Here is a 72,089-nt window from a genome sequence, read left to right on the forward strand (position 1 = left end):
ATTATATTCCTAGTTGAAATTTTACTTTTCTTTTTCTAATTTCAGTTTTATTTTATTTTTTGTTCCAAATTTAATTAATCTACTATTAGGTTCTTATATTTACTCTTATTTCAATATTGCTTATATTTAATTTCTAGTTTTAATTAATTTTAAATTGTATTCCTACTTCAACTCTTCTTTTCTTTTCCTTTTTCTAATTTTGTTTTTTTTATTTTTTTATCCTAAATTTTAATTAATCTCGTATTGGATTCCTGTATGTACTCTTCTTTCAATATTCCTTATTTTTAATTTCGAATTTCAGTTATTTTTAAATTGTATTCCTACTCGAACTCTTCTCCTTTTTTTTTTGCTAATTTCGGATTTTATTTTATTTTTATTCCGAATTTTGATTAATCTCGTATTGGGTTACTATATGGACTCCTCTTTCAATATTGCTTACTTTTAATTTCGAATTTCAGCTATTTCTAGATTGTATTTCTATTTGGACTCTTCTTTTCTTTTTCTCCGATTAATGTGGGAATTTTTAGCCCCCACAGCGAACGTGATGTCTCCTTTTCAAGCTGTCTTAATAATATAATAGATAGATAGATTGCACAGTTAGAGGAGAAATCGCGAGACGAATCTTTTTTAGCCTAATTAGTACATGATTAGCCATAAGTGCTACAGTAACCCACATGTGCTAATGACGGATTAATTAGGCTCAAAAGATTCGTCTCGCGATTTCCAGGCGAGTTATGAAATTAGTTTTTTCATTCGTGTCCGAAAACACCTTCCGACATCCGGTCAAACTTCCGATATGACACCCAAAAATTTCCTTTTCACGAACTAAACATGCCCTAATTATCTTGATTAGTGATTAATCTCTAATCATTCAATTACCAAAACGCTCTTACAAGGTCTCGCGCCGTCTGCTTGTGAGACCGCTTGTGAGACCGCTCGGTATTGCGTTGCTGCCACGCGACACCACGGTATCGTGTTATCATCGTGCGAGACCGTCGCACAACGGTTACCGATAGAATATTTGTGCCAAAAAAATTGCATCAAAGAATATTTCTTAGAAAAAAAACAGAATTGCTATAAATATGGCGTCATATTCCTTATGAGTTTCCAGTCCATTTTTTCACCGTGCAATTAGTTTAGAGATTCGTTCATGTCCGGTTGGCGCTTGCGTGGACGAACGAAACAGGTGGACGGCGTCATCCACGCAAATCCACCCACACACGGCCGGTCCAACCGCGGCCGTCCACGAGTTCGCGCGGGGGTGGCCCACACGTCAGCGACGCGGGGTGTGGGGGGAAAACCTTGCGAAGGGTAGGAATCCGAGTCCAGCTTTTGCCACCACACCACCACAACACAAAGAGCTAAAGAGGCCTATCGCTACCGGCGCGCGCGGCCCCGAGGGAAGCGAAGGAAGGAATCGCTCGCGTCGCCTCGACCCCCACCCACCGCACGCCGGCGACGGGAGGCCCACATGCCGACCGCCTCCTGCCTCCGCCCGCCGCTGCCCCACTCCTCCGCCGCCGCCTCCGCCTCCGCCTCGGCGGCGCGGGGGCTCCGCGTGCCCCTCCCTTCGCCGCCGCCGCAGCAGCAGCAGCAACAGCTGTTCCAGGCGGCGCTGCGGCTGCCGCGCAGGAGGCTCGCCGGGGTAGGGGTCGTGGCGGCGTCCGCGTCGCCCTTCGACGAGCTCTACGCGCGGGGGAGGCCCGCCCATGGCTCCTCCAAGGTAGTCATATTCCCCCTTCCTTGGTCGTATCGCCCACCCTCTGTCCCCCAATTGATTGAACAGTTCGATTGGTACTATTACCTGTTTATTTTTTCTAAAATTCACGGGTGTTTTTTTTTTGGGTATGGAGAGGTGCTGCTTTCCATTTGCGTGCGCCTCAGATTTGGCTCGGTGAGCCTCCCGGTGTTTTGTTTGGCCCTGGCGCTGAATGATGCCGGGCGTTTATATGAAAGGCTGGTGTATTAACGCCACTAACTAGAAAATGATCTCGGCTGTGTGCAAAGATTAATATTTAGGTCATGCTCCACCGTGGATGTTCATTACTTGTGATCAAAGTAAGGTTGTTACTTCCCGCGGATTCGAATACACAAGTGGAAGTTTTATTGACAGAGAGAGTCTGCTTCAATATTCTGTTGAGATTTCATGCTAGCCTCTGTTCTAGGCTTAGAAATGTGTGACTTACTATTCCAAGGATTCTGAGTAGGTGGGTGCTGTAAAGTAGTAAACCGATGACTGCTGCAAATCCAAATTTCAGATATGATTCTTGGTAGATCATTACAAAGAATAGGCATTTAGCTACCTTAATTTATGATTGACTGGTATTTTAGTCCATGGTGTAACATTTTTTTTCCCTATTGTGGTAATGATAGAGTGAGAGAGATTTGTGTTTTCACCTGAAAGGGCATATTTTTTTTCACCTGTAAGGACACAGCCCGGTCTTGTTAACTGCAAGTGTGAGTTATGAAATAAAAGGTACAAATATGCAAATGCAAAGAATGGCAATTGAATGTTGTCAGCCTGGTTGATGTGCTGTGTGCTATATTGGTGAGGAACCATAAGCAAAGGAGCTCCAGAAATGGATGTATGGCCCTTATTTATATTTTAGTCAAAATAGTATTGATTGTTACATACATAATCTATATGTTTTTTTTATCATATTTCTTTAATTCTGCTTAGGATAATTAACCTGCAAGTACTGAGTGATGCTAGGCCATATTGTTCTGGACAGTTGACATGCTAAGTCTGTGTCTGTAATGGCCTACCATGTTTGGATGTTCGTTGTTGTGTTGATATGATGTTGCACTCATTTCTCAAACTATCTGTTAGAATGAACAATTCGCCATCACTAATTAAATGCAGAATGTGAGCTAGGGAATGACAGTCGTGATCTCATGAAATGGAGTTAACAATATGCTTTTCCTTGGGTTATTTCTTTCTGAATGGAGTAGCAGGATCACCTCTCACTTGTCCTATGTGCATGAAACATGATCATCTCAGGTGTATTATGCATCTGAAATGCTTGTCATGTTCAAATTGGTGAAGGATACATTGCAAAACTTATGCTTTGTTCAGGGATTTTTACATGAAGAAATATCTGCGTAATCTTATTAACTCTCATCAACAAAACTTAATTCTATTGGGAATTGTTTTGGTGATTCTATAATGCTGCATTTAATGGTTATTTGTATGATCTGCTTGTAGAAATCTATCCTATGGAACTTGATCCAAGACATAGAGCCTTTGGATCTAAGTGTCATTCAGAAAGATGTTCCTCCTGAAACAGTTGATGCAATGAAGAGGACTATCTCTGGCATGTTGGGCCTGCTTCCATCAGATCAGTTCCGTGTTGTTGTAGAAGCCCTTTGGAATCCCTTCTTCAAGTTGTTGGTATCTTCAATTATGACCGGGTATGTTTTTAGTTGAAGGATACCTTTTGTGTTATTTTTAAGGAAGTTTGAGGTATTGGTAGCTGGTCAAATAGTAGTCAGAGTCAACATTGATCAGCTTTCTGAAGTTCTAAATCACCATTGAATGACCTCATGTGAAACTTAAAAAAAAAAAAAACTCTTTTTGTTAAATAGTGAAGAACAATTGTGTGTGGACAGCATATACTGAAAATGCATGTATTTAATAATTTGTGTTACTGGTACCCCTGGTATATTATTATTTTTTAAAGGGGTCTCATTTCCCCCTGGAAAGTGATATTATCGTGCCTCTACAATACCATGTTGATTTCCTGGTTCTTTCTTCTTGGAAGTTGACAATTGACCACATTTTTTAAATGTTGTAGTCGTGCCTCTACAATACCATGTTGATTTCCTGGTTCTATCTTCTTGGAAGTTAACAATTGATCACATTTTTTAAATGTTGTAGTCCATCCTGCTTGTATAGCTTCTGTTTGCATGAACTGTTTGAGGTTAGTGTTCTTTATTGTGTAATTCACTGCTGCTTGATGTGGCTGGGATTCCTTGTTTGTACTATCCAGGATAGAATACATCTCTCATGTTTAGTTTTCTTGATAGCGTTTGAGTTGGTAGTTAATACCTGACCCTTCATTATTTTTACTGCAAACTGATAGCAACCTGCTTAAGAATGTTTAAAAATTTCGATTGCCTTTCCATCAGATCTACCGGCTTATATGATACAGACCTATCTACCATGTGGTAACTGATAATTCTTGTAATAATTTTTATAATACTTATATACTGTATATATGTAATTGCTGAGATAGCAAGAGCATGTCTTATTTTAAGCATATATTGTCAGTAATAATACTGAATTGTTTATTTATTAATGTGTGTGTACCTTCAACAAGAGCGCAGATCTATGCATGTGCTAGGACCATAGGAGGCTTTAAGACTTACTAATTAATTCATCTGTTCATCCAGGTATACTCTGCGTAATGCTGAATACAGGCTCTCTTTTGAAAGAAACCTAGAGCTTTCAGAAGAAGATTCGGAAGGTCAAAATAGAGATATCTCTAAAGACAATCATCATAACATCAATTTGGGTAGCCCTGTCACAATTTTCAGATTATCTGAAGAAGACATGCTACAAGACACTGAAAAAAATGATGAAGAATTACCATGTGAAACTGTGGGGGAAGATCTTGGTAACTTGACACCTCAAGCGGAAGATTACATAATCCAATTGCAGTCTCGATTGGATGCCATGAAAAAGGTGATGGAAGTTTCATTCTTTGTCTCCCTGACTAGGTAGTCGAAATAGTGGTGGATAAAATTTGTTCTATTTTTTGTTATTATCTCCACCATTTTACTACTCTTCCCAGCATCAATCCTGAAAAGATCATCAAATTCATTGTTCGCTATCTTTTGGGAATTGTTTATGTATTAACTGTGTTAATTATGGCTCGTTTCTCCCTGCTCTTCATTTTGTTCATAAGTCCTTTTCGCAACCAAGCCAAATATCAAAATTTGCTTGTAGTATATGTAACTTGTCAGACCCTTCTATTTTTCTTCTGTAGCCATTAGTTATTGCAAGTCTATTATGATACTCAAAACATCATAAAGAAGTCTCCTATTTTGAGATTTTTTTTTCTTTGCTTTGCCCTGTTGAGATTTTATCTAACATTCATTATATTTTGATTTTAAGTAGATTCGCAAAACTGTACTACAATTGCCAAAGCTATCACAAGACCATGTTTTTACCAAAAAAAATAAATTCAGTGAAGGGCACATTTTGTTGCAGAACATTTCAACAAAACTACATAAAACCCAGCAAGCCTCTGACGTCCCAGGGCCAGTCAATAATGTTACATGTGGGCTGTTTCTGTATCTTGTTACATGGTGTTGGTTGCAAAACATAAATAATTCATAAAAAAAAAGTGTAGTTTTGCAATAGTTGTGGCAATTCTTAGTGTAGTTTTGCAAATGTTACTGTTATATTTTTCTTCAGTTGTGGAGGCATACCGTGCATGGTGTACATCAGCATCATTATAGTTGCATTCCGCTTGTCTCACAGACCTTTAAGCCTGACGTCCTGAGCGCTTGTGAAAACAGCAAGGGATTTTGCAAAGCGACACGCAAGAATTAATCCATATGCTAAAGTGCATGTTGCTTTCTAATCAATGCCAATGTTATGAAAAATATCTTGTTTGATAATTTATCTTCTGACAACATGCATTTTCTCAAAAAAAAAATGCAGGAGTTGCATGATCTTAGGAGGAAAAATTCTGCTCTGCAAATGCAGCAGTTTGTTGGAGAAGAAAAAAATGATTTGCTGGACTATCTAAGATCACTAACACCAGAAAAGGTTTGTTCTATGTTGACACTCTTGAAAACTTCTGATGTTACATTTCAATTGCTTAATGATGATACATTGTTGGTAATATAATTTTCAAACCCACAAAACAATAGATTGATGTCGGGTTCCCTATCTGTTCAATGTCCTAACTAGCTGCTTTGCACAGGTTGCTGAACTCTCAGAGTCTACCTCTCCCGGAGTGCAAGAGGCTATCCACTCCGTGGTGCATGGTTTGCTTGCAACTCTTTCCCCCAAGATACACTCGAAGGCCCCTCCTCCACTAGGTAATGCTTCTGGGGGTGTACTGAATCTTGGGGGTGAGGATGATGACTGTGCAGAGCTTGTGGAGAATGCATCCCTACCTTTTCAGCCCCTAATATCTGTTCCCCGTGATTACCTTGCACGTTTGCTATTCTGGTATAGAACACAAACTTTCTTGGCCTTGCTTACTTGGAGTTGTTCTTACCATCATATCAAAGTGATTGATCTTTTGCTGTTTGTGTTGTTCAGGTGCATGCTCTTGGGTCACTACATCCGAGGTCTTGAGTACAGGTTAGAATTGGCGCAGCTTCTGAGGATATCTACCGATGTAGAGTCTTTCCCCAGTGGTGATGATCTTATCATTTGAGAAAGCTTTGACCGGTTGATCGATGTTGTTAACCAATCCCAAAGGAAATGGTTTGGCTGAGAGATGGTGGAGGCGGCCACACTGCATTTCTCCTCAGAAAGATGCTCTAACCAGTAGAGCTCGGAACCCGGCAGGTCTTGTTTGATGCTCTAACCAGTAGAGCTCGGAACCCCGGCAGGTCTTGTAAAGTCAGGCAAACAGCTATTCGGGTGTAAAGTTAGTGTTATATATTGATGCGAATAATCACTCTTTTCTTCTTTTATTTTATACTGTGAAATATGAAAGGAACTTGGTTGCTCTTATTGTTAATCATATGATAGATCTGTGGATAGGCATCTTTGTATTCTAGTTTGTATGTATTTGGTGATGTGTTCCAGCTTAGTGCTGTTACATTTTTGAGCCTCGAGTTTGACGTTAACATTACGTCCTTCTGTAATGTTTTGATGGATGAGCCTAGCTATGTAGTCGTACGGAACACCTATTCATCGGGGAGAATTTAAATTTGGCATCTTAGAAGAAAATCGGCTTGAAAAATGCCACTTCAAATATTGTAATTGTGCTAATTTCACTCTTAATGATTTGTCAATTCTATGTTTGCTATTACTCCCGTTATAATACGATTGTTAGCTAGCACCAATTGACGTTTTAGTTCCCTTCGACCAAACTTTGGTTTGGAATATATTTTAATATAATTATTTATCATTAAAGTGGCATTGAATCGAATAACTTATGCCTCAAAGAAAATCAATGAAATATGAACTATAAAGCTGATGTGATGTAGGTTTTCACAAATTTTGGATACGAGAGGCACAAGGATATGAATTTCCTAGTCAACGATGAGAAAATTGAATGTTGGACAGTTCAAAGATTACCAGCTCGAAAAAAATTGCCACTTCAAAGATTAGAACTGTTACAGTTTCTCTCTGATTAAAGATTTATCAATTCTATGCTCACCGTTATTTGCATTATAATACTCCCTCTATTTTTAAATACTCGATTAAATTACACCTACGGTACAACAACTTGGCAGACTTGGCAGGTGGGTGCAATATAGTGCAAGAACATAAAAATTGAACGTTTGAGTGCAACAACTTGACAAGTGGGTGAGTTCTAGTACAAGAACTTGACAATTTAGTATTTGGTGCATCATCTTGGCTAAGCATATGCTAGGTAAGTTTTTTCACGATGTCTATATGCCAATACACGGTAATCCTACAGATATTACCACTTATAATATTAAATTTAATATTTAAGAATTATATTGCACATACAATTTACATCCAATTACCTTTAAGAATTTTTTTGTTTTCTTCACCTTCTGAAATATCAACTGAAATAATGTCTACATCTAGTTTAATTGACTTTCAGTTATTAATTATTAGGATAAAAATATAAATATATTTATATAAAGGCAAAATTTGCCTCAGGGCATCCAAAAAACCTGTAATTAGCTGGTGGACACCTAAAAACGTGAATTTGCTGTCGGACAAAAAAAAACTAGTAATTAGCTATTGGACACTCGCGGTCTTATTTTATTATTTTAAGAGGAATTGGAGAGAGAAACTAAGGTGAGAGTACGATTCTGCCCCTGTGCTGCTTCGCCGAAGCTGGTCGCCACAGTCCATCGCCGCCCTCGCCAAAGCTGGCCGCCAGTCCCTCCGTGGCGGCGGCGGTGGCAGCACCGAGGTCGTGAGCGCGAGGATGGTGTGGCGGCGAGCGGCTCCGCATGTGGGAAAGCCTCGGCGGCGGCACATGGGAAGGCCGGCGAGTATGGGTCCCACGGTGCGCACAGGCAGGCGGCGGCGCAACAGAAGAAGGGCAAGTGGAAGTTGGTGTCGCAGGCGATGATGGAGAGCGGCTTCATGGTGTCGCGCAGTAGTGCGAGGACAAGCTCAACGACCTCAACAAGTGGTACAAGCGCGTCGTCGACCTGCTCGGCCGCGGCAAGGCGTGCAAGGTCGTCGAGAACCACGCGCTGCTCGACGCCATGGACGAGCTCACCCAAAAGTCCAAGGATGAGGCGTGCAAGCTGCTCAGTTCCAAGCACCTCTTCTTTCGCGAGATGTGCGCCAAACACAACTCCGGCGCAGCCACCACCGCCGCCGGCGTCGAGGCCAGCGCTTGCTTCCACCACCCGTCGCCCGCGTCCATGACCGCCGCCTCATCCGCCGCGCGCCAGGCGGCGGCAGCGGCCCCTTCCCTGGGGATGAAGGACTCCTCCGCGGGCCCGGAGGACGACGAGGACGACAGCGAGGTTGTCCCCAGAAGCAACAATGTCGACGACGAGGACGATGACGACGACGAGGTGGGCCTAGGGATGAAGTCCCACCGGATCTACGGCGGCGGTGGCAACGATGCACCGTCGTGAGCAGAGTGCGCTCCGCTCGGCCGCAGCGACCGGCCTTGGCCTTGTCCTTCTCGGTCCTCACATCGATTAGCACGTAATCTTGCGAGGTCACCATGTCCAGAGCTTGTGCAGCTGTCAGGTGGCCTTAACAGAAAAAAAACACAATGCAAAATGTGAGCAATCATCCAAGGATGCCGCGAACGAGTTCAGAGTTCCGACGAGAGCGAGCACCTAGTGGCATTCGCGTACCTTGGTCACCGAGCCGGTGACATCCTTCTTGGAGAACGCCACGGCGTGGATGGCAGGAGTCACAGCGAGCAATGCCATCCAAACGGCGGCGGCGATAGGCGCTGCGCTCGTTGACGCGCGGCGCGGCGAGGAAGCACAGGCAGGAAGAGGACAAGAAAAGAAAATACATGAGAGGCTGACATCCTTGGCCCACATAGGGTAATCTGGTCTTTTTCAATTTTTTCTCTCTGTTTCCCCCAAAAATAATAAAATAAGGCCGCGAGTGTCCGATAGCTAATTACCAGTTTTTTTGTGTCCGACAGTAAATTCGCGTTTTTACATTATCTACCAGCTAATTACAAGTTTTTTGGATGCCCCGTAGCAAATTTTGCCCTATATAAATCTACGCTAGTATATTGTCAAAATAAGTAATCAAAAAATTGAATTTATATAAAAATGCTCTAAATAATTAAGTTATCACATAACTTCTTCATTTATTGTATCGAAATCGTACCTACCTTGCAAGTTGTTATATTTATACGATCACTTATAAAGTTCTTATACTAAATTGCACATTCCTGCTAAGTTGTTGCACTAGAACGATCATTTTTCAAGTTATTGCACCAAATTGCACCCGTCTACCAAGTTGTTGCACCGTGCATGCAATTTACTCTAAATACTTACTCTGTTTTAAATTAGTGATGGTTCTAGATCAAACATTTTAATTTTGGGTTAAAGCCATTGCAAATATGATAATTTAGATAAATGCCATTACAATTCTTCTATTCCTAGCCGTCGGCCGCTGCCTTACCCCCACGTTATCACGCGCGTGGGGTCCCGTCCCAAGCCGTCAACACGTGCGCGCTGCCTCCAGTTGTCGTCCGCACTTGGACGCCGTCCGCTGCCACCGATTATCCTACCGGTTGCCGACTGCTGACCATGGCTTCGGCCAACCCCCCCCCCTAAGTTCCGACGGTGATGAAGCAAGGTGAGCATATATGCTACAATCCTCTAGTTCCTTCTATGTACTCCATAGACGCCTACCTACATCGTTGACTCACTAACCCACATCCGATGGTCCACATGGAGGGACGTCGCCGTGGATTTGGACCTGCTACCACATCATACAAGTGATGAAGTAGCCACTGCCGCAGCCACACCTAACGTTGGGCCTGCTGCCGGATCCATCGTCATGCTGGGTAATGCCTCTGCGGTCGTTGCATCGAGTACAAACCCTTACAGTCATTGGGTGGATACTGGCTCCTCTCACAACTCCAATGCAAATGCCCTTTGCATGCGGCCTCCTTTTAAAAGGACCACCACCAATCCGAAAAGCCGTCTTATAGTTGAAGGAGCTCATGCTCCAAAAAACTGTCTTGCAGTTGCTGGAGCTCCTTCTGCTCTGACTACTCCAAAAGTGTCATCCTCTGCCGACGGCCTTCGTCTATTAAAATCCATGGGGTTCGATTTCAAGCACTCTACCCCTCTTATATGTTTTAGCTCTTTTTTTTTAACAATTTATCATGTGTAAGTTGGAGTTTATGACTTATGAGATTGTATTGCACTTAATTTTCTTAGCTACTGAATGATACAATGATTGATGTTACCGTTGTATATTTGCTTTGCAAACTGAAGTGATATTTCTTCGCACATGTGATGTTAAATGTAAAATATATATTTATATTGCTGTTCATGTATTATTTTTTTATCCAATTGTCATATTAAAGAAACTCACTTTCACATATTTGTATATAGATTTTAGTATATTAGTAGGCCATTGCAGAAATTTTGAGCTAAATTTATTTCTCTCTTCTCAGATTTACATCGAAGGCAACTGCGGATAATGCGAATAGCAGCCAACAAGACTCACAATCATTTCCACCACAAGATGAGAGTGTTAATGATTCTCAGCCAATACAAGTTGACGATGAAGAAGATAGGCTTAAAGTTGAGGAGGATGTGGACTTTGGCACCAAGAGGAAGCTTACTTCAATCATTTGGAAGGATTTCAAGAAAGTAAAAAATCCGTGGTGAAGTCAAGGCTCAATGCCTTCATTGCCACAAGCGGCTTGGAGGGAGAAGTAGTAATGGAACGAGACATCTCCATGACCATTTGAAAAACTACGCATTGAAAAACATCAAGATGATAGGACAAAACAAGACACTTGCACAATCTTCTTTGAGGTTCCATTAGCTTGCTGTGATGATTATACTACATATTGTTGATCATATTGAATTTTAAAGGTTCCTGACTGTACTTCAACCATTATTCAATATGGTTACTCGGAACACTATTAGGTAATATTGATATCTATTTGTTTCAGCTGTCTATTATTAATATATGCATTTAAGAAGATAAATTCATATTTATGCATTTTTAGGAAGGACATTATGGACTATTATATGGAAGAAAAGAAGAAGGCCCTTGTCTTCATGGCTGGAACTAAGTCAAGAGTGGCTATTACTACAGACTTGTGGACCTCTGCTAACCAAAAACAAGGGTACATGGCTGTCACAGCCCATTTCATTAATGATTTGTGATTCTTGGACACTTAGAAGCATTATCATTATCATGAGATACTTGATGACCCACCGCACGCCGGCGACGGGAGGGCCACATGCCGACCGCCTCCTGCCTCCGCCCGCCGCTGCCCCACTCCTCCGCCTCGGCGGCGCGGGGGCTCCGCGTGCCCCTCCCTCCGCCGCCGCCGCCGCAGCAGCAGCAGCTGTTCCAGGCGGCGCTGCGGCTGCCGCGCAGGAGGTTCGCCGGGGTAGGGGTCGTGGCGGCATCCGCGTCGCCCTTCGACGAGCTCTACGCGCGGGGGAGGCCCGCCCATGGCTCCTCCAAGGTAGTCAGTCCCCCGCTACCCCAATTGATTGAACAGTTCGATTGGTACTATTACCTGCTTTTTTTTTAATTTACTGTTAGTTGGGTAATTATGAGGTCGGGTGATGGAGGGATGCATTTTTCATTTGCCTGCGCCTGAGATTTGGCCTTGGTGACCTTCTGGAGTTCCGGTGCCTTGTTGTGGTAGAGGCGCTGCCGTCGTGTGGAATGATGCGGGTGTTTTAACATCACCAACTAGAAAATGAGCTGCTATGTGCAAAGATTAATATTTTGGTGATTCTCCACCGTGGATGTTCATTACTTGTTGATATGTAAGGCTGTTAGTTCCTTCGATTCAAAGACATAAGCCGGAGTTTTACTGACTCAGAGAGAGAGTATAATTTGATGATTTGCTGAGAATCGTCTGGTCTAGGCTTAGAGATGTATGGCATGCTATTCCAAGGGTTCTGTAAGGGTGGGTGTTGTAAAGTAGTAAACCCGTGCTTGCTCCAAGTTCAAATTTCAGATATGCTGCTTGATAAATTTTAGATCAAAAGGCTGACGCCCAACTTTACTAGAAAACATAAGAGGTCTGGATACAAATTCAAAGTGCTAGGGGTTCCAGCTTACATAAAAGCATTAGCTAAAATCAGGCAACACAGGCTGCTGGCACAGTGAAACAAGCCAGGAAAAAGAGCAAGCACAGCGGCTGCTGAAGTTACCATCGCCAGCAACTATTTTCTTCACATCTACTGGCAGATTAACTAATTCTTCCTGCTTCTTGGGTACTGGCATGCAGTGAGGTCCTCAAAGTTTCCAGCTCTCCCCTCATTTTCATTGAGACCAAGTTTTTCCACTGTAAGAAAAAAGATATGGCTTTATATGGCAAATGCATAATGTCAGCAACAAGTTTATTATTAAACACCCAGTCATTTCTCACTCTCCATAACGCCCAACAACCAGCACAAAAAAAAAGATATAGTAAAGGCATTTTAAGAGCAGGCTCAGTTTTATGTCTAACATTTATCAACTCTATACTGGATCTGGGGATTCTTTCCCAGTTAAGAGCATCCCTAAAACAACACCACATGAACTGAGCTGGGGCACACTTGAACATCAAATGGTTTACATCCTCCTCTTCCCCACAGAGTTTGCACATGGGGCTACCAGCCCACTTCACCTTTTTCAACTGTTTAGCTACTTGTATTCTCCCCTTCAGCAAGAGCCAAAAGAATTCCAGATTTCTTGCAAGAGTAGTTCTTTCACCCCTCCAAACAACAATTCTCTGTATAGGGATTTGGTAGAAAACTTCCCAAATTTGTTTAGTTTCCATTGCATCACATCCTTATCAGAGTTAAGTTGGACTTCAGTCAGATTTCCTTGAAGTTCAGACCATTCATCAATGTCATTCTCCCCTAGAGATCTTCTTAGGTCAATTCTCCATTGTCCATTGTCATACATTTGATGGACTGTTTTCCCAGGATCAGAACAAATTTTATATATATATGGGAAAGCAATTTTCAAAGGGATCTCCCCTAACCAAACATCATCCCAGAATTTTGTTGATTTCCCATCCCCTATCTTGTAACTACTCCCCAATCTCTTGAGATTTTTCACTTCATGCAAACCTTTCCAGAATTGTGACCTCCCTCAGTAGATGACTGAAAAAAACCCTCCTCCATTCTGCATATATTTTCTCCTAAGCATCCTGCAGCACAGGTCATCACAACCTGACTCCAGTTTAAAAATCCACTTGCACAACATGACTTTATTCATTACTCTTGTGTTGATGAAGCCCACCCCTCCAAACTCTTTAGGTCTGCAAAGGGCCTCCCATTTAATCATGTGATATTTCCTCTTTCTCTCCAAACCTTCCCAAAAAAGTCTAGCTCTGAGAGAGTCCATCTTGTGATGTGTTTGTTCAGCTAAGAGATACATCCCCATCATATACATTGGGACACTACTCAGACATGAATTGATAAGAATTGTTCTCCCACCATAAGATAAGAATTCACACTTCCAGGTAGCCCAAATTAGTGATTGGCAAAACCCCTCTCTTACAGTTAAACATATCAGCCACCCTCTCAGTTTCTTCCTGATTCTCCCCAATCACAATAACCTCGCTCTTTTGATAATTAATTTTTAATCCTGACATGGCTTCATAGCAATATAGCAGAAATTTCACTGTGATTATATTTTCATCAGAATTAGTCATGAATAGTATGGTATCATCTGCATATTGCAGGTGGGTTAAACCTCCTGAAACTAGATGGGGAACTAATCCCTCCAAATGTCCAGCCACCCTGGCTTTGTTAAGCAGCTCAGATAAAGCATCAGCCACTATATTAAACAGCAGGGGGATGGAGGGTCCCCCTGTCTGACTCCCTTAAAAGTTTTAAAAAACTCCTTAACTTTCCCATTGTTATTAATTGCCACTTCCATTTTCAGTTGCCTGCTTCATCCATTCTCCATTTCTCACCAAAACCTTTTCTCTAAAACACATCTGAGAGGAAACTTCACTGAACCTTATCATAGGCCTTCTGAAAATCCAATTTCAGGATGATTCCAGACTGATTTTTTTTTGAGCTCATTTAGTACTTCATGCAAGATAACAACCCCATCCAAAATTTGTCTACCAGGTATGAATGCAGTTTAATTCTCCCCTATTATCTTATTTGCCACCTGAGTCAGCCTCTTAGTTAAATTTTTGGTCAATATCTTGAAAGAAACATTTAACAAGCAGATTGGTCTGAAAGCTTTAATTGTATTGGCATCCTTACTTTTTGAGAAAATCCATGAAATGCCATCGACAAACACCCTAATCCTAGAAATGCCATCGACAAAGGCAACTTCCCAAAAATGGCATTGCAAAAGCCTCTTTCTCCCAAAAATGCCATCACCGTCAAACTGCTGTTAGCATCTTTCCGTTAAGTTGCATGAAAAGACAATCTTACCCCTAGGCAACCATTTGCTCACACAACATCATTTTGCATTGTTTGCTCACAACAAATTATATTTCTATTAGCTTATAAATTCAACATCATTATTTTGCTATCAATCAAATTATTTCATAATTAAATTCACTGAAATCAAATTTCAGTGCAGAGATAGAGCAGAGTGACCACCACCATCTACAAAGCCACCAGCAGAATTTGATTCACATCATGTAACACAAAGTCCTCAAATGAAATCAAACAAAAGGGGAAAACATTCAACATCAGAGAGTTGCGCCACTTGCTAGGACTGCAGCCTCCTCCACGACGATCTTAGCGACTGCGGGCCTCTCCTCCCCCTCCTCACTGGTGCCTACGGGCCTCTCCTCGCCTCCGCCTACGGCCCCCGCTGCATCCTGCGACCGCCGTGCCGCTGTGGACCTCATTGCCGCGCCCTGCCGCGCCGCCGCCGCCGTGGAACTCCTCGCCGTGCCTTGCCGCACCACCACCGTGGACCTCCTCGCCGCGCCCTGCTGCTCTGCCGCCCTAGTCCTCCTCGCCGCATCTTGCTGTGTCGTCGCTCTGGTCCTCCTCGCTGCGCCCTGCCACGCCGCCCCCGTGGACCGCCGGCATAGCGGCGCCGGGGACCGCCGCCGAGCCGCCGTCGCCGAGACGCCGCTGTGGAGAGCGCTGGATCGGGATCAGGATTGGTAGCGGTAGAGTTAGGTAGGGCCGCCTCAACAATTTTGAGGGCCCTAGGCGAACTTGGCACTATAGGCCCTTAAGGAGTTAAGGCTATTTTTTTTAAAAAATGTAATATATACTCTATAAAGCACAAATACTATATTGTGACACAAATAAATATTTCTGACATGGTAAATAATAAATCAAACTGTTTGCAAGTTGCAATATAGTAATTTGAAGCTAAAAAGAACTTATTTATAGCACCTTTTGCGGATCGATTAATTGATCTTCTTGTTTTCTTTTGTTTCTTTTCAGAGCACCTGATAGATATTTTTTAGGTAATACTGTAATACCTGAATAATGAAATTGCAAAGTAAATTATACAACAATAACCATGAAAAATTCTTGCCTAATTTTTGTGGAGTGGGAAAGTAATGTAAGTAAGAAAATCCTAACCTAATTTTTGGAGTGGGAAAATCATGCAAGAAAAAAAAATCCTAAATTCATAAGTTGCTAACCTAAATGTTTAGAAGAAATAAACCTCAATTTACCACAGGGAAGGCGGAGTCCGGGAGAGTCGAGAGGTCGCTCACGCGGCGACAGCGGCATCAATCGGTGGTCGCGTTGGCCATCGGTGCGACGATAATCGGTGGTCGCACGCCGTGCGCCCGTTCCATGTGCGGTGTGCGCCCTTAGAAAACGAAAAGTGCCAAAGAGGAAAAAGAAAGAAAGAGGAGTCGCGAAGAAACAACGATAGCCAATAGATCGAAAATTAGAAAAACAGAAATGAAGCGACGCCGCGCGCCCTCTCCTTGCAAATCGCGACCTCGCCTCGGCCTTGCGCGCGCGGTTGCGGCGTTGCGCCTCCCTCCCTGCCTCCTGGCCGCGCACTCGGCTTGCTGGGCCTGAGAAGCTAGCGGCTGGGCTGGTTGGGGGAGGGGGGGGGGGAGGGTTTTGGTGATGGCCCCCTCCTCCGCTCTGGGCACGGCCTAGGCCCAGGGCCGGCCCTAGGGTTAGGGTTAGAAATTTCGTTTTTTTCTTTGACAGCGAAAACTGGGTATTTTTTGCACCGAGGGCAAAATGGTCATTATTAAAAAAAATAACGGTTGTAACAGTGTGGAGTTGACGGTGATGGCATTTTTGGGAGAAAGAGGCTTGTGCAATGGCATTTTTGGGAAGTTGCCTTTGTCGATGGCATTTCTAGGATTAGGGTGTTTGTCGATGGTATTTCATGGATTTTCACCCCATAGCTCAGTCTACAAAGATCCAATTTTCCTTCATACAACAGATCCATCATCTCTTTGATCTGGTTTTTTAGTTGTGGCCAAAACTCTGTAGAAACTCACAGGCAATCCATCAAGACCTGGAGCAGTGTTAGTTTTCATTTCCCCTAGGGCCTTCTCAATCTCCTCCATGGAAAAGGGTTTTGTCAGGTTTTCATTGTCATCTTCACTTAGCCTCCCCTGAGTTCTCCACATCTCCTGATTCAAGAAGATTTTTGGTGGCACTTCTGCCCCAAACAAATCTTTATAGTACTGATAGATATGTGTCTTCAGGTCCTCTGGATCTTCAATTGATCTACCATATGCTGCTTGGTAAATCGTTACAAGGAATAGGCATTTAGCTCCCTTAATTTATGATAATATGATTGGGTGATATTTTAGTCCATGGTAACATTTATTCCCTATTGTGATAATGATACAGTGTGAGAGAGTTGTGTTTTCAGCTGTATGGGTGGATTTGTTGTCACCTGTAAAGACAAAGCCTGCTCTTGTTGATTGCGAGTGTGAGTTAAGAAATGAAAGGTACAAATATGCAAATGCAAAAGGATGGCAATTGAATGTTGCTATCCCTGTTGATGTGCTCTGTGCTATATTGGTGAGGAACTATAAACAAAAGAGCTCCAGAAATGGCTGTATGGCTGATATATTTTAGTCAAAATATAATTGTTATACATATATAATCTCTATGTTTTGGATCAAATTTTTTTGAGTCTGCTTAGGCTAACCTGTGCCGACAGCCTGTGCGCTAGGACATATTGTTCTGGATATTTGACATGCTAAGTTTGTGTATGTAATGGCCTACCATGTTTGCTATTGTGTTGATATTATGTAGCATTAATTTCTTGAACTATCCGTTTGAATGAACAATGCGCCATCGCTAGTTAAATGCAGAACGTGAGCTAGAGAATGGCAGTAATGATCCTGTGAAATAGAGTTAACTATATGCTTTTCCTTGGGTTTTTACTTTCTAAATGGAGTAGCAGGATTACCTCCCACTTGTCCTATATGCATGAAACATGATCATATCAGGTGTTGGTACAATTGTTAACTTGCCTCTGAGGGCGAGAGTATTATGCATCTGAAACGCTCATCATGTTCAAATTGGCTGCTATTGGTGAAGTATACATTTGCAAAATTTACACTTGGTTGAAGGATTTTTACATGATGAAATATCTAAGGGATCTTTAACTCTCATCAACAGAACTTTAATTCCATTGGGAATTATTTTGGCTGTTCTCTAATGCTGCATTTTAATGATTATTTGTATGATCTGCTTGTAGAAATCTATCCTATGGAACTTGATCCAAGACATAGAGCCATTGGATCTAAGTGTTATTCAGAAAGATGTTCCTCCTGAAACAGTTGATGAAATGAAGAGGACTATCTCTGGCATGTTGGGTCTGCTTCCATCAGATCAGTTCCGTGTTGTTGTAGAAGCCCTTTGGAATCCCTTCTTCAAGTTGTTGGTATCTTCAATTATGACCGGGTATGTTTTTAAGTTGAAAGATTGCTTCTTCAAGTGTTATTTAAAGGAACTTTGAGGTGTTGGTACCATCATTAGACATGTGATATGTTTTTATCTATAGCTGGTCGAATAGAAAGTCAGAGTCAACATTGATAAGCTTTGTGAAGTTCTAAATCACCATTGAATGACCTCATGCGAAACTTAAAAAATACTCCTGTCGTTAAATACTCCCACCGTTTCATATTATAAGTTGTTTGACTTCTTTCCTAGTCAAACTTTGTTAAGTTTGACCAAGTTTATAGAAAAAATTATCAACATCTAAAATATCAAATCAGTTTCATCTCTATCTCTACTATTATAAAAGTTGAAAATGTTTTTGCCAGTATTTTGGTACGTTATCCGTGTATGAGTCGGTTTTTAAGTTTGTTTGCTTTTGGAAATACATATCCGTATTTGAGTCGGTTTTTAAGATCGTTCACTTTTGGTAATACAGAAGGAATCATATAAGAAATCTGTTTAAAAAAACTCGCATGCTAACTTGAGACGATCGGACTCCTAACTGTAGCTCATGATTTTCTAAAAATATATATCCAAGCGAACTCTCACAGTGAATTTTATCTTAACTAAAACATATATAACAATAATAAGATTAAAATAGACTTCACCCGTTGCAACGCACAGGCATTTTTTCTAGTTAAATATAATATTGATTATATTTTAATAATATATTTGTTTTGTACTGAAAATAATACTATTATATTTTTCTATAAACTTGGTCAAACTTAAATAAGTTTGACTAGGAAAAAAGTCAAACGACTAATAATATGAAACGGAGGGAACAATAGTGAAGACCAATTGTTTATTAATTTCCTGCCTCTTTCTTCTTGGAAGTTGACAACATACCACATTTTCTAAATATTATAACTTGTGGCGAACTTAACAGAACTTGCGGCACCCTAATGCCTAATGTTTGGCATCTTGAAAGAATTTAACAAATAAGAAGAATTGGGAGAGCATATTAAGGTGAGATTATTCGCAGCGCCCTAATGCCCACTGTTTGGCGTCTTGAAAGAACTTAACAAATAAGGAGAATTGAGGAAGCATATTAAGATGACACTATATGAAGAGTACATTGAAAATATAAATCAGTAGAATTGTAGAGAGCACATTATCAATAAGTTGTGGGCTATCCAGACAAACAGAGTAATTCATTGCACCTAGAGATATTCAACTAATTTAGCACATTTGCAAAGCAAATCATAAGTAGTGTAGTGAGCAAATGGTGCGTTCGTTCGTTTGCAAAGCACATTTGCCTTAGGCTGCGTTTGTTCCACAAGTTTTCCAACTCCTCTCCCTCGTTTTCCGCGCGCACGCTTTTCAAACTGCTAAATGGTACGTGTTTTGTAAAAAGTTTCTATACGAAAGTTGCTTTAAAAAATCAAATTAATCCATTTTTTTTTAAAAAATAGCTAATACTTAATTAATCACACGCTAATGGACCGCTCCGTTTTCCGTGCGGTGTAGTTGGGTTCCCAACCCCAAGTATCAAACACAGCGCAAGTGATGTTGCAAAGCGGTAACCAGATAGCATAGCAGCTGGTATATTGGAAGCCATCCATGTGGACTAACACATACAAAAAATAATCATGGAGGCGATGGGAGTCTATTGTGTTTCCTGAGCTCAGCTGGAAGGCGTCGCATTTTAATCGATCATGATCCTCCTTTCTTCCATCCACTTGAAAATTTTTGATGACCAACTTTCTTGGCACTGTAATAGAAGTACATAGGAAGCAGTAGCGGAGCCAGAAATTTAAACCTGTGGGGTCAATTACTGGTGGTTTGTTTTTAAGTGGGGTCATTTCTCTAAATTCTTTTGGATTTATACATGAAAATTGAAGTTTATAGGATGTTTTTCAAAAAGCTGTGGGGTCAGCCGACCCCACGGAAAAGGCCTAAATCCACCACTGATAGGAAGAATATATGCAACAGTATCATGGCATCCGAAATAGCACATCAGTGAGCACTATGTGCATAATTAAAGGGATCCAAGGGCATAGTCAATGTAGCTAAACCAATAAAAGTACCCACATGAAAAATCACGCGTTGACATAAGTTCTAACAACACGCATAAGGCAAAAATATTCCTTGCCACTTCTCCTAGGAGCAATCTTCATAGTTAACAGAACTACATCCCTTTGATTATCATCAATCAACAGAGTCAGTCTAAAGGTAAGAATTTACATAAATTACAAAACATTTAGCTAAAAGAGTTGCTGGTCGCTATGGAAGTTAACACTAATAATAGCTGATTCCACTGAAATGAGTCCATGGAGATTAAATGAATTCTTACTTTGAATTAGATTTTTCAGCATGTGCTTGGGTAGAGGGGCAATCTGTAATAACAGCATATAAATCCGTAAGAAGAAATTCTATAGCACATAAACACCTCGCTATTTCAAACTGTAGGTGTTTCAATTCATGGCCTGTAAAGGTTCTTGTAGACATGCTTGTTAGGCATGTACTTGATATCAATAAGTCAGATGGAGAAAGGACTGAGTTTCTTTCAACCATCACACATAAAACATAACCACATTTTATTCTGGTTCAATTGGATAGGCATGCTTCACCATTATCTAGGTCACAAAGATTGGAATCTGGGAAACATACACTTATTTATATACACTGCATCGCTACCCTGACTTATTTTGCAGGAGGTGCGTGGCGGCATCATTTTTTCACTAAATGAGATAATTTTTTCACCAACAAATAGTAGAAAATGGAACTTTGCCAAACCCAGATTGATTATTGCGACTGAAACAACAGAGAATCAGAATAGGAGTTTCCATCATCTGAGAAAATTATAGAAGGGCACTAATTTTCAATGCTAGGTAGCCTAACAAAATAGCAAGGAATAAATGGTAGAATGATTGAGGAGAGAAAGCCTGAAGAGATCAAACAGTGTTGCTTGGGCAACAAAGTGATTTCGTCAGCCCAAAATCCAATATCTCCTGTTCTCTGCACAGACAGAGTTGCAAAATTTCCCATATGCAGAGCTTTGCACGCCACAACCAGTGTCAACTCTTAACTCTCAAAGCTGCTCAGACAGGATGAAATGATTAGCATAATTCCAAAACACATAGCGAGATAGCAGTCCAGTAGTGTCCAAAAATCAGGGATGGAATGATCCACTAAATGAACTGGCGATTAATCCAAAGCACCTTACAGTCCAGTAAGGTCCAAGAAGTCCTAATACCAATTCTGAAACATAGCTGATCGCTTTTATAATGCAGATACTGCAAATTCAAATGTTGTCTATTAGAAACCAAAAAATAAATGCAGATACAGCCGTTGTGCAGTCTTTGGTCAAATTAGAACAAATTATCAGGTTAGTCAAATCAATTCAAGAAAATTTATTTTAGAAAGGTTCATTCAGAAAATTTATCCTAGAAAAGGTGAAATGGGCTTAGATAAGCGGTAAAATTTTCCATTCCAAATTGCATCAGAAAAGTTTGGAGATTAACAGACAGATATGAGTAGTGAAAACCAAATCTAAAAGGAAGGGTAAATACCTACACGACTGCACACCATACACTCGCATCCATCGATCACTCTTATCGATCATGGCACGGCTGCTTGGGAAATGGATCCTTTTCAGCCATCGTGGCGGTCATCCCATGCCTCCTCGTACTGAAGGCAGAACATGTGTGACAACTGACAACACAGGAATGTAGGGGAAAAGGAGATCTAGCAGCTTGGGCTCCTGAACTGCTGGCTTACATGTGACTCTTCCGAATCAGCATTGGACCTTAGCACTGATGGCTCATGACCTTCCAATGGAAGCGCCACCGGTCCATGGGTCCTCTAGCTTTCCTCCATAAACGCTCGAGCTTGACAGTCAAAGGCGTCGCTGCCGCATGTCCATGAACTGCCTCCCGCCTCCATCACCACTCCCTAGAACTAGCCTATCACAACCAACTACGGCGGCGTAATGGTGGAATCACCTCCCCAGGCAGAGAGATAGGGGGAAAAAAGAGAAAACAACAGGAAAGGAGGCGGCGGCGGCTGGTTTGTGAGTCTAGGAGGTGTGGGTTCTCTCTTCCCTGCTTGACTGGGAAGAGGGTGAAGGGGGGAGGGGGTGGCAGGACATGGGGGACGGCAGGGGAGAGCGTGAGGGGGAGGCCGTTGTCGGCGAGGATAAGTGAGGGAGGAGGGAAAACGATGCGTTGCCGCCGCAAAGAAAGGGGAGAGAGCGAGAGAATGGCGGGGAACAGTGGCGGCTAGGGTTTCGGGGATGGGAGGGGATAAGGATGTTTTATTTTGCATAAAACCCCCTTACTTTCTCTTTTTCAGAGCATGGTCCTATATTTAGAATCTCACCTCCTTCACGTACGATATACCAAGACGTAGAGGGCCTTTACGTAAGAGTATGGAATACACAGACCATATGATGAGGGCCCTAAAAGCTATTATCAAATAAATTAAGGACTTATTTTGCAAAACCACCAGTAACTTATTCTCCCACTAATCTAGTATACAATAAAGTACAATAGAGCCTCTTGTAATTTAGCTCATGCTTCAAGTGTGTGTGAGAATGAGAGAGTGGTATTTAGTGTAAGCTTGCTTGGGAATGTGGAGATCCTCCATGGAATCCAAAGGGCATCTTCATTCCTCATGCCAAGTGTCCCTTCTAATGATGGTTTCTACCGGTTTTAACGCCATAACCGTCATTGGGAGGTCGGTAGTAATTGCCCTACCAAAGTTGAGCTGGATTGGGCTGTTTTTGGGTTTGGCCGAACCATTGGTTCGACCAAACCCTTGCCGGCTCCTTTTGCCCCGAATTTTCTTGTGGGCTCTGGTGGAGAATCCTCAGCCCAAATGTACTTGTAAATTGCCCATTTGAATATGTTTCATTAGGTTTGTGGGTCCAAAACTCCATAGGCTTGAATATAGAAGTTTAATTCGCCTCCTCCTTTATGTATCTTTTGTCTCAACTTTGGTAGTTCGTCACATGCATCTAAATGTACACCAGCACTCATGGAAATGATTAGAAATAAATCCTACCACTATGTTGGATGTTTTACTTTTATGGTTTTATGCAGGTTTTGACGGCGTAAATTTTGTAATTAACAGCCGTCAACAAACCCCCACACTTAGCTCTTTACTCGTGCCGAGTAAAGGTTAAGGACTAATGTGGAATAAAATTTTCCAAGATATAATACAAGTACACAAATTATTCTAAGCCATACCTGTACCTGTGAACTTTGTAGTGTCTAACTTATCATCTTGGGTAATTGATGAATGAAACGGTCATGACTCAAGTCCTTATTTTCCTGTCAATCTCTTGGGTTTTCATATGATATCGCAAAGTAGCTATACTCCTCAAATGACTCTCTCTCAAATCACTCATGTGGTTTGATTTGTGAATCCTCACCAAGCATGTTTTGCCGAAATGTCCCTATTCTAAAAGGCTGAATAGGTGGAGCTCAGTAGGGATCAATCGGGGCATACCTGCATCACATATTTTGCAAAGCCAAAAGACCGGACCCAAGGAGATAGCAAGTCATACTCTCTGATCAAGAATGTGCATGTGTGTGATAGGTGTATGGGTATGTATGTGAACGTATATCGTAAATTAAGGAATACTCAGACCATATGACGTGGATATCACTGGAAGCGAACATGCCAGGCAAAAAAGCCTCGGAGTGCTGTGGTGCGATCAGTTCGCGGTTGTCTTTAATTTCCTCGATTGAAGTCCATCCTGCTTGTATAGCTTCTGTTTGCATGAACTGTTTGAGGTTAGTGTTCTTTATTGTGTAAATGAGTAGTTCACTACTGCTAGATTGTTAGATGTGGCTGGGATTCCTTGTTTGTGCTATCTTTTCCAGGATAGAAGGCACCTCATGTTTAATTTTCTTGATAGCATTTGAGTTGGCAGTTAATACTTGATCCTTCAATTTTTTTACTGCAAACTGAGAGCAACCTGCTTAACAATGTTCAAAAAATTTGGATTGTTTTTCCATCAAATCTACCGACTTATATGATATGGACCTATCTGCCATGCGATAACTGATAATTTTTGTATCCTGGTAAAAAAACTGATAATTCTTGTAATAATTTTTATAATACTTATATGAGGTATGCATGTAAAAGCTGAGATAGCAAGGGTATGTCTTATTTTAAGCATATATTGTCAGTATTACACATGCAGTTTTGGACTAACTTCAGGTTATAATACTGAATTGTTTATTTATTAATTTGTGTACTCTCAAGTCTCAAACAGAGTGCACATGTATGCATGTGCTAGGAGCATAGGAGGCTTTAGAACTTACTAATTAATTCATCTGCCCTTCCAGGTATACTCTGCGTAATGCTGAGTACAGGCTCTCTTTTGAAAGAAACCTAGAGCTTTCAGAAGAAGATTTTGAAGGTCAAAACAGAGATATCTCTCTGGACAACCATCATAACATCAATTTGGGTAGCCCTGTCACAATTTTCAGATTATCTGAAGAAGACTTGCTACAAGACTCTGAAAAAAACGATGAAGAATTACCGTGTGAAACTGTGGGGGAAGATCTTGGTAACTTGACACCTCAAGCGGAAGATTACATAATCCAATTGCAGTCACGATTGGATGCCATGAAAAAGGTAGTGGCAGTTTCATTTTTGATCTCCCTGCAGCCATTGGTTATTTCAAGCCATTGCAGATATGGTTTACTATTCTACGTATGCAGTAACCAAATTGCACCAGCAGTCTGAAATATTATGGTATATTGGTATTCAAAACATCATAAAGAAGCCTCTCCTTTTTCTTTGCTTTGCCCAGTTGAGATTTTATTTAACATTGGTTCTGTTTTGATTTTAAGTAGATTCACAAAACCACACTACAATTGCCAACCTATCACAAGACCATGTTTCTTACAAAAACAAATTCAGAGATCAACACATTTGTTGCATGACATTTCACAAAACTAATATTTTTCAGAGGAAAGCCCACCAAGCCTGACAGCCCAGGGCCACTCAACAATGTTATGTGGTTCTGTATCTGTTACATGGTGTTGGTTGCAGAGCAGAAATATTTCATCAAAGGTTTGATTTTACAATTGTTGCAGTTGTAGGCTTGTAGCAAGTCTGGGTGGAGTTTTGCAACCCTTACTCTTTTATTTTTCTTGGTTTGTGGATGCAATCCTTGCATGCCATGTCTACATCAGCATCATTGTAGATTTATTTTACATTCCGCTTGTCTAACAGACCTTTAAGCCTGTGCACACCTTGTGAAAACAGCAAGGGATTTTGCAAAGTGGCACACAAGAAATTAATATAATTGCTAAAATGCATGCTGCTTGCTAATTCATTCCAATGTTATGAAAAGAATATAATGTTTGATATTTTTCTTTTCTGATAGTATGCATTTTCTTAAAAAAATTGAAGGAGTTACATGATCTTAGGAGGAAAAATTCTACCCTGCAAATGCAGCAGTTCGTCGGAGAAGAAAAAAATGATTTGCTGGACTATCTAAGATCACTAACACCAGAAAAGGTCTGATCTATGTTGGCACTTTTGGTTCAGCTAAAACCTCTTCTCATGTTACCTTTCAATTGCATAATGATGATAATTTTTGTTAACACAATTTCCAAACACACAGAACAATAGATTGATCTTGGGTTTCCTCTTTGTTCATTGTCCTAATTAGCTGCTTGGCACAGGTTGCTGAACTCTCAGAGTCTACCTCTCCCGGAGTGCAAGAGGCTATTCACTCTGTGGTGCATGGTTTGCTTGCTACTCTTTCTCCCAAGATACACTCGAAGGCCTCTCCTCCACTAGGTAATGCTTCTGGGGGTGCACTGAATCTTGGGGGTGAGGATGATGACTGTGCAGAGCTTGTGGAGAATGCATCCCTACCTTTTCAGCCTCTAATATCTGTTCCCCGTGATTGCCTTGCACGTTTACTATTCTGGTATAAAACACAAACTTATTTGGCCTTGCTTACTTGGAGTTGTTTGCTCATACCATCGTATCAAAGTGATTGACCTTTTGTTCTTTTTGTTTGTTCAGGTGCATGTTGTTGGGGCACTACATCCGAGGTCTGGAGTACAGGTTAGAACTGGCACAGCTTCTGAGGATATCTACTGATGTGGAGTCTTCCCCTAGTGGTGACGATCTTGTCGTTTGAGAAAACTTTGACCGGTTGATCGATGTTGTTATTAACCAATCACAAAGGAAATGCTTTGGCTGAGAAATGGTGGAGGTTGTCACCACACTGCATTTCTCCTCAAGAAGGTGCTCTAAACCAGAAGATCTCTGAACCCCAGCAGGTCTTGTAAAGACAGGCAACCCTATTCTTGTAAAGACACTCATTTCTTTTATTTTAAACTGAAATATGAAAGGAACTGTGGATAGGTATCTTTGTGTTCTAATTTGTTTGTATTTGGTGATGTGTTTCATCGTAGTGCTATTACATTTTTGAGCCTCAGTAGTTCTTGACGTGAATACTATATGCCCTTATATCGTTTTAGTGAGCATAGCTATAGCTATCTAAACCTATGAAACACCCATTCAACGTGGAGAAAATTGGATGTTGGCCAGTTCAAAGATAAATCATAATTTAATATGTTAAGAGTGGATATTGGAGGAGGAAGCCGAACGTGGACGGTTTAGATTGAAGTCAAGATGCCGAAATGAATGGACTTGATTTCTCGGTGATTTGGTAGTGTGAATGGGCGAGAAATGAACAGTCCACACCAGGAAAACTATGGGTTCTACTATATGCATATGTATATATAGAAGCAATAATACATATGCTATAAAGCTTTGATATATTATCTTCAAACTGCTAAACAGTTTGTGTTGATTACAAGATATATGAAAATGATAACTTAAAAACAAAATAACATTAACTTATATATTTGTATTTCTTGGAAGGTACTCAAAATAACCCATAACGGAACATCTATTGGGTAAAAGCATGGTATCAACTGTATTGAGTGCTTGCGTCGGGTCCCTTACACCTATTCTTCTTAGTTCAATAGCTTCCTCGCTGTCCCATCTCCCACGACCCGTCTTGTTCCAAATCAACAATGCACAGCATACTCTCCTCCAGTTCACCACTAATTTGGCAGTGTCTTCATCTATCACTCCCCCATTTTCCCATGAGTTGTATACCAGTTTGCGAACGGCAAAGAATCTCTGGGCCTCAGGAATCATTACAAGGACCCTCAAAAGTGCAACCTTGAGGTCCTCCTCCTTTGTAACATCCGGATCATAATTAGATAAGATGTCCGCTGCTTCCATCAGAGCTTTTCTACCAACTTGTACTCCAACAAGATTCTTCCATCCAGTTTCTTGGGGACCAAGGGAGGCATAATTGCCTCTGAACCCAAGAGGTGTTGAACCAGGAATCAGGTGGTCCTCATCTTTAAACGTGTACCATTTGTCCTGTTTATTCCGGAAGCCCACAAGGTAGAGGTTGTCGTTGCGAAATGCTAACCTTGTGGAGTCTCCACTTTGTCCGATGAGATTGGTGAAGTGCCATGCTAGTGGCTTTTCCCCGAGATGCTGCTCGTCAAGAACGGTGTGGTACATCATGCGGCATCTCCTAAAATAATCGACGCCAGTGTCAAAATCTCTTGAGTACGAGAGGTAGCCTCCGGTTCTTGGATCCAATTCGGTACAGTGTGCGGGGTTGGACCATTCCCTATCAAAACGAATTATTAAACTTAATTAGAGTTGATCAGCTAAAACATTATTATATTTCTTGAAGATGGAACAACCGATATATACTTACTGGGATGTTATGGTCGAAGGCATGAAAACAAGCAGCCATATGACTATCACTTGTATTTTCTTTGGGATGCGGGGCATGCTACATTAACAAGTTAGAATAAACTCATGTTATAAAAAACCAATCAATAACTACCTAAAACTATGAAACACAATGGATTTTTTACAATTTGGTTCTTTTGAAAAACTTATTTTATAAATAAACCCAAAAAAAACTTATCTAAAGAATGTAAAACTTCTTTTTGGCGCCAGTGTCGCTAGCGCCATCGTCCAGAGAGGTTGGTGCTGACCCCTGCCGCCGTCGTAGCCAAATACTGACGTAGCAAGGGGAGCGCGCCAACCTCTCTGCCCCCCTACCAGGTTCTCCCTCCCCTCTTCTCAAATTTACTCAAGAGACTTTCAGTTTTATTTTTCCTATATAAAAAAACAAAAAAAATAGTACATTGCTTTCTTTTATATCCTATAAAAATATGGTTTATTGAGTTTTTTTTCTTTTACATTCGAGTGTGTTTCCTTAAAACAGGCATAACTTTCTCATACGGACTCGGAATTGGGAAATTATATATCCACGGACATGTACAGAAAAAGTTACATTCGATTCTCCCCGCTTTGCTGGGTTCGGCAAAATTGGAACCTCCAAATTCCGCTTGCAAAATTGTGTTTTCAAGGCGAAAAGCTTTTCGGTAGAGCTTTGAAAAATTCTACAGGTCACATATTTTATTCATTTGAGTTTAATTTTTTTATGTTTGGTTCTTGTGTGCTCCTAAGTATGAAAAAAATATAAAAAAAGAAAAATAAAAAAAAAGTTGCACATCTCTTCTCTACACTAGAGGAGAGGAAAAAAATGGCGTGGGTTGAGGAGGGGGTGGGTGGGTGGCGCCAGTCTCATTGGCACGCTCCTCTTGCCAAGTCAGTGCCGACCCACCACGGTGGCAGGAGGACGGTGCTAGAGAGGCTGGTGTCGTCCTGTTGGACCATGGCATCAGCGACTGTAACGCTCCAAAAAGGACCATTTCTGGGATAAGTTTTTTTAGCGGTCTATTTGTGAAATAAATTTTTGAAAAGGATCAAATTGTGAAAAATCCAGATGAAACACATATATCTAGTATAGGAGGGTAGGGTATAGGATTAAATTAAGAATAAATATTATTACATATATGTAAAACTCAGGCCCGCAATTTTTAAACTCGAGTTCACATTTTAAAAACCTATCAAATTTGGTTAAGTTTTGTAGAGATGATTTCTTATATGGAGAAGCCAACTTTGTTCAAATTTTAAGCCATTTAGACATGCGGAGCCCACGATGCATTACTAAGATAAAAAATTCTAGTTACACGTGGTAAAACTCGGACCCAAAATTTTTAAACTCGTGTTCACACTATGAAAACTTGTTAAATTTAGTTGAATTTTGTAGGAATGGTTTATTATATAGAGAAGCAACACTCCCCGTCTCTCCCAAATTGTGCCGGCTGCCCGGGCCGGGCGTCGCCCTCACGCAATTTCCCCCTATGCGGCCTCCCTCCGGACATCACGACTTCACGACCTCCATCCCGTGTGCACTCCTCTGGCTGCCCTTCCTCCAAATCGCCCCCTTGTTCCCTCCTCCCCATGTCGAGCCCTCAAATCCTGTTGCTAATGTTACCTAAGTGGAAACCCCAAATGAGGAAATTTGTTTGTTTTTTTATCAAAGAAAAGGAAGCGAGGAAATCTGTGGGGAAAAATTAAGAGTCCACTCTCTTTTTATTTACCAGGTGTGATTTTCTCTTTTGTGATTGCATGCACTGACCTCTGACTGAATCACCGAATTCTGTAAAAACCTAAATTTGCATTCAATCGTACTGTTTTGAGCTAGCTATGGTCTATGTAGTTAGCTTTATTTTGAAGTATACTGATGAGGGGTGTGCACATGGTTTCCATCAGGAAGGCTGTCTCATCCTATTGGTCAGTGAAGGGGAATGGACGTGGCAGTATAAATATCCTAGAATTAGGTGATGATCACTTGATCAGGTTCGACATCACAGTCTCTCCCATTTACTTTCTCTGCTCTTTAACTGGAGGCGCAGTGAGTGCTATCAGTGTAATTGAAATAGGGATTTTCTATATTTTCTTTTCTCTTTGGATTTATTGCAAAATTTCAAACAGTTGTCAATAGACAAATTATTTTACATCTTTGCAAAAGGACAGCAGCCTACTCAGGATGGTGGTGCCTCTGCACACAGGTTTGGAGGAGGGCAGCAAGCAGATGCACCAAAGGGAGCTCAAATCCAAGGAATGATGTGTCAAAAATGAGTTAGCTGGAGAAGAATCCTGGCAGGATATGACATAAGTCGAGCAAACTAATTGCTACTGCAACCATCCCTGGTCAGTGTCTTTTTGAGATGCCTTAAAGGAAAGGCATGAGATGAGCACTTAAAACTGGAGATGCTCCCCGCACAAAGGAAGTGGCGTTTCACTTCTCAAGAATATATTTGCAAATATAATGGTGTTTAACTTTTTTTGTTTGAATTGTTTAGCCACAAAGGGGAGATCAGGTGATTCCAAAACAGAATATTTAATTTAGCCTATTGGCAAATATATTGGTGTTCAATTAACTTCTGTTTAATGAATTGTATACATGCACTAAAAAGCATATCAATCTGTTCGTTGATGTGTGCTTCCCAAGTTTGATAAATTGGCCATTGTGTTCTATTGCAGGATGCCAGGATCCAAGTATACAATTGTTCTTCTACACAGATACTGATATTTAATGGTATATCTGATCAGTTTACAGTGTTCATTTTTCTCAAAACGTCAAGAATCATGATGATCATAGTGACAATAGTATAATTACAATTTTATAGCAAATATTGATATTGATTTTGAAACTCAGGACATTCATGTTGACCATAGTGATAACGGAAACCCACCAGTGCAGCTATTTATCATTAATTCTATACTTTGTTGTAATTTTACGATTCAGATGGAATCTTGCAAACATTTGCGCTCCGGATATATATTTCATCTAAATTCAGACCTCTATAATTCTTAGCCACTTATTCCCCTACCTACACTCAGGGCTTCTTCTATTCCAGGACTGAAAAACATTGAAGCTTGATTGATCTTGTGGTTGTATATATGCTGTGTGATTGATCGATCTGTAGAAATATGTTGGTTCCAAATCTTTTTAGCTATACATGTGAGTTTGCTGGGAAGTCTAGCTTGCTGTTCTTTTAAATAACTAAAGTGGATTTCATTAAAAGTAACCTTTTTCGCTGTTCATTAACCACTCAACAAAATGTTCATAAGGTAAGGTTCCATCGTAAATTCTGAGTATGTGTATATATATATATATATATATATATATATATATATATATATATATATATATATATATATATATATATATATATATATATATATATATATATATATATATATATATATATATATATATATATATATATATATATATGTTATACCTTGATTTGGTATTTCCTAATAATAATTTTAGATGGAGAAAATTCCTCTTTGATTTAAATTTCATATAAGATTTTTTAAAAAACTGAGATCTGACAAAACATTTAGTGTCCATATAAAATGATAGAATTTTCTGTATGAAATCTATGTCCGTTAGGCAATACACCACAGGAACTTCCCTAAGCCACGAACCTAAATCTACTTGCCAAATCTTTTGTAGGGAACTACTAAACCATGTTTTTTCTTCTAGGCTAATTAAAATTTAACATAACTGATCACTGATCAATGTAGTGTTCGTTCATTCTCTATATTTTGTTTAGTTGGCATACATTTGCTTCCTTCACAATCCCCTTAACCCTTAATTTATCTAACGTTGTGCATAACTATTGTGGTACTCATGTCTCATGCTGATATATTCAGTACGTCATGATGTTCAGTACATCATGGATCTAGCTGTTCTTGTGTAGGTTGTTTTGGAGTACATATTTAAACAAGACTTGAGTCATGAATTTTTTTTTATTGAACTTGAGTCATGAATTGGTTAACCAGTCCCAACTGACACACAATGGTATATATGCACATCTAATATTCATGCGTGAAGAGACCATATTTGTATTGAAATCAGTTAGCTCATATTTACTTGACAAGCCAAGGGCGCGCGTAGGTAGAAGATGTCCATAAATGTTACTATTATTTAATTAGATAATTAGAAAAACTTCTGCAATAGTTGGATCATCATTCTATTTTTTTTCTTAAGAAATAAACAAGTAGACTTATTGCTATTCATATAAAAAGCAACCTCTCTGTAGACCCTTCTATAGGTAAGTGTAAAGTGAATATACCAAATACAATGGTTTGGTAAGTTGTGATAGTTAACCTAAATTTGGTGCTTTAATGATTTTCAGTGTCTTGTGTGAAATGAAAGATAATCCTAGATAGAAGATGGCATCGTCTGTCTTATCCGATACAAATATTCAATATTCTTTTGTATACCGCACATTTCAGAATTAGTGTCAACGATATATATCTCTAGATAAAATTCCCTATGTATCCATGAAAGTTCACCTAATCCCTTCTATACATTTGAATTTTGCTCATTTCCTTACATACCCATGAATTTTAGTTTGGATCCCTTCCATGCCCTTTCTGTTAGTTGACCATCAATTGACCGTTAAATTCTTATAAAAAAACCCATTCTGCCCTTTGCTATGAAGAAACATAATAAATTAATGGAGTACATTGTTGGAGCGTTGAAGTTTGTTGGATGGAAGTATTATATTTATGAGTTTTTTATGCACCATATTATTTGTGACAAATTTACTTTTAGATATGAAATAAAAAGTTAATACTTATTAGTTATTAAAAGTTGTTTATGTGTAGCATATGTGTTTTGTTAGTAATACAACAGACTAGTTGTCTAAGACAAATATGTGTTTTGGTAGTAATACAACCAATTTGTTGTATAAGATAAATATATTTATATGCAACGTGTTTTGATAGTAACACAACAGATTTGTTGTATAAGACAAATATGTATTTTGATAGTAATACAATAAATTTGTTGTATAAGACATATATATAAACAACTTTCAATAACTAATAAATAAGTGTTAACTTTTTATGTCATATCTAAAAGTAAATTTGCCACAAATAATATGGTGCATAACAAACTCATAAATATAATAGTCCATCCAACAAATTTCTACGCTCCAACAATGTACTCTATTAATTTATTATGTTTCTTCATAGCAAAGGGCAACATAGACTTTTTCATAAGAATTTAACGGTCAACTAGTGAAAAGGGCATGGAATGAATCCAAACTAAAATTCAGGGGTATGTAAGGGAATGAGCAAAATTCAAAGGCGTAGAAGGAATTAGGTGAACTTTCGGACTGGTTCAGAATTAGTGTTGTCTTATGTTAATTTTTGATAGTCATGCTAAAATGCCTCCTGTTTAAGTTCGTGATGACAAGCTGTATCGTCTAACAGTTTATATATATAAAAAATATTTGATTTTTAGTATTTTCAAATGATGTCTTGCTTAGTCATTCCATGGTTAATATGGTATTCCTGAGTGCATGTTCTCTACAAATGTATGTAAATACGTGGAAGACAAAACCAAAACATTCTCGGTTTTTATGGATCTTTACTAAAATAACAAACATGTGTATTGAGCGTGATACTAACTGCGTCAAATGTGCATTCAACATGCACAATTACTAGTTATAAACTAAAACTCTTCTAGCCGTTTCTTCATTTTCCTCTCATCTACTACGGCATTATGCTGCCCTCCCACATGACACTTCTTCTAATATATTAGACTGGTAGGTAGTACGACCCTCACAAAATAACTCATATTTCACATTTCCCACACATACCAATAGAAAAGAATAAAAAACTAGAGTACGCTCCATTTTATCAAATCCAAATGCAATTATACCCCTACTTTATCTAGTCTCAGTGTATTTGTTCCATACTTCAACAAACTCCAATGCAATAATTGCTTAAAAATGAACTTTTTTTGGATAAACAAGAGGACTTTGGGACACAGTGAATAAATGTTACCTGGTAATCTTGTGATGCGTAGGATTATTTTGATACTGTGCACCTTCCATGACAAAATCTGCAAAATGACATTATGTCCATTCAAATAAGACCTTAACTGGAAAGAAGGGAATATATGGAGATTGCATAAAGGAAGGAGATACTCCCTCCATTTCATATTATAAGTCGTTTGACTTTTTTTCCTAGTCAAGTTTAACTATGTTTATAGAAAAATTAGCAATATCTAAAAATTGAATATAGTTTGATAATATATTTGTTTTGTATTCAAAATACTAATATATTTTTCTATAAACTTGGTCAAACTGACTAGAAAAAAAAGTCAAACGATTTATAATATAAAATGGAGGGAGTAATATTTACCTGAAGAACGGAATAAGTCAGTCAGTATCAGAATGCAACGATTCCCTCTAGGGTAATCTTATGCTCCGCAGGATTATTTTGATACTGTGCACCTTCCGTCACAAAATCTGCAAAATGACATCGTGTCCATTCAAATAAGACCTTAACTGGAAAGAAGAAGGAAATGGAATTTGCATAAGGAAGGAGATAATATTTACCTGAAGAACGGAAGAAGTTAGTCAGTGTCACAATGCAACGATTCCCTACATGGGTAATCTTCTGCTCCGTAGGATTATTTTGATACTGTGCACCTTCCGTTACAAAATCTGCAAAATGACATCGTGTTCATTCAAATAAGACCTTAACTGGAAATAAGAGAATGGAATTTGCATAAAGGAAGGATATAATATTTACCTGATCAGAACTGAAGAAGGATCAGTCAGTGTCACAATGCAACGATGCCTTATATAATGCATGTAGCGGTTGTAGGTTGCAGGTAGGTAGCTAAGAACTGAACCTACCTAGGTAGATAGCTAGGTGTTAGATTGCAGGTAGGGGTGGATAGCGCGTTGGCTCATTTAGCTTGTGAGCAATACACCATAATAGTCTTCACATCAAAGATAACAGTAGCTGTCAGCAACAATTTTTACAATTGAATAGAAAATCAAGTAACTGGCAAATCACACAGCCTTGGCACAAAATTTTTGTACAGATCAATTTGGAATATTACATTCATCAACACAACGAGCTTTACCAGATCTGGATCTGACAACTGGTAAATCACATGGTCTTGACACAACTTTTGTACACATCAATTTGGAATATTGCATCCATCAACACAATGAGTTATCCAGATCTAGAAGTCTTGTTATATTGGAGCCAACCAAAAAACCAAGCAAACAAATAAGTCACTGTAGAGATTATGGGTACCATATACTCACAGGGCTGTGTTACCCAACTGGATATCGAGGGTAACTCGTAGTAAGGACTCGGGCGATATATTAACTTGTGTACCAAGGATTTATCCCGTAGTCTTAGTCGGTTACAATTGTAAAACATCTGTAAGGTCTTTATTGTAATTCCGACCCCTTCACCTATATAAGGAGCGGTCAGGGGCCTCTTGAGGGAAGAATCACACATCAGGTCGTCAGATCAATACCACAATCCGCGGAATATTTCTCCGGACAGGAGTATGGTATTACTTCTCATCGAGAAGGCCTGAACCTATATAAATCCTTTGTCTCATACCCCATCCACTTTCATAGCTTGTTCACTACCCCTTTTAGTATTGCCGAAATCTAGTTTTGACAATTGGCGCGCCATGTAGGGGTCTGTCATGTTTTTCGCTGTCACGCCCTGATAAATCCATCCCAAATTAAAAATCACTTTCCAAAAGGAATAATAGAAATTATTAAAAGTCTAAAAGAAATCACTAACACTAAAATAGGTTCAAGAAAAACTCGAATGTGGCTTGGAGTATTTTTCTTAAATCCTCCATGCTCTAAATTGGTCCCTCAACTTTTACTTGAATTTTCAGAGCACAATAAATAATTTAAATGCAACAAAAAAAAACAAGTTCAGAGTTAATTAAAAATGAAAAGCTAAAAATAATTCTCTCCTTATCTTCGGGCCATTTTCGACCCAAAGACTGTTTCCCCTCCCCGCTCAGCCTCTCTCTCTTTCCCTCCCTCTCGGGTCGACGTCCCCTCCCCCAGCCCATCCGTTCCTTAAGCCAACCCAGCCTCTCCTACAGTGGGAGCTAAGCAATATTCCATTCCATTTCCATATTACCACCAAAATAAATTCTCCATACTTTCATATGCTTTCTTCTCTTTAAAAAAAGAAAAATCCTTTTGAAAAAAAAGAGAGAGGAGAGAAAGGCATGGTTACGAAAAGAAAAAAAATAAAAATAAAGTTATGCTCCATCAAGCATGAGCATGATATAAAATAAATAAATAAATAATGTAGCCATGCCCTCTCCTGAGCAATAAAAGAAGGATTTTTGGGAGAAGAAAGTATACACAAAGGACAAGCATTTTCTTTATTTTTCTTCATATATCATTTCCATCATATACCACACACATCTTGCACGATCTTGATCTTTAGTATGTTTAGTTATCTGCTCTAGTAAAAGTTTTTGACTCAGTAATAAATGTGAAAGCAAGTATGCCATGTTTGATCTCTACCAAGCTCCACATATCAAACCTTAGAGTAGGAATAAAAAATGCAACAATTGGTAAGGAATTCATACCGATACACTTGGAGAGACTGAGTGAATCAATTGAGGAACTTGGTTTTCTTTTTCAAAATCATTTGAAAACTTCCGGAATGAGAGTTAAATAAAGATTGGGTGATTGGTACTCTAAATTGCTGTTCTATCTTTCAACCACCCAAGACAAGGAGAAGCAGTGTCTCGTGGGAATCAGGGGTAAGGGTAAGCCACCGTGCCAAAGATTATTTAATATGAGAGAGAGTACATATACCTTGCACCTGTATCTTTGAGATATGCAGCATAGTAGCAACTCCTGATCAACAACCAAGTCTTTGTTTCCTTTCGTCCTTCACTCGGGACGAGGAAAGGTTCAAGCTTGGGGGGTTTTGTAGACGGTCGTTATCGATCAGTTTCGACCGTCAATATTACCAAAATAGAGGAGAACTAGTGATTCTTGCAATGCATATATCTGTTAGAATAATAAACTTCCACTAGTATTAGGTATACTAACCTCTTGCAGAGAATGACAATAAAATGGAGGAGAATCGACATCAACACAGACGACAAATCAATCGGACGATGTCGAGAACCAGACTTATGTATGAATGGGCCAAGAACTCAGAACTGATACGATGAATTGGGCCAAAATTCACAAGTCTGCGAATAGAAGCAACAGAGGAGGCCGCCAGCCGAAATTGGGCTGGATTGGGCCGGCCCCAGGTTCAACCGAACCAAGGGGTTTAGTCGAACCCTTCTCAGCACCATCCGATCTAGGGCTTCGCCTGGACAGTGTGGATTAGCCCCCAATGACGGTTGGAGGGTATTTCCGATTATTCCAACCATCACAACCGTCATTGGGAGGCTATATAAGGAGTTGCCATTCTCACTTCACTCACACACCTCAAGCAATAGCTCTCTCATTTCTCTCAAGTTTAGTTTAGTAATATCTAGCTGGTGGAATAGGAATAGAATAGAAATCAGGAGTCCGGAAGCCTTCGGAAGAGTTCGGGTATGGCTCTAGCAGCTTTCCTTTCCTGTTTTGTAAGCTTTGTACTTTTATTAGAATACTCTTCTATATACATTTATGGTATTGAAATACTTTCCGAGTATATGATTACCTACTTTACATTATGTTCATGTTATACGGAATATATGGCTAGCTTATCTGGGAGATGCTTTGGTACGGGTATAATATTTGCTTATGCAATTACTCTATGTCATGACGATGATATTAGAGTCGTATCTGGTAGTCTAGGCGTGGTGTCTAGATTACGGGATATCATTATTTGGGGTTATATATTGCGGATGAGAGGTGGGCCGCTGATGGTGACAGCTCAGTACGGGTATTCCTCCGCGCCGGTATATAATTCTAAGTTAATTTACTGGGGAGGATATTCCTCCGTATTTAGCCCCGGTTGTATGGTCATGACGAGCTGTCGTAAGGAACTCGGCAGTCAGGGGTGGCTTCTCGAAGTACCAGGAGGGTATCGGATAGAGGGTATTAGCTAGTATATCAGTTAACTAGAATGTATGTATACTATGTATAATAGAAGTATAGGAATAGTTTTTCTTTCTCTTTTCTATCCACTTAGCTTAGATGATTTATCATGAGAGTGAGTAGTTCATGCTTGTGTGTCACTCTACCCTTAGATTGTCTTAACCCCTGCTTAGAATATGATTATCACAAGTAATATATAAATTATTAGCCAAGCTCTCTCTACATGATCTTCCCACGGGATAAAATAAATACGATACCCTTGGAATACTCTCGGGTGAAATGCTACAATGGTATATCCGTGCGCTTGCGGATGAACTCTGTAACCATAATATACAAGAAGTATTTTTGCGCCATTGCTGGGAATTATATTTCTAGTAATGTCGTTAAGAAATACCAACATGCATATGACTGCTTGACATTATATTGAGCTTTGTCCAATTTATGTGACTCGTGTTAGATATCTTTCATACTCTCATGATCAAGGGGTCATTATCATTTTCACTTTCCATTTCCACATATAATTAAGCTAAGCTTCTACACTAGAAGTTGGCTTTCCACAAAAATTTCATTCTCTTACATTAGACTATGCTTTCTTCTCTTCGAAAAATTCTTGGCAAAAGGAAAAAAAAGGGGAAGAAAAGGCATGAATATGAAAAAAAATAGAGAGAAAAGAGAAGGAAATAAAGTTTGCTCCCAAAACATTGAGCAAAATTGGAAAGAAAATATAACCATGGCCCTTCTATATTAATGCCGAGAAAACCAAATGGAGACAGGGTATAGGACAAAGGGAGAATCATTTCTTTATTCCACCATTCCACAAAATATTTTACTTTTCCATTTTCCAGCACAAACAAAGACCCTTAATCTAGGAGTACGACTGATGATCTTCTTGAGTCCATATTTTTTGGCTTTGCAATATATATGATGCACGTATGTCCCGATTTATCCCTACCAAGCTCCACATATCAACCTTAGAATAATGGTAAAGTCGGGCACATTTTGATTTGGTAAAGATCCAAAAATAAAATATACATCTGTGAGAGACAAGAGGGAAAGTCAATATGAGGAAAAGAGCTGGTTTGCAAAAAATTCATAAAAATCCCATGAGTCTGACAGAGAAGCAGGAAGGACTGGAATCAAGATCATTCCATTTATCAATTACTCAAGATGGTAAGATAGTCACTGATAAAGTTCACAGGTGCAGGTATGGTTGTGAATGATTTATATGCATGATTCATATCTTGAGGAAATTCATTCTACACTAACCTTTACTCAAGGACGAGCAAAGGGCTAAGTGTGGGGGGTTTTGTTGGCGGTTGTTAAATGTCGATTCTATACCGCCAACATCTGCATAAAGTTCAGATAATAAAACATCCAACATAGTGATAGGTGCTTAATCTCACATATTCCACAAGTGTTGGTGTATATTTGTATGCAGATCATAAACCCTGATGTTGGTTGGAAATCTAGACTAAAGTGAGGAGAATTATGTATCCATACAAGGAGGGGTTGTGAACTTCATCAAAACATCAGTGAATCAACCCAAAACTTTGAGAAATGGACAGAGGAGAGCCCAGGGAGTCCACCGACCGAATGCCAGGCCAGGAGGGCCCAGCCCAGGTTCGGCCGAACCCCCCTGATCGCCGTTTATCCTGGGGTTTGGCGTGGACGCTCCAGATGCTCTCCCAATGACGGTTGCGAGGCAGTTCGGACATTTCCCCTTCTCACAACCGTCACAACTGCCCTATAAAAGGACATCACTCCCTCACTTCACACACACACTTCCAAGCTTGAGTTGAATTATAAGAGGCTCTATTGTACTATATTGTATAGTAGAATAGGGAGAGAGTAGAGTAAAAGAAGTCGGAAGAATTCCGGAGTTGTCGGTAATCTTCTCCTATTTCTTTTATTCTGTTTATTACTCTGAATTCAATATAATATTCTTCCTGAGTAATTTAGATTTACCTTGTGAGAATTATCTCTTAGTTAGTTGCTAAGCAGCATACGAGATTATTGTTCACTATAATCAACTAAAACAGATTGCCTTGGTGAGTTATAAACACTAAAGTAGATAGTAATTGCTTAGACGTGGTGTTTAGGCAGTTGTTATCCAGTAATTGCTGCGTATCCCACAGTACGTTTGAGGTAGGTGTAAAGGTGGTGACAGCCCTCGAGATCACTTAAGTCCTCCCTGTCCGGGTACGTAGTAGAGCGACATCTGGGAACAGCAGGTTGCCAGTGCTTGAAGTATTGCATTATGATTGAAGTTAAGCTTTCCCTATACATTGTTTCTCACTAGTAAATTCTCTCTATCCTGGCTTAACATCTGCTTGGTGTCCTTGGATGAACCGGAGGAAGATGTGACCACACACGTTCCCTTGGATTCGATACCCTTGGAATACTCCGTAGGGGAAGTGCTACATCGGTATATACGTGCACTTGCGGATTTTCGTAAGAAATACCAACAACTCCCACAGTGAATTTCATCTTAACTAAACATATAACAATAATGAGATTAAAATAGACTTCACCCGTTGCAACGCACGGATATTTTTCTAGTTAAATAATCTCTACTATATTATAAAAATAGAAGATGTTTTTGTCGGTATTTTGGTACGTCATCCGTGTATGAGTTGATTTTTAAGTTCGTTTTCTTTTGGAAATACACATTCGTATTTGAGTCGGTTTTTAAGATCGTTCACTTTTGGTAATATAGAAGGAATCATATAAGAAATATGTTTAAAAAAACTCACATGCTAACTTGAGACAATCGGACTCCTAACTAAGCCTCATGATTTTCTAAAAATATATATATATCCAAGCGAACTCCCATAGTGAATTTCATCTTAACTAAACCATATAACAATAATCTGTACCTAATTAAAAGATTCGTATTTTTCCTTTAGTCACACACCTTTCGTCCGTATTGTCCGATTCCCCCCCTCTCAGCGCGTGCGTGCACAGATTTGAAGAGAAACAGACTCGGACTATAAAGCTAGGGTTTCTCTTCCGACATCTATACGACGTGGTTTTGCTTTGATTCTTGGGAAAACGGAAATGGGAGAAGATAAGGATCAAAACCCCTCACTCAATTTCTGATTACCTCCATGGATGTGGCCGGATTTCACGGAGGAGGCGGATTCAGGCGTCGTTGGGCAGATGCGGCAATACGGACGGAGGTAGGAGATGACCCGGTAGCACTGGCCCACATGACAGTGAAAGAAGGAGCGGGGGAGGCTGATTAGACTTGTAGTGCCTTGCTGGGCCGGATCCGTACTTGCGGGCCGAGGCAGAGGGGAGGAGAAGGGAGAAAAGTGGGCCGGCTAGGCTGCGGGCCGAGGAAGGAAACTGGCTGAAATTGGCCCAGAGAGAATGGAGAGTTTTTATTTAGATTTTTGTTTAAATAAATGCTTAAATGATGTTTGTATTATTAAAGTTAGCAATTGAGATCTGAAAATTTCAAGAAAATTTCAGAGAGGGTAATTAATCATGGATAACTTCATAAAAATTAAATTCAGCCATATCATTTTATTTCCACACTTACTTTACTCTTAAATTAATTTAAACACCAACCTACTTAAAAAAATCAAGTATTCCAAGAAATGTGTATTTAAGTTAACTACATAATGTAAATCTTTCTCAAATTCTCCTCAATTTTCTCATCTTTTCTTCCCATTGCAACGCACGGGTATTTTTCTAGTAAAATTAAAATAGACTTCACCCGTTGAATAGACTTTTTTTTTTAGTAAATATATAATTCCAACTGGCGCTGGATAGCAATTTCGGATCGGGAGCGGCAAAGCAGATCATATCGGCCGCGAGGTATATCCCTTGCAAATTCTGATCGATTTGACGATTTCCGAGTCAACTTGCAATTCGAATCCGATGTGGAGAGCGTGTCTTCTGAATTATTACTATACTTATGGAACTCATCGAGATCATTATATAAGCGAGCGGCCGCAATCCCTGCAAAAGGACCGAATACCAAACAGAGCAGTGGTTGGAGGGCTGTGCAATTAGCTTGGTTGGCTGTCAAAGAAAAGAAAGACGTAAGGAACAAGGAACGGATGGATCCGATGGAGCTACCTGACGACATGATCACGGAGGTCCTCCGGCGACTCCCGCCGCGCAGCCTTGCCGCGTGCCGCCGCGTCTGCAGGTCGTGGCGCGCGGTGGTCGATGACCGCCGCCTGCTGCGTGAGGACCTCCTCCCGCTCTCCCTGGCCGGCATCTTCCTCAACCTCCACGACCTCTACCCCACGCAGTTCTTCTCTTGCCCCAGCGCAACTGGCCCCGCCGTCTCCGGCAACGTCGACTACACGAGGCGCAGGTCCTCTTTGCCCGACGGCCACATGCCCTCGATCAACATCACCGACCACTGCAACGGCCTCGTGCTGGTCAACAACTGCGTGACCAACCCGGCGACACGGCGGTGGGAGCGGCTGCCACGCCGCCACCCGCGCCACGTCGCGCGCACGGCCGCCGCCAGGTTCAACGCCGTCCACGAGCACCTCGTGTTCGACCCCGCCGTGTCACCGCGCGGCTACGAGGTTTTCCTGATCCCTCACGTTGCCCCTCGCGAGAGCGACCGCAGGCGCAGGCGCAGGGACGATGAGTTTTACCCCACGAGCGATGAATCGGAATGGCCGCCGTCGCCGTTTTTCTTGTCCGTCTTCTCGTCGGAGACGAGACAGTGGGAGGGGAGGCGCTTCGTACGGGACGGGCCGCCGGCGGGCACCGTCGCTTCCATGCGATTGCATCATGCAAGCGAAGTAGGCAGAGGTGTCTACTGGCGAGGATCTCTCTATATTCACTGCCAAACTAATTTTGTCATGAGGTAATTAACATCTAATCCTTCACTCCTTAAGTATTATATTTCTTTTCAGCTCTTTTATTCATTATTTATGGCAATTGATGTTGGTTGTTTACTCTTATGATCTAGTAATTAATTATTTATGGCAATTGATGTTGATGAAGCAAGGAATTTTTTAAATACAACTAATCTAATGGTCTAAAATAATGAGTTCAATAATTTAAGTGAAAATCGACGGTTAGATTATAAAGTGCCATGTGGCGGTTTAGGAGCGTTTGTACAAGTGCCACGTGACGGTTTAAGAGCGTTTGTACAAAGTTTTATAGACTTTTACTCTTATGATCTAGAAATTAATTACTAAGTTTTGTTCTTGGTATATGTTTTTTTTTCTCCCAGAATATCATTGTCAAGTGATAAGTACCAAGTCATCGGACCGCCGTTAAGTTTTGACGTGTGCAGATACAAGGAATTTCATTTAGGACGATCAGAGAAGGGTGTGTATTTTGCACTTTTGATTTCAAATCAACTTCGGATTTGGTTCCTTGAAGAATCGTGTGGCCAGATAGGTTGGGTATTAAAGCTTGACAACAACCTTATGCCCATTTTGCCACATTTCATAGATGTCAAATTAAGTGATGATGGACCATGGTCCTTACAAGATATTGACTATTGCGAGGATCCTAATGAAGACGACGATGCACGAAGTCAAACAGTACAAGCAGCATATTATGATTGGGACTTTGACAATAGTGCTAATTCTATCGATATTCAAGATAACAGTGTTCAAGGAAGTCATAGAGGTTTTGGCTTCCTTGGATTCCATCCTTTCAAAGAGGTGGTTTTCCTACATTATAGCTTGGAGAGAGGACTAGCTTATAATATGAACAGCTTCAAGGTTCAAGACTAGGGTAACTTATGCCCGAAAGATTATGGATTTGACACTGAACCATATGTAGAATCTTTTTTTCCATACACACCATGCTGGATGGAGGTGTTTCCTGAAGAACAAACTTGATTAGAATCTTTTTAGTTGTAATCTGTTTCTAGAACAGAACGTAGCCTACCCAAATTGTATAGCACACCAAATTGATCATTGTATTGTGCTAATGAAATGCATTGACCGGCAATGCCCTTCGAAATGCAATTGCACTTTGATATTAGTCTTGCATAATATGGAGTCCCTGCAAATCTATAGGCTATAGCCATTATGGTCGATTGAATTTTGAGCGATGCAATGGGAAAATAAGTATGTGTCAATTTAAAATTACACTGGGTAAAATGACTAAATAATCATTAAGAATAAACTTGTCACAAAAAAAATCCATTTTCAAGGCATGGCACAAGTGCTCATATCTTTATCTATAGGGCGGGTAGAGCCTTTGACTGGCAGCAGTGATCAACTCATCATGGTCTTGTTCTGATTCCTCCTTCACGGCACATGTAGTGCTGAAACTTCTGCAAATAATACACTCCTTAAAGGAAGAAAAACTTACGGTTGGCGCCCGCGTTCAGGACGAGGCGAGGGAGGCCCTAAACCTGTAACATACCTAAATTTTAAATTTTAGACCTTAAAAAATTTAGTTGGAAGCTAACTTTCCTATTTTCGAGAGCCAAAAAAATTTCATTTTTAACTTAGGTGTGGTCAATCTAACTCGAACCTAAATAAAATTTGAGGACAAATAAAAACCTTTTTCATCTTTAACCTATAACATAGATGCAAACACAAATATAAGCATGCATACTTGCATAAGACATGTTTTGACTTGAGTCTTTCTTGTGCATTTGGATTTTTTGGTTGGCATAGCATATTAAGTTTCATGAGCATAAATAAAAGATAAAATTTCACTAATCAAACCTATAACCACTCTTGAGAAAATAATTATAAAGACATGAAAATGATGTTAAATGATATCACCTTAGGTAAAGACAGTCCAAATATAATTTTTATAAATAGCTAGATGCATTTATGAGGACATATGTAAAGATAAGTCTTGCTAATTATCTAAAATAATTTGAGCAAGATAAAATCATTGGAAAATTCATGTGGGCTCTACTTAACTCATACAACTCACTGTAATTTTGGTACAATTTAATAACTAAATTTTATAAGTCAAATAAATCAGTCAAACAGTAGGCTAATTATAATCCTTAATCAGCTAAAACCTACCCTCACCAAAATATGCATTAAACTGTATAGAAGTGTATGAGTGAAATAATTTATTCAAATACTAGACCATTTATCATAGATAAATATAATTTTTCTAGAATTTATCTTCTCTGTTTAGGTCTCCTAAAAATTCAAACTAAATTCCAATATGCCTATCTTCTCCAATTTTCTGTGAGCAATCTATTCATAATTTTTGAGTGGAATCAAATAAAATGGAAACTAGGTATATTCATCTACATCTAGAAAAATCTACACTAACTTATCTGCTCTACACATTAAAATATTGAGATGTAAAGATAGAGGGAGAGAATTAACCTGAAAATCGTCCAAAATTAATCAACACCCAATCTTCTACCCATCTCTCTCACTCCAGCCTTGCTCCCTTCACCCTGGGCCCACATGGCAGCCTCTTTGGTTTGCTCCACACCTTGTTCAATGTCATGTTCTTATGTTGTCGTGGTGTGTTACAGTACTCTTGGGTGTATTGAGTCTTTGGGCCACTTCATCATGTTGGGCTGAACCTGTGAGAGCCCATGTATCGGTGTATAAATACAGACCTGACCAATTGAGTCAAGGCATCGATGAGAAGAAATATAAAACTAATTCTACCTACATTGTCTTCCTCCTCTGTTCTTCCTCTAGAATCCCCAAAATCTCTCAAACTCTGAAGCTTGCAACCACGTACTAGGCGAGACGCCGGTGCCGAATTGCGAGTTTGTGACATTTTGGTATCAGAGCTGCCGATCCGCGGGCATGCTGGCGAGGAAGAAGACGAATCCAACCCTGACGGAGCGGATGGAGGTGGCGGAAGGAGAAATCGGTTCCCTGACGACGAGGGTGACCGAGCTCACCAGCAGCATCAACTCCATCCTCGGATCACTTCAAGGCATGGAGAAGTGGATCCCCACGGTGGATTTTGGCATGAAGGATCTACGTCAAGCTGTGGATCAAGACAACGCGCGGGTCGCTCAACTTGAGGCCCGTGCATAAGCGACGCCAGCAATGGCGAAGCAAACGCCCGTAGGGCCCAGCGACGACGAGAACTACCAGGGTGATGCTACCGGGGCAAGTTTTGCCTAGGAGCGAACCCTGGTCAAGAGTAAGCACAAGTTCCATCACTCACCTGTTCAGTTTGATTTGGGGGAAAATTCTGAAAGAGAAAACTATGGATCTCAAAGCTCTAGGAAATTTGGGGGGTCTAGATTGCCTAAGACTGATTTCCCTAAGTTTGATGGAGAGAATCCTAAGCTCTGGAAAACTAATTGTGAAAAATACTTCAGCATGTATCATGTTCCGACTGAAACATGGGCTTCCTTTGCCACCTTGCATTTCACTGGCACTGCAGCACTTTGGCTCCAAACCTATGAGGAGTTGCATTGCATAGAGAGTTGGCCTGAACTAGTGGTAGCAGCACATAGCAAGTTTGGTAGAGATAAATACTAGCAACATTTGGAAGAACTAGAAGGTTTTAAGCAATTAGGGGGAGTGGAGGAATACCATTCCAAATTTGAAGAGATCATGCATAAAGTCTTAGTTTATAATAAGGCTTTTGATGAAACTTTTTTTGTTACTAAATTTGTTGGTGGGCTGAAAAGTGAGATTAAAGCAGCTATTAAGCTGCACAAGCCTAGAACTGTTGATGCTGCTCTATCTCTTGCTAAAACGCAGGAGAAATCACAGTGAAGACTGTTGGCAGAACTACATACAAAGAGCAGTACAAGCCTGCTGTCAAGACCCCATTCCCTGGTAAAGGAATTCTAGGCCCTAGCCCTGATGAGAACAAGAAGGTGGAGGAAAAGCCCAAGTGGGAAGAGAGATTTGATTCACTAAAAGCAGCTAGAAGGGCTCGAGGAGAGTGTTTCAAGTGCGGGGAAAAGTATGGCCCTGGACACAAGTGCCCAAAATCGGTGCAGCTGCATGTTCTGGAAGAATTGCTGGAGGTGTTCCTGGCGCAAGAAGAGGACAATAACAAGGCTGATGATGGGGAAGGAACAAGTGATGAGGAACTGGTACTCTCTGAATGTGCAGTCTCTGGTACAGTTGGGAAAAGGACCATTAGACTGCAGGGCTTGTTATAGAATCAAGAGATACTTGTCCTGGTGGATTCTGGTAGTTCCAGCAATTTCTTGTCAGAGCAATTGGTGTCAAGGTTGCAGTTGTCTACCCAGGAGTGTGTGCCATCACAAGTAACCATAGCTGATGGGGGTAAAATGCTCTGCAATCAAGTGGTGACTGGTTTGGAGTGGTGGTGTTAGGGAAAAACTTTCAAAACTGATCTGAAGGTGCTTCCACTGGGTGGTTATGACATGATCCTTTGTATGGAGTGGTTGGAGGAATTCAGTCCCATGTGGGTGGATTGGAAGAGAAAGAAAATGAGATTCACTTATGAAGAAAAGAGAATCACTCTGGTTGGGGTCAAGGAACAATTGGACCAATGTAAGCCTGTGTCAGCAAGGCAACTCAAAGGGATGGCAAAGGCTGGAGCAATCTCTCAGTTGAAGCAGTTGTGTGCTCTGGAGGAGAAGGGGTTGGAGCAAGGACTTCCCCTAGAGGTTCAGGAAGTTCTGAACAGGTTCCAAGACAGGTTTCAGGAACCTGGAACTTTGCCACCCCATAGATAGTTTGACCATGGAATTCCATTCATGCCAGGCACAAAACCAGTCAACCTGAAACCTTATAGGTACTCCCCTGGACATAAGGACGAGATAGAGAGACAAGTGTCGCAAATGCTGAAACAAGGGATCATTAAACCCAGCACTAGTCCTTTTGCATCCCCTGTGTTGTTGGTCAGGAAGAAGGATGGGACATGGAGGTTTTGTGTGGATTAGAGGGGCCTGAATGAGGTGACTGTAAAGAACAAATTCCCAATGCCTGTAGTTGATGAGCTGCTGGATGAGTTGGCTGGGGCACAGTGGTTCACAAAACTTGACCTCAGGTCAGGTTACCACCAAATCAGGCTGTTGGAGGAGGATGAACATAAGACTGCATTTAGAACCCACCATGGGCTATATGAGTTTAGAGTTATGCCTTTTGGGCTCACAAATGCCCCTGCAACTTTCCAGGGATTAATGAACACGGTGTTTGCACCATTACTCAGAAAATGTGTGTTGGTGTTTGTTGATGACATCTTGGTGTACAACAATTCATTGCAGGAACATGTTCAACACTTGCAGCAAGTGTTTGAGTTATTGCAAGATCATGGGTTGTATGTCAAGGCAAGCAAATGCTCTTTTGCTCAACAACACCTTGAATATCTAGGCCACATCATTGGAGTAACAGGAGTGGCAACTGATCCAGCCAAAATCCAAGCTGTGTCTGATTGGCCAGTGCCAAAAACTCTCAAACAGCTAAGAGGAATCCTGGGATTAACAGGGTACTACAGGAAGTTTATTAGGAACTATGGGATTTTGGTAAGGCCTCTCACCAACTTGCTCAAGAAAGGAGTCAGCTACATCTGGGGTACTGAAAAGCAACAAGCTTTTGTGTTACTCAAACAGGCTCTGACTCAGGCACCAGTTCTGAAACTACCAGACTTTCAGAAGGAATTTGTTATAGAAACTGATGCTAGTGGAAAGGGGATTGGTGCAGTATTAATGCAGGAAGGGCATCCTCTGGCTTATATCAGTAAGGCTTTGGGGATTAAATCACAGGGGTTTTCAACCTATGAGAAAGAATGTATGGCCATATTGCTAGCTGTGGGAAAGTGGAGACAGTATCTTCAGCACAATGTGTTTACTATACAGACTGATCACAAGAGCCTTATCCATTTAAGTGAGCAGCAGTTACTCACAGGAATGCAACAAAAGGCATTTATTAAGTTAATGGGGTTGCAGTACAAACTGAAATACAAAAAGGGGCAAGAAAATAAAGCAGCAGATGCATTGTCAAGAAAAGAAGAAGATGAGAGCCAAGCTATTTCCACCTGTGTACCAAAATGGCTGGAAATTGTACAAGAAGGATATGAGAAGGATGAAGAAGCCAAACACTTGTTAACTAAGCTCAGTTTGAATCCTGAAGGAGTTGGGAATTTCAGTTACAACAAGGAATTATTAGGCATAAGGGGAAGATTTGGCTGGGTAATCACCTGGAGGCTAAGCATGCAGTGATGTTAGCTCTTCATGACAGTGGCTTGGGTGGTCACTCAGGAGTCCATGCAACTTATTAGAGAATAAGGGGGCTATTCAGCTGGAAGGGTGTTAAGAACGATGTCCAGCAATATGTTCTGAGTTGTGAAACTTGTCAACAAGCCAAGGTCGAACATTGCAAGCTTCCTGGGCTGTTGCAACCATTGCCAGTACCACTTCAAGCTTGGCACACAGTCAGTCTAGATTTTGTGGAAGGGTTGCCCAAGTCTAGTGGGTTCAACACTGTGATGGTTGTGGTTGACAAGTTCACCAAGTTTGCCAAATTCATACCCCTTGCTCACCCTTTCACAGCATTGACTGTTGCACAATCTTTCATGACTCACATTTATGATATTTTTGGAATGCCTTAGTTCATTATCTCAGATCGAGATAGGATCTTCACAAGTGCATTGTGGCAAGAGCTGTTCAAGCTTGTTGATGTGAAGCTGAATATGAGTTCTTCTTACCATCCCCAGACTGATGGACAAACAGAGCGATTAAATCAATGCCTTGAAGCTTACCTTCGCTGTACAGTGCATGCTTGTCCGACAAAGTGGTCCAGCTGGTTATCTCAGGCACAATACTAGTACAACACCTCCTTTCACAACGCTTTGGGCAAAACTCCATATGAAGTCTTGTTTGCTCGAAAGCCCAGCCACTTTGGAGTAGCAGATCTGGGGCAAAGCATCGTACCCGATGTGCAAATGTGGTTACAAGAAAGGGCAGGTCTCAATGAACTACTTCGTCAACAATTGCTGCGAGCTCAACAGCGAATGAAGCACCAAGCTGACAAACACAGGTCTGAACGACAATTCGAAGTTGGAGATATGGTGTATCTTAAATTGCAACCCTATGTTCAGTTGTCAGTGGCCAAGAGAACCTGCCAGAAGCTCAGTTTCCGTTATTTTGGTCCATATGAAGTCCTAGAACGAATCGGAGCTGTGGCTTATCGTCTCAAGTTGCCGGAAGGGAGCCAAATACATCCTGTTGTGCATGTCTCTCTGCTTAAGAAGGTAATACAGTCAGGTACGCCTGTTTGTGCTGATTTGCCTGTGCAGAATTTGGAAGATGCAGGTCCAATATAGCCTGAGGCGATCTTGCGCCGCCAACTCATCAAGTGTGGCCGAACAACAGTCCCTCATGTTCTGCTGCAGTGGACGGGCATGCCTGCAGAGTGCAGAGTTGGCTACCTGGGAGAACATCAGAGAACTGCGGCAACGTTTTCCATCAGCGCCAGCTTGGGGACAAGCTGCAACATAAGGGGGAGGGAATGTCATGTTCTTATGTTGTCGTGGTGTGTTACAGTACTCTTGGGTGTATTGAGTCTTTGGGCCACTTCATCATGTTGGGCTGAACCCGTGAGAGCCCATGTATCGGTGTATAAATACATACCTGACCAATTGAGTCAAGGCATCGATGAGAAGAAATATAAAACCTTCCTCCTCTGTTCTTCCTCTAGAATCCCCAAAATCTCTCGAACTCTAAAGCTTGCAACCACATACTAGGCGAGACGCCGGTGCCGAATTGCGAGTTCGTGACATTCAACTCCTCCAAAACAACCAGCCGACACCGAGAGAGAGAGAGAGATCGGCGCTTGCAGCGCTCGACGCGTGGGAGTGACGTGTCGACGCCCTCAAAACGCCGAGCTCCTCCTCTACTCCTCTCCCTGACGCGTCGCCAAACTTCACTGTCCACCCCTGAGCCAAAGAAACCGAGGAGGAGAGCTCCAGCTCTTCTCTTCCATCTTTTCTTCATTGCCGGCCGCGAAGAAGACGACCGTCATCCTCGTCAATAAGCCACGGTCATCCCCATCACTTTCGCGTTCCATTATCTCTTTTCTATGCCGAACTATTTATCTTTTGACCCCGTCGTATTTCGTTCACCACAGAGATCGGAACGCTGTCATGCCATTGTCTTCCTGGAGCTCGCTCCGGAGCACCGCCGCTTCGGCATCATTCATCCTCTGGCCATTCCCATCCATCCCGGAGCAAGCCGGCGCGCCACAAAGCTTTCCTCGACCTCCTCTTCAAGACCCTCAAGAACCGCAAGCAGAGAGCGACGAAGCACGGAGAACATGCTCCTTCTTCCTCGGCAACCTTCGCTAGACTCACGGTGAGCATCCTTTGGGCTTTAGTATCGCATGCATGCACTTTGTTCATCTAGATCCGGCCCCTAAAGTCACATGCACCACCACCCAAAACCATCTTTCGCTCGGACTCGCCATCGGCGCTACTCCGATCTCCACTGACCAAGAAAACTAGAGGAATAAAATCGTGAGAGCATGCTCTTCGTTTTATATTTTAACGTCAACCCCAACCGAGCCGCCATTTGCTGCTGACGAGCTAGAGATCGAGCTCAGCCTTGGCTCTGCTCTGTCTCTGCTCGACTGGAAAAGAAGACAGGGACCTCATTCTGAGAATCTAAACAACTGTAAGGTTCAATGTGTAACTTTTCCACTCAGTGACATATCGGCCTAGGACCACGGGTTGAATTCTAGAAACCTCAGCGACCTTTTTGTATATTGTCTCTGTCACTGACCTGTGGACCCAAATCTTTTTAAATTCTGGAAAAATCTAAATGAAAGGCCTAAAGCTTTATATTTTCAACAGAAAAACATGTAAACTTGTAAAATCCATAACAAATTGAAAAAAACTCATTTTAGAGTAAATCAAATTTCTGTTAACTCATCAAATCATGAACTTTAGTGTTATTGCATAAAAACTTGCACTCACATTACAAATTGTTTCTCTAAAATTCATCTAAGAAAAATTGTACATAAAGCATGCACAAACTTATAAAATATATGGAAGATTCATTTAAACTTATTTTGGGATAAAACTCACATTCCACAGATACACCAACTTACACCCTCTGGTAAAGTGAAATAAAATAATATACTTATTTTGTACCTAATGTCTCTAAAACTAGTATAATCAAAATAATTAGTTTTCTGTAGGCTGAACTTTAGAAGTTTATATAAAATTCATCTTAGATCCTTTTTGAGTAACCCCAAGGTCTGTAGAATCACCAAAATATATAATTCCAATTTATAAAATAAAATTATATACTTACTGTATAATGGAAGCCTCTAAATATTTATGTAAGGAATAGCCGACATTGAGCAGCCTGTAGTTTGTAAAATTTGTAGAAAGTTCATCTTTAGTCCAAATGGAGTGAACCAAGTCTCTATAGAACCAGAAAATAGTAAGCTTCAAAATAATAAAATAAAACATGGCACCTTTTGTACAGGTTATAGCTCTAATCTTTAAATATATAACCTAGGAGTTAATCACCTAGTAATAGTTAAGCAAAATATATGTGTAGAGGTATTTAAAATGCACTCTAGCTATGAATAAACCAAAATAAAACTTGTTAGACCAGAGAGGTCATAGTTCCAGCCTTAATTCGGAAAAGCTTAGCAAACTTAACTCATATAATAATTTCAAGGTTTGTATGTTAAGTAACTAACATAGGACATCCCTATTTATAAAATGTACAGTAAAATAATATAAACTCTAAAATTATGAACTAAGATTAGATTAGTTATCTAAAATACTCATTTTAAACATCACTAGCAAGATGAAACAAGTTCTGGTTCTAAACCTCTAAAAGCCATGAACCTATAGAACACTGTACACCTATACCACGTTGTAACTTCTAAAATACATTAGAAAGAAACTCTAAAAATTGTGAAACCTAATGTGTTAGTCTTAAAAAACACATCTTTATACCCGCTCAGAAGTCAAATCTAATAAAAATCACTTTGCAAAAGTATTTTATAACACTACCAAAGTAAATACTACCCTATACCGAGTTAAATTTCTAAAATTAATAACTCCCAAATAAAAAGAGATAAAATAAAAACTCTTTCACCTAAATTCATCTTAGACCAGTACCTAACCACACTAGTAAACTCATGCATTTTAGAGCATTTTAGATTTTTACATGAATTGGCGTTTATCGTTACCGTTATTTCTTTTAGACGGCGAAATGGTTATCGGTGAGGTGATTGGACTTATAGCTGATCTCAGGGAGGTCTTATATCAACCAAGGCAAGTTTTGCCCTTACTTTGAACACATTGAATCCCATGTTTTCGGGCTAAGTGTTTTGATTGTAAAGTTGCACGCGTATTTATAACTATTGAAACTTTCAAAACTATAAGTTGTAGATATGTCCTAAACATGCATGAGACCCCTTTCGAAAATCACCTTTTGCTGTTTTGAACCTTAGGACTTATGAGAGTACTTTAATTGTGCTCATATGAGTATACTATGCTTTTATAAATTGCACATGCTTAGCCTTGCTTAGTAATAAATAAAAACATGATTATGGATCACTTATTATGCTTTTGAAAAACCCTTTTGCACATTATGGACAGAGGTGATTCTCTGATTATTTGTGAAATAAAATGAGATAAAATATGATTTTAGACTTGGGTGGCAACTGGTATGCATATGGTAGTAGTGGCATACCGATAGGGGTAGTGTTCGCCTGAGTCGATTAAGGACCGAACATCATATCACCCATTATGTTTACCGTACATCCACATGTGTCTTTATTGGGGGATCAGTAACGCCCCGATTTTAGTCCGGGACTAAAAATCAATTAATAATACATTTTCTAGAAATTAAATAAAAGTTAAATCAATTTAATCAAGTGAAATATTGGGAGAAATAAAATTTTCCCTTAAAAATCATTGCCCGGGAATATTTTGTAATATTCTTTGTGCCCTAAAATATTCTCCGGATTTTGCCGCGAATTTTCGGAGCTCAAGAAATAATTATAATAATATAAAGTTTATTAAATCAATTAAAAAAATAAAACAAATAAAAATTTCCCACTCCTTTTTGGTCCGCCCTCGGCCCAATCCCCCCTCCCTACTTCTTTCCCCTCCGGCTTGGCCCACTTTCCTCCTCTTCCCCTCAAAATCCGCATCGCCTCCCCCTAGCCAGCCTCCCCTCTCCTTCTCACTGACAGGTGGGGCCTACCTGTCATCTCCTACCTCCGGCCTCCCAAATCCCAACCGCCATGGCCACCAAATCCCCCCACGTCGCCGCCTTCCCCGTGCGGTTCCCTCTCCCGTGCATGTGTGGGCGCGGTCGACGCCCACGTCCGCGCCGTTTCCCCCCACTCTCCCCACAAAATCCGGCCACATCGCCGCCTCCCGCATCTCTCTCTCTCCCCATGTCGCCGGCCGGTTTCCACCTCTCTCGGGCTCGATCCCGCCTCCCCTACCCTATAAAAACAACCCCCGGGACCTCCTCTTCCGTTTCCCCCTCCTCCCTGAGCTTCCCCGTGCCCGTAACCACATCCTCCCAGTGAGACCCACGCGCCGCCGCTCGCCCGGGTTCTCCAGCCGCGCGCGCCCGCCGCTCCCGCCGCCGTCGCACTGTGTCGCCGCCACCAATAGCTTCGCCAAGTCGTGCTGCACCCCGTCCACCGCTCCGCTTCCACAATAAACCACCCGGGCACTGGTTTCACCGTGCGCCCGAGCCACAGCCGCCTCTCGTTGCCTCCAGCCGTCCCTCGCCGCCTGGCGCACGGTGAGGCCTCCCTCTTCCTCCCCTTTTTCCCTCTGCTTCCCGTGTCCGGCGCCGCATCGTGCCGCCATCGCCGGTGGGTGTCCGGCCGTCTGCCACCGCCGTCTTGCCCGGCGGGCTGGCGAGCCAACCAGCCCCCCTGCCGCTATAGGGGGCTGCCCGTGGACCACCACATGGTCCCGGTCCACGGTGCACCGCCCTTCCCATTTGGCTGATGCGTGGGGCCCGCCTTTTGGTGGACTCGGTCCACACCCGCCCCTCGCTGACGCATTAATCCTTGTTTTCTTGTTGTAAAATAAATAATAATTGTGCAATAAATCATAATCTAGAATTTCATTTAAATGGCTCAAAACTTCTAAAATTCATATCTAATTCATGCGAACTCCAAATTGGGCCATTCAACTTGCAAAATTCATCTAGAATTGAGTTCTACATGTTTCTTTACTTTTTATGTATTGTTTCCCTGGTTTTTATTAGTGTTTTTTCCTCATTTTGCGTGCCAGCATGTAGTTTCCGCCGTTTCGGAAGTTCGCGATCGCGAGGAAAAGAGTTCAGAAGATCCAAGTGAAGAAGCAAGGCAAGTCACACATTCCCCTTGAGCATGTTGATCCCAATTTACAAATGTTTTATCGTTTGCAAATAAACATGCATTGTTTTGCTAATTACATGGGATCAGGGTTTACCTATCTGCTCGCTTGTGCCATATTATTTGATATCTGTCCTTTGTCAACCTTGGGTAATATATCGACTAGCTCGTGTTACTTATGTGACCCAGCTAGAACTATATGCTTAGCCATGCTTAATTACCACTAGCTCAGTTGATGGGATAATTGCAGTATTAGACCTTTTTAGTATCAGAACGAGCTGCGTGCTCGAGACATCCGACCATGTTTCATTGGTTGTAATTATCCAACTAAAATGCGACTGAATAGGGGGCTGTGGGTGCATGGTTTTGCTGGTCGCACCCATGGCAATTAAGGACCGGTTCACAGGATGCACTGGAAGACATACAGCGCTTGCCACAAGCGGGAATGGGTAACTTCCTGACTTGAAGTATAGCTTTCCTCTAGCTGACATTCCCAGGCAAGGGTGGGCGTGATGGAGTTGGGTCGGCCGGGGTGTTTGGTTGATCAGCTTCCAGATTCAGCGTGGCATGAGAGGGGACTGCCTGCGGCCTTGCGAGGAGTGGGGGTGAAACTTGAGGTGTGGTGCGATTGGTCAGAGGGGGTTATATGAAGGGTCTTGTCACAATCACTCGACATGGTGAAGTGTTCATCATGGGCGCATGATGACGCGGTGACATGCCGGTGGATTGTGTCTTGTGGGTATAATTGTGCACCTCTGGCCAGAGTAAAACTATTCGAATAGCCGTGCCCGTGGTTATGGGTGATCGACCAGATTCACCGTGATTAGTCTCACCCTCAATTATCGACTCAATGTGCTGTAGTACAGGTGGGTTGGTTGGGCCTGTTCAACGTGGTGTAGCGTTGATCAGTGGAGATTTAATATTATCTTAATTAACCAACCGTTTTACTGTTTTGCAACTGCCTTTATGCAAATAGCCACAAGCCATTCTTGAATCTCGTTGCACGTCTGCATCATTGGTGTGGCTTGTTGAGTACAGTGGTTGTACTCAACCTTGCTATTGTTCCCCCTTTTCAGAAGTGTAGTGCTTCTGAGCTGAAGATGAAGTTAGAGGACCAAGGCTCAGACCCCAGTTGAGGTTTGCCTGTGGAGTGGAGCTGAAGCCCCGCTAGGATCGCCTTTTTCCGCTGCTGCTGTTTTCTTTCGATGTGAGGACTAAGTGCCTCTTCTGTATGTATTTTACGCTTTATTTACGTTTGGAACTGTATATTACTTGTCGTTTTGTGTACCTTGGCTGGTCCTGGACAGGGATTTAATACACAAAATAGTCTGGAAATTTTGGGCTTAATTTCTGGGCGTGACAAAGTGGTATCAGAGCCAACTCGACTGTAGGTTGAGCCAAATGGTCAAACCCTGAGGACAAGTTTTCTGAAAACCCTATTTGCAAAATGTCTCCACTCGCCCTTCGGCATTTCTTTGTGAAACGGTTTTTAAAATTTTCCTCCCTGTCCCTCCAATTCTTTTAGCTTTCAAACCTGAAGGACAAGCCGTCAGCTTCGTGTCTGTTCAGAAGTCAAGCCAAGTCGAGCCTCAAGCTTCCTGCAGCAAGGAGCAAGATGGTCAGTTCAGAGTCGTCGTTCCGCGAAGATCAAAAGAAGTTTTGTGGAGCCGACCTAAACCCAATCTTTTCCGAAAGAGTAGTTCGTTAGCTTCTAGATTGTGTGTTGTTTGCTTGTGTGTAGGGGTATGGTTTGCATCATTGGTAGGGATGCGGCCATACTAGGTTGATTGCTTAAGCAACCTGAATCATAAAAGCCTACTCACAACAGATCGGTAGGCAAGTGGTTTAGTACCTTATCTTTAGCAACCCTTCCCTTCCACCTCTCTTCCATCTTGGCAGCAGATGATCAGTGTCAGAGAGAACAGCGACAGCAACAGTGTGTTAAAGTCACCGATCAATGGTTCAGTTGAACGCTACAAGGCACCCAAATGCCAGAAGAAACCCCTGTTCGTGATCAACATTTGGCGTCCAAGACCAGATGATGGGTGTATTGATGCAGGAGATGCAAAGCTCAGATGCAAGCCCATAGTCAGAATCGGAGTCAATGGCATTGTTTTCCAATGCAAGCACCTACAATTCTTGCCAATGTACAGTCGTGTCCTTAGCAGACCATCACAGCTATGCCGCCATCGATCCCTGAAGCAACAAGTGCTACCTATAGTGGTTATGGTCTTTAAGGGCAGTTTTTGCAAAGTGTCCAACCATTCGTGGAAGATGTACGACAGGTCATTTCTCAGAAGATTGTTCAACGGCAAGGCGTCAGCGTCATCAAGTCAACAACTTTATTTGCAGCACCCCAGCTCCTCAAGTTGTGTCAGTTCCAATGTAGCGTCGGTCATATCAGTTTTGAGAAATCAAATATGCAACTCGACACCGAAGTCAGGGCCTTTGGTAAATCCAAGAAGTGTTGGTTAATTTTCAAGGACAACAATTCAATTGTTCCTAGTCAGGTGAAAGTACGACTACTCACTGTAAGGGGGGTAGGTCTCAGAGATGAGTTTTGGCTCACCTCGTCCCCGTTTCACTTGAAGGTTCAACCCAGTGCGGCAAATTGGTTAGTAATTAAAGGAGACAGTTGCGAGCCACTTGCAGAGTTACACCAATCTCAAATCAATATATTCAATTCTAAGGAACACCGGTAAGGCCAGGTCAACAGTTCAGCTTAGAGAAGCAGCATCAAGGACAATTGCAGTTCAGACGAAAGACAGGCCAAGCAGGTTTTCCTGGGATTACTCATCATTCGAGACGGGACCAATTCAAGCGGACATAGGGTCAATGATTTACAAATGCCATATTCAACTTCATCCCCTTCTAGCCAGCATGGTGAATTGTCAGGTTTCCAAAATTGTCAGCATCAACAGTTCAGTCCAAGATAAGTAAGTTCCATGAGCATCCACAGTTTTGATCTAGGTCAGTTCAAGCACAACCCGTCGGTCCAGTTTTGGCAAAGCAAAGGAATAGAAAGGTCGAATCCAGCCAATTCAATCGTGCAGGTTTGATCAATCAGTCAATCAATCCGCTCGAAGCAGAAAGGGACAGTGCAATGTCCAGATCAGTCAGACCGCCCGCCTACACCAGTTTTCTTTCTAGCCATCCCAGAATCTCGGGATGCGATTCCTGTAAGGGGGGTAGATTTGTAACGCCCCGATTTTCGTTTGGGATTAAAAATCAATTAATAATGCATTTTCTAGAAATTAAATAAAAGTTAAATCAATTTAATCAAGAGAAATATTGGGAGAATTAAAATTTTCCCTTAAAAATCATTGGCCGGGAATATTTTGTAATATTCTTTGCACCCTAAAATATTCTCCGGATTTTTTCGCGAATTTTCAGAGCTCAAGAAATAATTATAATAATACAAAGTTCATTAAATCAATTAAAATTAAAATAAAACAAATAAAATTTTCCCTCTCCTTCTTTTTGGGCCGCCCTCGACCCAATCCCCCCTCCCTCCTTCTTTCCCCTCTGGCTCGGCCCGCTTTCCTCCTCTTCCCCTCAAAGTCCGCATCGCCTCCACCTAGCCCGCCTCCCCTCCTTCTCACCGATAGGTGGGGCCCACCTGTCATCTCCTACCTTCGGCCTCCCCAATCCCAACCGCAATGGCTGCCAAATCCCCCCACGTCGCCGCATTCCTCGCGCGGTTCCCTCTCCCGTGCATGCGTGGGCGCGGTCGACGCCCACGTTCGCGCCGTTTCCCCCCACTCTCCCCGCAAAATCCGGCCACGTCGCCGCCTCCCGCATCTCTCTCTCCCCCCACGTCGCTGGCCGGTTTCCACCTCTCTCGGGCTCGATCCCGCCTCCCCTCCCCTATAAAAACAATCCCCGGGACCTCCTTTTCCGTTTCCCCCTCCTCCCCGAGCTTCCCCGTGCCCGAAACCACATCCCCCCTGTGAGACCCACGCGCCGCCGCTCGCCAGGGCTCTCAAGCCGCGTGCCGCCGCCGCTCCCGCCGCCGTCGCACTGTGCCGCCGCCACCAATAGCTTCGCCAAGTCGTGCTGCACCCCGTCCACCACTCCTTTTCCGCAATAAACCACCCGGGCACTGGTTTCACCGTGCGCATGAGCCACAGCCGCCTCTCGTTGCCTCCAGCCGCCCCTCGCTGCCTGGCGCACGGAGAGGCCTCCCTCCTCCTCCCCTTTTCCCCTCTGCCTCCCGTGTCCGGCGCCGCGTCGTGCCGCCATCAACGGCAGTAGTCCGGCCGTCTGCCACCGCCATCTTGCCCGGCGGGCTGGCGAGCCAGCTAGCCCCCCTGCCGCTTTAGGGGCGCCGCCCGTGGACCACCCCGTGGACCGTCCACGGTGCACCGCCCTTCCCCTTTGGCTGACGCATGGGGCCCACCTTTTGGTGGACTTGGTCCACACCCGCCCCTCGCTGACGCAATAATCCTTGTTTTCTTGTTGTAAAATAAATAATAATTGCGCAATAAATCATAATAATTCTAGAAATTCATTTAAATGGCTCAAAACTTCTAAAATTCATATCTAATTCATGCGAACTCCAAATTGGGTCATTCAACTTGCAAAATTCATCTAAAATTGAGCTCTACATGTTTGCTTACTTTTTATGTACTGTTTCCTCGTTTTGCATGCCAGCGTGTAGTTTCTGCTGTTTCGGAAGTTCGAGGTCGTGAGGAAAAGAGTTCAGAAGATCCATATGAAGAAGCAAGGCAAGTCACACATTCCCCTTGAGCATGTTGATCCCAATTTACAAATGTTTTATCGTTTCCAAGTAAACATGCATTGTTTTGCTAATTACATGGGATCAGGGTTTACCTATCTGCTCGCTTGTGCCATATTATTTGATATATGTCCTTTGTCAACCTTGGGTAATAAATCGACTAGCTCGTGTTACTTATGTGACGCAGCTGGAACTATATGCTTAGCCATGCTCAATTACCACTAGCTCAGTTGATGGGATAATTGCAGTATAAGACCTTTTTAGTATCAGAACGAGCTGCGTGCTTGAGACATCCGACCATGTTTCATTGGTCGTAATTATCCAACTAAAATGCGACTGAATGGTGGGCTGTGGGTGCATGGTTTTGCTGGTCGCACCCATGGCAATTAAGGACCGGTTCGCAGGATGCACTGGAAGACATACAGCGCTTGCCACAAGCGGGAATGGGTAACTGCCTGACTTGAAGTATAGCTTTCCTCTGGCTGACGTTCCCAGGTAAGGGTGGGCGTGATGGAGTTGGGTCGGCCGGGGTGTTTGGTTGATTGGCTTCTGGATTCACCGTGGCACGAGAGGGGATTGCCTGCTGCCTTGCGAGGAGTTGGGGTGAAACCTGAGGTGTGGTGCGATTGGTCAGAGGGGGTTATATGAAGGGTCTTGTCACAATCAGTCGACATGGTGACGTGTTCATCATGGGTGCATGATGACGTGGTGACATGCCGGTGGATTGTGTCTCGTGGGTACATTTGTGCACCTCTGGCCAGAGTAAAACTATTTGAATTGCCGTGCCCGTGGTTATGGCTATTGACCAGATTCACCGTGATTAGTCTCACCCCTAATAAATCGACTCAATGTGTTGTAGTGCAGGTGGGTTGGTTGGGCCTGTTCAACGTGGTGTAGCGTTGATCAGTGGAGATTTAATATTATCTTAATTAACCAACTGTTTTACTGTTTTGCTCAATAAAATGTTTTACAACTGCCTTTATGCAAATAGCCACTAGCCATTCTTGAATCTCGTTGCACATCTGCATCATTGGTGTGGCTTGCTGAGTACGGTGGTTGTATTCAGTCTTGCTGTTGTTCCCCCTTTTCAGAAGTGAGTGCTTCTGAGCTGAAGACGAAGTTAGAGGACCAAGGCTCAGACCTCAGTTGAGTTTTGCCTGTGAAGTGGAGCTGAAGCCCTGCTAGGATCGCCTTTTTCCGCTGCTGCTGTTTTCTTTCGGTGTGAGGACTAAGTGCCTCTTCTGTAAGTATTTTACGCTTTATTTACGTTTGGAACTGTATATTACTTGTCATTTTGTGTACTCTGGCTGGTCCTGGACAGGGATTTAATACACAAAATAGTCTAGAAATTTTGGGCTTAATTTCTAGGCGTGACAGGATCTTGGCCAATTAAGTTAAGCTCTTGTCCGAGCTTGTATTTGGGAGGCCATTGTACTATAGGTAGGGATCACGAGTGTAATGTAGGCTACCTAGAGGAACTACCCATGTGTGTGTTGAATTTTAGGATGAGTGTACTGTTCCTAAGTGTGTGATCGTAGGATGATAAATTCCATACGTGTGTGATTTTCATGAGGGAACAAGTGTACTGTTCCGCCTCACGGCATGGGCATCTAAGTATGTCCGATACAGCGATATTGTGCCATGTTGGTGGGTTCCCGTTGTGTCTGCTACCACGGCGTTAAGTTTAAGGCGTGGGTCCGCCACTTAACGGTTGTGTATGGCCTAGGATGGAGGAACACGTATCGTGCTCATGCAAGGTTAGACAATACTTAATGTAAAAGCCTCGTTATGGCCTCTAGACCACACTCAATGTGTAGAGTGTGGTAGTGCTTTGGTCGGCACAAGACAAACCAGAGTGTTCATATCATGTGGGTAAAGCTGTACAAACTCTGCAGAGTTCTAAAAACTAATTGATTAGCCGTGCTCACGGTCATGAGCAACATGATGATGTGCTATGGGTATAATCTTGTGTTTTCTAAATGTTTTTGAAACTAAATGATTTCAGATGATGATGAGATTGTTATATGTGATATGATTGCCTTACTTCCCGTTGTGTTGTAAGGGAATGATGTCTATCTAAATATGTTGATATCATGCCATGATTATTATGCCTTACACATTGCTAAAATGCTTTGCTTAAATTACGTTGCAAATGGTTTGTGAACTAAAATTTGCTTTATGCTGAAAACTGAGACTACAAATAGCCTTCCTTTGACTTAGAGCTTTTATGTATGTAGGTTTGATTGTGTGCTTGCCAGTACATTAATTTGATTAATGTACTGACTCTTGCCATATATTGTCTAATTTTTGTTTTGCAGGATTAGGCTTAGTTAGATTTGAGTGATGTGGGTTTCAATTGCTTCTTATAGGGAATTGATTCACTTGGGGTCTACCCCTAGTCGGTTTGCTTGTAGTTTGGGTAGCCAAGCTTCCGCGAATCTTTGATTATTTGGCTTGTCGGCTTATGTATAATTAAAGTAGTTGTAATCTAAATCTTTATTTGTCTTAGATGTATTTGCTATATATATTCATGTTTGAGATGAAAGTGTGAATCTACTGCACATTCTGGGAACTAGATTCACTTGAGTATGAGTTAAAGATATTTGAGATGTTGTAGATCTTTAGACATTTTGTCAAGTCTCCTGAATGTGCAACACATCTGGTCGCCGCCTTCGTGTGGTTTGACGGGCACATCTCAGGCTGAAGTTGACTGACAGGTTAAAGGCCCAGCAATGTCTCCAATATCTTTCTCTCAAGACGTCGGATGTTTCGTTATGTTTGTTAGATGATTTGAACTGATTCACTTCATCTTGCAAAAATAATGAGGGGACCGGAGTGTCTCCGACAAAACCTCCTCGTTCGTGTTAAGCGAAATGCCCCAGTCTCGCGACAAGGGGCAGATCCGAAGCATCTAAAACTCCTCGCAAAGGTCGCGGGTGCTGAGCTGAAGAGCGACCTTGCGAAGGTGGCTGAACCTCGACTCCAGTGTGCCATCCACCTCCACGTTCAGCTCAAGGTGGATAGAGATGGCGCGGTGACAGCAACGCATGGCCTCTGCCCATTCGGAACCTGCTGCATAAGGGATGCTGTCGTAAAAACCGCTTTTGCATCCAATGGCGGTCCTACTTGAGCACCGACGTAGGAACCGGCCAAACATCCGACCGTTCCGGTCGGACGATGAAGTTGACACTGCCGAAGACTATCTTTTGCGGCCCGGCAGGTCTCTGCACCGTCTTGGAAAGGATGGAGGCAGCGAAGATAGCGCCGAATAGCTCCGTAGTGGGAGCGAAGCCTGCGATCCGGCACATCCAGTCGAACACCGCAATCCACGTTAGGATGGAAGGGCTCAACTGGGTCTGCTTGGCCTCGTACAGCTGGAGCACGTCAGGCACATCGGGCAGGATGTCGCACAGGAAGCGGAGCCTGGCATCAAAGAACGTGGCAAACACCAGCGTTCGCCCCTCGCCCGGCGAAGGGACCAGTGCTTTGCCTGACACAAATCCCTGTCCTTCGACGACTGCTCTGTACGACACCATGGAAGCCAGATCAGACTCCTTGACAATGGATTTGATGGTATAATAGGAGAGGTCATCGCCAAGGCGCCAAGGATTGGGGCTAGTCGTAGCAGCCGTAGTAGATTTGCGTGGTGCCATCGGGACCTTAGCGAACGATCGAATGGTGAAGAGCGAAAGTTGCAAAGGTGAAAGGGAGCGCGCGAAGGCCGAACGCAAGGAGTGGAGAGGGCGAGCGCAAATGGCTTAGCATTGAAATGAGAATGACTGTGGTAAAAGTGAGAGCAACCCCGGGGGGATTATATAACCTCGATCAGACGACGGTTCGGCTACCAACCAATGGCATGCAACCACGTGTCGCCCTTGCGGGGAGGCAACGATAACTTCCCTAGCGGGTGTTGGTATTTCTTAACAAATAAATTCTTAGTAATGGCGCAGAATAATCCTGCTATATTTATGATTACGGAAATAATCTGCAAGCGCATGGATATACCATTGTAGCATTTCACCCGGAAGTATTCCAAGGTATCGTATTAATTTAATCCTAGTGAAGATTGATAAGAGAGAACTATGCTAACAATTTATATACATCACTTGTATAATCTAAGTCTTAAGTCTTGGTATTTCTTAACGACATTACTAGAAATATAAATGCCAGCAATGGCGCAGAAATACTTGTAGTATATTATGGTTACAGAGTTCATCCGCAAGCGCACGGATATACCATTGTAGCATTTCACCCAAGAGTATTCCAAGGGTATCGTATTTATTTTATCCCGTGGGAAGATCATGTAGAGAGAACTCAACTAATAATTTATATATTACTTGTGATAATCATATTCTAAGCAGGGGTTAAGATAATCCAAGGGTAGAGTGAAACACAAGCATTAACTACTCATCCTCATAATATATCATCTAAACTAAGTGGAATGAAAAGAGAAAGGAAATCTATTCCTATACTTCTAATATACACACTATACATACATTCTAGTCAACTGATATACTAGCTAATACCCTCTATCTGATGCCCTCCTAGTACTTCAAGAAGCCACCCTTGACTGCCGAGTTCCTTACGACAGCCCGTTGTCGCGCCCGGAAAAATACTTTTTCCAGAACGCTAGTGTATTAATCCCCGTCCTAGGAAAAGCCGGGGTACACCACACAAACATGATACAAAAGGCACATCTTTATTATATCGATAATATTTACATTATTACAAAGGCACTTAAGGCATGACAAACAAAAATAAACAGCAGCGGACTAGAGGGCCTACGGCTCCATCTTCACAGGCGCTCAACTGGGGTATAAGCCAGATTCCACCTAGGACTTCTTCTCCAAAGCTTCTCTTACTGAAGGGGGGAAATATTGAGCAAGAATGAGTACAACCACAGTACTCAGCAAGTCACACCAGGAGATGCATGATTAATGCAAGGGAGTACAAGGGGTAATAATATAGGGGTTATGTTTTGCAGTAAACAACATTTAAAAGCCACTTAGTTGCTCAAAGCTATTTTGTAAACATGATCCTAGAGCTATACAGTATTATTAATCAAGGTCGTGAACCCACACGAACCTGCCTTAACCCAAGGCCTACGATGATTCAGACCGAACTGACAACCCGACCTGGGTCCCGGCTCGTCCCAAGCCAACCCAGGCCAACCATTCCACATTTTAGTTGTTAAGAAAGTTTTAAGAACTAAACCGGCTATTCGAATAGATTATACTCTGATCAGAGGTGTACATCTTTACCCAAAAGACACGTCTTCCTCACGTGTAACCACGCGCCACATACCACCACGGCATACGGCGGAAGACGTGACATAGTTCCCAACCCATCCTAGCCATAAACAAGAGTACCGACCCAATCTTGGCTACGGCCGGGATTCCCGAGACAGGCAACCAAGGTTGAGCCCCTAGCAGCAGGACACCGGCCCTGTGCCATGACATCTCGACTACTGGGCAGCAACTCGTGTAGCCTTCATTTGCCCTAGAGATGTCCATCGAGCCTCGACTTCGTCCATCTTCATCCGTGTACCTTTATTTATGACCAGACTGAGCCATAAACTAAGCCTTACCCACTAGACATGTGGAAGTACGGTAGTGTTTTGCAACAGAGGCCCGAGCTTAATCCTTATAGTACCTGAGGTACGACTAACAAAACCCAACCACACACCTCGAGCCCAGCATAAAACCATTTTGGGGGTTTTGAATAGAGAGGGAGGTGTGTGTCCAATTCCAACATAAGCCAACCATTCCATACTATCCAAATGATATGAGAATTCCCAAAGTCTAAAGTTATAAAATCACCTAATGTTGCCTAATTAATCAGCGAAGCATCTATCTAAATTCATACTAGTGGAACCATGAATAGAGTACCCACTAGTTGGGGTTTTATTTTCCTAGGATGAACAAGGTGATATAAACAATCGCAACAATGATAAGGTCACAACAAAGATAAATGGGCATGGCTAAATAAAACAGTGATAATGCGGGAATTTAAATAAAGCGATAATGCAATAATTTAAACCAAAATAATTTTATAAACTGGGATTCAATATGCTCAAGGATGATGTGACTTGCCTTGCTCAAAGAGAACGGCCTTCCGAACCTTCGGCGACGACCACGAACCACGCTTCGGGAACCTCCGGAATGACAGAAGCTACACGAAGCACACAAGCAAAGCTACAAGCCTATAAAGAAGCAATAACAATACATAAAAAGGAAGCACATGGTTCTTTAGGTTATAACAAACATTAAGTGACTTGAACGGGTCGATTCGGAGTTCGTATGACCAAGATATGATCATCCGAAGTTTAATACTGTTATATGGAGATTTACGGATTATTATAATTAGGCTTTGCAACTATAAAACATGTGTAAGCGCTAGCCTGGAAAAGACAGGAAGGCTGCGCTTGTTGACATACGGACCCCACATATCAACCTAAAGGACCACGGTAGACCGAGTGCACAGAGATGGTCCACAAGTCGACGGAAGCGGACCCCGAGTGTCAACCGAGGCAAGTGGCCGACAAACGGACTCCACTAGACACCACGCGGGCTGCACTCGTGGAAACCACGTGGCTACCAAGCGGGCACACTAACAGGTCACCACACGCACACACGAGCGACTACCGACACCGGTACACGAGTACCAGGGTCGACAACCGCACAACGGGCACAGGGCGACACCGAAAGGACAAGGATGGAGCAGCGAGAAGAGAGATCCTTACCACCACGCGACGAGGCGTGGGAACGACGAGAGGACGACGACGATGACGACTGGGGGCCGGCGAGGAGGCGACGATGGCAGCCGGCAGCAGCTGCACAGAGACGAGGATGGCGTGGAACACACCGCTGTGATGCCGACGATGGTGGCGGCGCAGTGAGACGACGAGCCGGCGAGGAGGAAGGGGCGGCCGAAGGGACTCCGGCGAGGATGGTGCAGAGGCGACGTGCGGCAGCTTGCAGCGGTTTCCGGGCGAAACAGAGGGGCAGCCGGAGGAGAGGACGACGCTGCGACGTCGACGGAGGAGACGGCGACATCGGCTGGCTCACCGGCGAGGAACAGTAGCCGCCCAGAGGAGGGGAGTTACTGGACGCCGACAAGGAGGCCACTCCGGCGAGCTTTGGGTGAGGAGGAGGTGAGGCTGGAGATGAGGACGGCGTCGCGGAGTCGAGGGAGGTGGTGGCGACGTCGGCCGGTGCATAAGCGAGGCGGCACAGGCGGCTAGAGACGGCCGGCGCCGGGGAAAGAGAAGGAGGAGGCGGGGAGAGGTGGTGTGGCCGCGGGGAGAAGCGGGAGGAGGCTAAAACGGGAGAACGGAGGATGGGTATTGCATTTTATAGGCGTGGGGAGGGAGCCGGCCATGGGAGAGGGCGGAACGGAAGCGGGAATGGTGGCCGGCGGCCATGGAAAGCGGCCGAGGAAGGCGCGGCCGTTCCGGGCGGTGGAGGGCGCCATTCAACGGGGAATTAAGGGGGAAAGAGAGAGAGGAGGGAAATGGGATTAATTCCCCCCAATCAATTTTGGAATCCCAAGCTTGAATCGCGCGGATTTGAGGGAGCAAGGAACTAGGGTTTTCACGGGAGGGAGAGAGAGGAGCCGGCGGGAGAAAGGAGACGCGCCTGGCAGGTGGGTCCCACGTGGGAGGCGCGCGGTCAGCGCGTGTGCGGCGCCCGTGAGGGGTGCTGGAGGGAGGCGGCCGCTCGGCTTGGGCCGGGGCAGGCCCAGGCGGGAGGAGGAGAGGAGGAAGGGGAGGCCCGGGTGAGAGAGGGGAGGAAAAGAGAGGGTGGACAGAGGGACTTCGGCCGCGGGCCGAGGGGGAGGAAGGGAACTTTGGGCTAGACTTGGCCTAAAGGAAAAGGAGGATTACTTTTAGGTTTTCCTTTTAATAAACTTTGTTAATTGTTGTTGTTTCTTAATAATTTTTTCCAGTGTTCTGAAAATTAAGTAAAATTTGAGGGCTCCTTTTAGACCAAGGAGAATTTAACAAAAATTCTCCGGGCCACATTCAAATTTTTCTGGTACGCATTTTAAGGTTTGCCAATTTTTCTTTTCGAATTTTAATTAATTCTATTATTCGTTTTAGAGAATGATTTTTATTTCGGGATGAATTTATCAGGACGTGACACCCGTCATGACCATACAACCGGGGCTAAATACGGAGGAATACCCTCCCCAGGAAATTAACTTAGGATTATATATAGGCGCGGAGGAATACCCGTACTGAGCTGTCACCATCAGCGGCCCACCTCTCATCCATAATATATAACCCCAAATAATGATATCCCGTAATCTAGACACCACGCCTAAATTACTAGATACTACTCTAATATCATCATCATGACATAGAGTAATTGCATATGCAAGCATCATACCCGCACCAAAGCTTCTCCCAGATAAGCTAGCCATATATTTAGTATAACATGAACATAATGTAAAGTAGGTACTCATATACTCGGAAAGTATTTCGATACCATAAATGTATATAGAAGAGTATTCTAATAAAAGTACAAAGCTTACAAAAGAGAAGAGAAAAGCTACTAGAGCCATACCCGAACTCTTCCGAAGACTTCCGGGCTCCTGACTCCTATTCTATTTCTATTCCACCAGCTAGATACTACTAAACTAAACTTGAGAGAAATGAGAGAGCTATTGTTTGAGGTGTGTGAGTGAAGTGAGAAGGTGAACTCCTTAAATAGTCGGGTAATGATGGTTATGGTGGTTGGAAAGGTCGGTAATACCCTCTAACCGCCATAGGGAGTGAATCTCCACCGTTTCCTCAAAACCCTGCATCCAGCGGCGTCACGGCAGGTTCGGCCGAACCTCCTGGTTCGGCCGAACCAGGGGCCGGCCCAACCAGCCCACATTTTCGCTGGCGGCCTCGTTTGTTGTTTTTCTCCGTAGACTTGTGAATTTTGGCCCAGTTGGTCGTGTCAATTCTGAGTTCTTGGCCCATTCATACTTAAGTCTGGTTCTCGACATCGTCCGATTGATTTATCGTCTGTGTTGATGTCAATTCTTCTCCACTTTATTGTCATTCTCTGCAAAATGTTAGTATACCTAATACTAGTGGAATATTATTATTCTAACATTTTTATGCATTGCAAGCATCACTAGTTCTCCTCTATTTTGTTAATATTGACGGTCGAAACTGATCGATAACGACCATCAAAAACTAAGCAAGGGTTAATTCAAGCATATGGGTAGAATAACACAAAGCAGAAGAACTCTGATACTCTCATTAATTAATCCTAGGCTATGAGAAAGAAGAAATAGAAAAGCAATCAATTTCTATACTTCTAATATACACTCAATTCTAGTCTACATCTACTAGTATACAACTGTGTGGCCAATACCCCCTAACAATGCCCTACTGGTGTTTCGAGAGACCACCCCGGGTTGTCGAGTTTCTTACGACAACCTGTCATGGCCGTCCCTAGGGCTAAATACAAAGGAGTACCCTCCCTAGGAAATTGTCAGTGGAATATATGATAATGTGGAATAATACCCGCACTGAGATGTCACCATCAGCGGTCCACCTCTACTGTCCCGTAACATATATGCCCAGATAATGATATTTAATAATCTAAGCACCACGCCTATATTATTAAATACTACTCTATATCCCATGGATGACATGGAGTACCGAATAATCAGACATTAAACCCACACCACTACACCTCTTTGGTAAGCTAACCACACAATTATAATGACATAGATATAAAATAGAACCGATACTCAGACAAATGTAAAGTACCGAAAGTATATAAAGAAGAATAATCTATTAATTCTGAAAGTCTTACAAAAGAAAAAACAGAAACTACTAGAGCCATACCCGAACTCCTCCGAAGACCCGAGGACTCCAAAAACTATTCTATTGTACTCCACTTAGCACTAGAGCACTAAACTAAAGATGAGAGAGAGAGAGAGAGAGAGATCAAGTCTTGCTCGAGTGTGTGTTGAGAATGAATTGAGCTCCTCCTTAAACAGGCAGGTATGACAGTTGTAGAGTATGTGAAATGTCGAAAATGCCCAACCGCCATCAGCAAGCAATCCTGGACGTCCACGTGTAAGGCCAGTGTTGACGGTTGTTGCAGACAAATTTCGACCGTCAATATAACTAAAATAATGGAGAATTAGCTATGCTTACAATGCATGTTTGTTTTCAAATAATATAGTTCCACTTGTACTTGGAGAATAACATGTTGCAGGAATTTATCAAATAAAATAAAGAGAAAGTGAAGAAAACCTCACTCCTAAGGAAGCAAATGGATAAGGAGGGCCCACATGAAAGGTGTAACTGCTGAAAACCGCCTTAACTGCCACAACCGTCATTGGGACCCACCTGTCAGCCACCCTACCAAACTTGGAGGCCTTCTGGGCCGGCCAAGGTTCGGCCGAACCCTAGCAGCTGTTGTGGGCACCCGAGCATTATATCGTCCAGTGCAATTTGTGACCACCACATAATTTTGGATGAGTGGGGTCCATACACGCATAAATAGCCACTCATACCTCCATGTTCCCATGATCACAATTTGACACCATTCGAAATAAAATCTGCAATGCTGAATTTTGAGCAATTGAGATGTTGTGGAGCTTTAGCAAATTGAGTCAAGTCTCGTGAGATGTGTAACACATTTGGTCGCCGCCTTCGTGTGGTTTGACGGGCATGTCTCGGGCTGAAGTTGACTGGCATGCTGAGTCCGAGCAATATCTCCTTTGCTCATTATTCGGCATTGCAGATTTTAAATTGAATGGTGCCAAATTGTGATCATGGGCACATTGAGGTATGAGTGGCTATTTATACGTGTATGGATCCAACTCATCCAAAATTATGTGGTGGTCACAAATTGCACTGGACGATATAATGTTCGGATGCCCACAGATGCGGCTCCGGCTGGCCTTACACGTGGATGTCTAGGATGAGCTACTGATGACGGTTGTGAGGGCAAAATTGACATTTCATGTTTCTACAACTGTCGTAACTGCCCTATAAAAGGAAGAGCTCACTTCACTTCTCAACACTCAAGCAAGCTCAATTCCTCTTCATACCTTAGTATTAATAGTATAGTGCTAAGTGGATTAGTATAGAATAGTGTTCGGAAGTCCTCGGAGTCTTCGGAATAGTTTTCGGTATGGCTCTAGTAGCTCTTGTAATCTTTCCGAATTAATGAAATATTCTTCTTTATATATCTTCGGTATTTTGCTTAGTCTAAGTACTAGTCTTACTTTATTTCAGCATTATGTTAATTGTGTGGGTAGCCTACCAGAGAGGTGTAATGGTGCGGGTTTAATGTCTGATTTATCAACTGCTCTATGTCGGGTGGCACGGGTATAGAGTAGTATTTAGTAATGTAAGCATGGTGCTTAGATTATTAAATATCATTAATTGGGCATATATATTGTGTGACAGTAGAGGTGGGCCGCTGGGAAGGGTACTCCTCCGTATTTAGCCCCGGTTGGATGGTGTTGGTATTTCTTACGACCACAGATAAATCTGAAAGCGCACAGAATACCGCGGTAGCACTTCACCTTCGGGTGACCCCAAAAGGATATCGAACTCAGGGAACGTGTGTAATCTACCTAAGGCTAAGACAATCCAAGGACAACAACTATAGATAGGCAGGCTAGAGAGGACTTTCTATGTGTTTTAATTATCTAAGTTAAGCAAAGGTAATTTCCTATCTATTGCTTCGAGCACCGACCGCTACTGGTCTGCCAGCGTGGTTCCGGCTATAGCTCTCTGATGTATCTGAACGTGGAAGATTACTAGGACGGGATTCAGGGTTGTCACCACCTGCCGCCTACCTCTGACAAATCCGTGGGATACACAACAAACAAAGGTAACCTCTAACCTAGACACCACGCCTAAGTTATTAATTACTACTCTAATACTTGCGTAGGAACTTCCTTCTCTATCCGGAGTCCTAGTACTAGAGCACTTAGTATAAATAGTAAACAATGAACCCGCAAAGATGAAAATCTATCTTACTTAAAAAAAGTAATTAAATAACGTAAGAAAAGAACACGAATGCTTACTTTATAGAAGAAGTTCTCCGAATCCGGAGCAGAGTGTACCGACAGCTCCGGTACTCC

At 42.1% G+C, this 72,089-nt stretch overlaps 3 protein-coding genes across 5 annotated transcripts; 2 read left to right on the plus strand and 1 right to left on the minus strand.

Annotated features, from left to right (window-relative positions):
- The first annotated feature begins 1,334 nt into the window (after positions 1–1,334).
- On the plus strand, positions 1,335–26,558 carry LOC127768936 (uncharacterized). Of its 3 annotated transcripts, none has more exons than XM_052294604.1 (6): positions 1,335–1,723; positions 17,978–18,183; positions 24,516–24,807; positions 25,591–25,698; positions 25,866–26,116; positions 26,215–26,558. In XM_052294604.1, the coding sequence occupies exons 1-6, from the start codon at positions 1,472–1,474 to the stop codon at positions 26,330–26,332; spliced, it is 1,227 nt and encodes a 408-aa protein (XP_052150564.1). In that variant the 5' UTR covers positions 1,335–1,471; the 3' UTR covers positions 26,333–26,558. The 3 variants fall into 3 exon arrangements, with proteins under 3 accessions (XP_052150564.1, XP_052150563.1, XP_052150565.1); XM_052294603.1 differs by lacking the exons at positions 17,978–18,183; positions 24,516–24,807; positions 25,591–25,698; positions 25,866–26,116; positions 26,215–26,558 and adding exons at positions 3,206–3,411; positions 4,393–4,684; positions 5,669–5,776; positions 5,934–6,184; positions 6,278–6,839 and having other exon boundaries at positions 1,349–1,723; XM_052294605.1 differs by lacking the exon at positions 1,335–1,723 and adding an exon at positions 11,527–11,819.
- A 329-nt stretch (positions 26,559–26,887) lies between these two features.
- Positions 26,888–34,622, minus strand: LOC127768937 (protein synthesis inhibitor I-like). Its single transcript, XM_052294606.1, has 5 exons — positions 34,518–34,622; positions 34,321–34,427; positions 33,961–34,018; positions 27,944–28,021; positions 26,888–27,853 (listed from the first exon to the last, which is right to left on the minus strand). Exons 3-5 carry the CDS (start codon positions 34,008–34,010, stop codon positions 27,058–27,060), a joined length of 924 nt encoding a protein of 307 aa, XP_052150566.1. The 5' UTR covers positions 34,011–34,018; positions 34,321–34,427; positions 34,518–34,622; the 3' UTR covers positions 26,888–27,057.
- Positions 34,623–42,016: 7,394 nt separating this feature from the next.
- Positions 42,017–43,938, plus strand: LOC127768551 (uncharacterized). Its single transcript, XM_052294157.1, has 2 exons — positions 42,017–42,846; positions 43,219–43,938. The coding sequence occupies exons 1-2, from the start codon at positions 42,077–42,079 to the stop codon at positions 43,727–43,729; spliced, it is 1,281 nt and encodes a 426-aa protein (XP_052150117.1). The 5' UTR covers positions 42,017–42,076; the 3' UTR covers positions 43,730–43,938.
- The last annotated feature ends 28,151 nt before the right edge of the window (positions 43,939–72,089 follow it).

The sequence above is a fragment of the Oryza glaberrima genome, chromosome 3 (assembly GCF_000147395.1).
Source record: "Oryza glaberrima chromosome 3, OglaRS2, whole genome shotgun sequence".
Taxonomy (NCBI): domain Eukaryota; kingdom Viridiplantae; phylum Streptophyta; class Magnoliopsida; order Poales; family Poaceae; genus Oryza; species Oryza glaberrima.

Coding starts and splice junctions, on each gene's coding strand:
- LOC127768936 (XM_052294604.1), top strand. CDS start 1,472: ATGCCGACCGCCTCCTGCCTCCGCCCGCCGCTGCCCCACTCCTCCGCC. Junction 18,184..24,515: donor GTATCTTCAATTATGACCGG/GTATGTTTTTAA, acceptor CTGCCCTTCCAG/GTATACTCTGCGTAATGCTG. Junction 26,117..26,214: donor CTTGCACGTTTACTATTCTG/GTATAAAACACA, acceptor TTGTTTGTTCAG/GTGCATGTTGTTGGGGCACT.
- LOC127768937 (XM_052294606.1), bottom strand. CDS start 34,010: ATGGAAGGTGCACAGTATCAAAATAATCCTACGCATCACAAGATTACC. Junction 28,022..33,960: donor ACGCATCACAAGATTACCAG/GTAACATTTATT, acceptor TTGTTAATGTAG/CATGCCCCGCATCCCAAAGA. Junction 27,854..27,943: donor CCTTCGACCATAACATCCCA/GTAAGTATATAT, acceptor TCGTTTTGATAG/GGAATGGTCCAACCCCGCAC.
- LOC127768551 (XM_052294157.1), top strand. CDS start 42,077: ATGGATCCGATGGAGCTACCTGACGACATGATCACGGAGGTCCTCCGG. Junction 42,847..43,218: donor CAAACTAATTTTGTCATGAG/GTAATTAACATC, acceptor TTTTTCTCCCAG/AATATCATTGTCAAGTGATA.